This window comes from Mya arenaria, chromosome 8, assembly GCF_026914265.1.
Source record: "Mya arenaria isolate MELC-2E11 chromosome 8, ASM2691426v1".
Classification (NCBI taxonomy): Eukaryota; Metazoa; Mollusca; class Bivalvia; order Myida; family Myidae; genus Mya; species Mya arenaria.
Window position 1 is genome coordinate 65,964,212 of NC_069129.1, and position 70,429 is coordinate 66,034,640.

The following is a 70,429-nucleotide window of genomic DNA, read 5'->3' on the forward strand; positions in this document are numbered from 1 at the left end:
TTTCCATGTCTCTATCTCGCATAGCATGCCTACAATACGAGGTTATTCATATGAAGTATCACATAGGACAAGATCTCGTCTATAAGGTGACATAGGTTGCTATGGTCCCGTTTGTCGTTTTAAGGTTTCTGAACCATAACATGTAACGAATATGTGTCAAATAGACATTGGGAGCCTTTTCCATGTCCCCATCACACATAGCCTGCCTAAAATCCTGTTATATCACCTAAGACTAGGTTTCGGCTAAAAGATGACATAGGTCGCTTTGGTCCCGTTTCTCGTTTGTTTTAAGTTTTCTGCACCATAATATGTAATGAATATAGGTCAAAAGCCATTGGGAGCATTTTCCTAGTCCCCAACTTGCATAGCATGCCTAATATCCTAGGTTATTCATATGCACTATGTCCTAGGACTAGGTCTCGACTACATTATGGCATAGGTCGATATGGTACCCTTGATCGTTTTAATTTTTCCGCGCCATTACCAGTTAATGACTATGCCGCAAATAGGAATATGGAGCCTTTTCCATGTCCCTATCACGCATAGTCTGCCTAAAATCATAGGTTACTCATATGTTCTATCACCTACGACTAGGTCTCGTCTATAAGGTGAAATAGGTCGATATGGTCCCGTTTCTCGTTTTAAGGTTTCTGCATCATAGCATATAATGAATATGAGTCAAATAGACATTGGGAGCCTTTTCCGCGTCACCATACCACATAGCCTGCCTAAAATCCTAGGTTATTCATATCTAAGATTAGGTTTCTGCTAAACAATGACATAGGTCGCTTTGGTCCCGTTTCTTGTTTTAAGTTTTCTGCATCATAACATGTAATGAATATGAAGCAAATGAGCATTGGGACCCTTTTTCCATATCCCCATCTCGCATAGCCTGCCTAAAATCCTAGGTAATTTAAATGTATTATCACCTAGGACTAGGTCTAAGATACACGCTGACATAGGTCGGTATGGTCTCCTTGTCTGTTTCAAGGTTTCTGCACCATAACCTTTAATGAGTATGAGGTAAAATAGGCATTGTGAGCCTTTTTCATGTCCCAATCTCGCATAGCCTGCCTAAAATCCTGTGTAAATCATATGTACTAACATATAGGATTAGGTCTAAGCAACGAGCTGACATCAGTCGCTGTGGTCCCCTGGCTCGTTTTAAGGTTTCAGCATCATAACCTGAATATGAGGTAAAAATCGGCATTGGGAGACTTTTCCATGTCTCTATCTCGCACAATCTGCCTAAAATCCTAGGTAATTCATAAATACTATCACCTAGGACTAGGTCTAAGATACAAGCTGACATAGGTCGCTATGGTCCCCTTGCTCGTTTTAAAGTTTCTGCACCATAACATGTAATGAATATTAGACAAATTGAAAATGGGAGCCTTTTCCATGTCCCTATCTTGCATAGCCTGCCTAAAATCCTAGGTAATTAATATATACTATCACCTAGGACTAGGACTACGCAACGAACTGTCATAGGGCGCTATTGTCCACTTGATCGTTTTAAGGTTTTTTCACCATAACATTTAATAAATATGAGGCAAATAGGCATAAGGGGACATTTTCCATGTCCCTATATCGCATAGCCTGCTTTAAATTATAGGTAATTCATATGTACTATCACCTAGGATTAGGTCTAATCAACAAGCTGACAAAGGTCGCTTTGGTCCCCTAGCTCGTTTTGAGGTTTTTGCACAATAACATTTAATGAATTTGGCATTGAGAGCATTGACCATGTCCCTATCACGCATAGCCTGCCGAAAATCTTACGTTATTCATATGTACTATCATCTAGGACTCGGTCTCTGCTACATGGTGACATAGGTCGCTATTGTCCCCTTGCTTGTTTTAAGGTTTCTGCACCAAAACATGTATAGAATATGAATCAAATATACATTGGGAGCCTTTTCCACGTTCCTATCTCGCATAGCATACCTAAAATCCTAGGTTATTCATATGTACTATTACCTAGGACTAGGTCTTGGCTACATGATGACAAAGCGCGATATGATCCCCATGCTCTTTTAAGGTTTCCGCACCATAACATGCAATGAATATGAGACAAAAAGGCATTGGGAGCATTTTCCATGTCCCTATCTCGCATAGTCTGCCTAAAATCTTAAATATTCATATGTACTATCACCTAGGACGAGGTTTAAGATACACGCTGACATAGGTCGGTATGGTCTCCTTACTCGTTTGAAGGTTTTTGCACCATAACATTTAATGAATATGAGGTAAAAATAGGCATCGTGAGCCTTTATCATGTCCTTATCTCGCACACCCTGCCTAAAATCCTAGGTAGTTTATATGTACTTTCACCTAGGATAAGGTTTATACACGCTGATATAGGTCGCTGTGGTCCCCTTGCTGGTTTTAAGGTTTCTGCACCATAACATGTAATGAATATGAGGCAAATAGGGATTGGGACCCTTTTCTGCCTAAAATCTTAAATATTCATATGTACTATCACCTAGGACTAGGTTTAAGATACACGCTGACATAGGTCGGTATGGTCTCCTTGCTCGTTTGAAGGTTTTTGCACCATAACATTTAATGAATATGAGGTAAAAATAGGCATCGTGAGCCTTTATCATGTCCTTATCTCGCACACCCTGCCTAAATTCCTAGGTAGTTCATATGTACTTTCACCTAGGATAAGGTCTATACACGCTGATATAGGTCGCTGTGGTCCCCTTGCTGGTTTTAAGGTTTCCGCACCATAACATGTAATGAATATGAGGCAAATAGGGATTGGGATCCTTTTCTGCCTAAAATCTTAAATATTCATAATTATGTACTATCACCTAGGACGAGGTTTAAGATACACGCTGACATAGGTCGGTATGGTCTCCTTGCTCGTTTGAAGGTTTTTGCACCATAACATTTAATGAATATGAGGTAAAAATAGGCATCGTGAGCCTTTATCATGTCCTTATCTCGCACACCCTGCCTAAAATCCTAGGTAGTTCATATGTACTTTCACCTAGGATAAGGTCTATACACGCTGATATAGGTCGCTGTGGTCCCCTTGCTGGTTTTAAGGTTTCTGCACCATAACATGTAATGAATATGAGGCAAATAGGGATTGGGACCCTTTTCCTTGTCCCTTTCTCGTATTGCCTGCCTTAAATCCTAGGTAATTCATATGTACTATCACCTAGGACTAGGTCTCGGCTACACGCTGACATAGTTCGCTATGGCCCCCTTGCTTGTTTTAAGGTTAATGCATCATAACATGTAATAATATGAGGCAAATAGGGATTTGGAGCCTTTTCCATGTCCCTATCTCGCATAGCCTGCCTAAAATCCTGGTAATACATATATACTATCACATAGGACTAGGTTTAATCCACGAGCTGACATAGGTTGCTATTGTCCCTTTGCACGTTTTAAGGTTTCTGCACCGTAACATTTAATAAATATGAGTTAAAAATAGGCATTTGGGGCCTTTCCCATATCACTTTCTCGCACAATCTGCCTTAAATCCTAGGTAATTCATATGTACTATCACCTAGGACTAGGTTTAAGCAACGACCTGCCATAGATCGCTATGGTCCCTTTGCTCGTTTTAAGGTTTTTGCACCATACCATGTAATGAATATGAGGGAAATAGGCATTGGGAGCCTTTTCCATGTCCCTATCACCCATAGTCTACCTAAAATCCTAGGTAATTAATATGTACTATCACCTAGGTCTTTGTCTAAGCTACACGCCGACATAGGGCGGTATGGTCCCCTTGCTCGTTTGAAGGTTTTTGCACAATAACATGTAATGAATATTAGGACAATGGACGTTGAGAGCATTATCCATGTCCCTATCTCGCATAGACTGCCTAAAATCTAGATAATTCATATGTACTATCATCTAGTACTAGGTCTGTCCTACATGGTGACATAGGTCGCTTTGGTCACCTTGCTCGTTATAAGGTTTCCGCACCAAAACATGTATATAATATGAATCAAACATGCATTGGGAGCCTTTTCCATGTCCCTATCTCGCTTAGCATGCCTAAAATCCTAGGTTATTCATATGTACTATTACCTAGGACTAGGTCTCGGTTGCATGATGACAAAGGTCGATATGGTCCCGATGCTCGTTTTAAGGTTTCCGCACCATAACATGTAATGAATATTAGACAATTATACATTGGGAGCCTTTTCCATGTCCCTATCTCGCGCAGCCTGCCAAAAATCTTAGGTTATACATATGTACTATCACCTAGGACTAGGTCTGAGAAACAAGCTGACATAGGTCGGTATGGTCTCCTTGCTCGTTTAAAGGTTTCTGCACCGTAACATTTAGTGAATATGAGGTAAAAATAGGCACCGCGAGCCTTTTCCATGTCCATATCTCGCATAGCCTGCCTTAAATCCTAGGTGATTCATATGTACTATCACATAGGACTAGGTCTAAGCTACATCTTGACATAGGTCACTTTGGTCCCCTTAATTGTTTTAAGGTTTTTGCACAATAACATGTAATAAATGTGAGGCAAATTGGCATTGGGAGCCGTTTCCATGTCCCTATATCGCATAGCCTGCCTAAAATCCTAGGTAATTCATATGTACTATCATCTAGGACTAGGTTTAAACCACGAGCTGACATAGGTCGCTATTGTCCCTTTGCACGTTTTAAGGTTTCTGCACCGTAACATTTAATAAATATGAGTTAAAAATAGGCATTTGGGGCCTTTTCCATATCACTTTCTCGCACAATCTGCCTTAAATCCTAGGTAATTCATATGTACTATCACCTAGGACTAGGTTTAAGCAACGACCTGCCAAAGATCGCTATGGTCCCTTTGCTCGTTTTAAGGTTTTTGCACCATAACATGTAATGAATATGAGGGAAATAGGCATTGTGAGCCTTTTCCATGTCCCTATCACCCATAGTCTACCTAAAATCCTAGGTAATTAATATGTACTATCACCTAGGTCTTTGTCTAAGCTACACGCCGACATAGGGCGGTATGGTCCCCTTGCTCGTTTGAAGGTTTTTGCACAATAACATGTAATGAATATTAGGACAATGGACGTTGAGAGCATTATCCATGTCCCTATCTCGCATAGACTGCCTAAAATCTAGATAATTCATATGTACTATCATCTAGTACTAGGTCTGTCCTACATGGTGACATAGGTCGCTTTGGTCACCTTGCTCGTTATAAGGTTTCCGCACCAAAACATGTATATAATATGAATCAAACATGCATTGGGAGCCTTTTCCATGTCCCTATCTCGCATAGCATGCCTAAAATCCTAGGTTATTCATATGCACTATTACCTAGGACTAGGTCTCGGCTGCATGATGACAAAGGTCGATATGGTCCCGATGCTCGTTTTAAGGTTTCCGCACCATAACATGTAATGAATATTAGACAATTATACATTGGGAGCCTTTTCCATGTCCCTATCTCGCGTAGCCTGCCAAAAATCTTAGGTTATACATATGTACTATCACCTAGGACTAGGTCTGAGAAACAAGCTGACATAGGTCGGTATGGTCTCCTTGCTCGTTTAAAGGTTTCTGCACCGTAACATTTAGTGAATATGAGGTAAAAATAGGCACCGCGAGCCTTTTCCATGTCCATATCTCGCATAGCCTGCCTTAAATCCTGATTCATATGTACTATCACATAGGACTAGGTCTAAGCTACATCTTGACATAGGTCACTTTGGTCCCCTTAATTGTTTTAAGGTTTTTGCACAATAACATGTAATAAATGTGAGGCAAATTGGCATTGGCAGCATTTTTCATGTCCCTATATCGCATAGCCTGCCTAAAATCCTAGGTAATTCATATGTACTATCATCTAGGACTAGGTTCAAGCAACGAGCTGACATAGGTCGCTATGGTCCCCTTGTTTTTTATGGGTTCTACACCATAACATTTAATAAATATGAGGTAAAAATAGGCATTTGGAGCCTTTTCCATGTCACTTTCTCGTACAATCTGCCTAAAATCCTAGGTAATCCATATGTACTATCACCTAGGACTAGGTCTAAGCAACAAACTGTCATAGGTCTCTGTGGTCCCCTTGCTCGTTTTAAGTTTTCTTCACCATAACATGTAATGAAAATAAGGCAAATAGGCATAGGAGGCCATTTTTCATGTCCCTATCTCGCATAGACTGCCTAATATCCTAGGTAATTTGTATGTACTATGATCTAGGACTAGGTTCAAGCAACGAGCTGACATAGGTCGCTATGGTCCCCGTGCTCGTTTTAAGGTTTCTGCACAATAACATGTAATGAATATTAGGTAAAAATAGGCATTTTGAGTCTTTCCCATGTCCCTATCACGCACAATCTGCCTAAAATCCTAGATAATTCATATGTACTATCACCTAGGACTAGGTCTAAGCTACACGCTGACATAGATCGCTGTGGTCCCCTTGCTTGTTTAAGGTTTCTGCACCATAACATTTAATAAATAAGAGGTAAATATAGGCATTTGGAGTCTTTTCCATGTCTTTATCTCGCACAATCTGCCTAAAATCCTTGATAATTCATATGTACTATCACCTAGGACTAGGTCCAAGCAACGAACTTACATAGGTCGCTATGGTCCCCTTACTACTGTTAAGGTTTCTTCACCATAACATTTAATGAATATGAGGTAAAAATAGGTTTTGGTGTCTTTTCCATGTCTCTATCTCGCACAATCTGCGCTATGGTCCCTTGCTCGTTTTAAGGTTTCTGAACCATAACGTGTAATGAATATGAGGCAAATAGGAATGTGGACCCTTTTCCAAGTCCCTATCTCGTATAGCCTGCCTAAAATCCTAGGTTATTCATATGTACTATCACCTAGGACTAGGTCTAAGATACACGCTGACATAGGGCGCTATGGTCCCCTTGCTTGTTTAAAGGTTAATGCAACATAACATGTAATGCATATGAGACAAATAGGGATTGGGATCCTTTTCCATGTTCCTATATCGCATAGCATGCCCAAAATCCTAGGTAATTCATATGTACCATCACCTAGGGCTAGGTCTAAGCAACGAGTTGACATAGATCGCTATGGTCCCCTTAATTATTTGCGCCAGAACATGTAATAAATGTGAGGCAAATTGGCATTTGGAACATTTTTCATGGCCCTATCTCGCATAGCCTGCCTAATATACTAGGTAATTTGTATGTACTATGATCTAGGACTAGGTTCAAGCAACGAACTGACATAGGTCGCAATGGTCCCCGTGCTCGTTTTAAGGTTTCTGCACCATAACATTTAATGAATAAGAGGTAATTATAGGCAATCAGAGTCTTTTCCATGTCCCTATCTCGCACAATCTGCCTAAAATCCTAGGTAATTTATACATACTATCACCTAGGACTAGGTCTAAGCTACACGCTGACATAAACCGCTATGGTCCCCTTGCTTGTTTTAAGGTTTTTGAACTATAACATGTAATGAATATGAGGCAAATAGGTATAAGGGGCCTTTTTCATGTCCCTATATCGCATAGCCTGCCTAAAACCCTAGATAATTCATATGTACTATCACCTAGGACTAGGTCTAAGCAACGAGCTGACATAGGTCGCTTTGGTCCCCTTGCTTGTTTAAGGTTTTTGCAACATAACATGTAATGAATATGAGGTAAAAATAGGCATTTTGAGTCTTTCCCATGTCCCTATCACGCACAATCTGCCTAAAATCCTAGATAATTCATATGTACTATCACCTAGGACTAGGTCTAAGCTACACGCTGACATAGATCGCTGTGGTCCCCTTGCTTGTTTAAGGTTTCTGCACCATAACATTTAATAAATAAGAGGTAAATATAGGCATTTGTAGTCTTTTCCATGTCTTTATCTCGCACAATCTGCCTAAAATCCTTGATAATTCATATGTACTATCACCTAGGACTAGGTCCAAGCAACGAACTTACATAGGTCGCTATGGTCCCCTTACTACTGTTAAGGTTTCTTCACCATAACATTTAATGAATATGAGGTAAAAATAGGTTTTTGGTGTCTTTTCCATGTCTCTATCTCGCACAATCTGCGCTATGGTCCCTTGCTCGTTTTAAGGTTTCTGAACCATAACGTGTAATGAATATGAGGCAAATAGGAATGTGGACCCTTTTCCAAGTCCCTATCTCGTATAGCCTGCCTAAAATCCTAGGTTATTCATATGTACTATCACCTAGGACTAGGTCTAAGATACACGCTGACATAGGGCGCTATGGTCCCCTTGCTTGTTTAAAGGTTAATGCAACATAACATGTAATGCATATGAGACAAATAGGGATTGGGATCCTTTTCCATGTTCCTATATCGCATAGCATGCCCAAAATCCTAGGTAATTCATATGTACCATCACCTAGGGCTAGGTCTAAGCAACGAGTTGACATAGATCGCTATGGTCCCCTTAATTATTTGCGCCAGAACATGTAATAAATGTGAGGCAAATTGGCATTTGGAACATTTTTCATGGCCCTATCTCGCATAGCCTGCCTAATATACTAGGTAATTTGTATGTACTATGATCTAGGACTAGGTTCAAGCAACGAACTGACATAGGTCGCAATGGTCCCCGTGCTCGTTTTAAGGTTTCTGCACCATAACATTTAATGAATAAGAGGTAATTATAGGCATTCAGAGTCTTTTCCATGTCCCTATCTCGCACAATCTGCCTAAAATCCTAGGTAATTTATACATACTATCACCTAGGACTAGGTCTAAGCTACACGCTGACATAAACCGCTATGGTCCCCTTGCTCGTTTTAAGGTTTTTGAACCATAACATGTAATGAATATGAGGCAAATAGGTATAAGGGGCCTTTTTCATGTCCCTATATCGCATAGCCTGCCTAAAACCCTAGATAATTCATATGTACTATCACCTAGGACTAGGTCTAAGCAACGAGCTGACATAGGTCGCTTTGGTCCCCTTGCTTGTTTAAGGTTTTCGCAACATAACATGTAATGAATATGAGGTAAAAATAGGCATTTTGAGTCTTTCCCATGTCCCTATCACGCACAATCTGCCTAAAATCCTAGATAATTCATATGTACTATCACCTAGGACTAGGTCTAAGCTACACGCTGACATAGATCGCTGTGGTCCCCTTGCTCGTTTTAAGGATTCTGAACCATAACGTGTAATGAATATGAGTCAAATAGGCATGTGGAGCATTTTCCATGTCCCTATCTCGTATAGCCTGCCTAAAATCCTTGGTTATTCATATGTACTATCACCTTGGACTAGGTCTAAGCTACACACTGACATAGGGCGCTATGGTCCCCTTGCTCGTATAAAGGTTTTTGTACCATAAAATGTAATGCATATGAGGCAAATTGGCATTGAGGGCATTTTCAATGTCCCTATCTCGCATAGCCTGCCTAAAATCTTACGATATTCATGTATACTATTATCTAGGACTAGGTCTCTGCTACATTGTGACATAAGTCGCTTTGGTCTTCTTGCTCGTTTTAAGGTTACCGCACCAAAATATGAAAAGAATATGAATCAAATATGCATTGGGAGCCTTTTCCATGACACTATCTCGCATAGCATACCTAAAATCCTAGGTTATTCACATATACTATCATCTAGGACTAGGTCTCGGCTGCATGATGACAAAGGTCGATATGGTCACCATGCTCGTTTTAAGGTTTCCGCACCATAAAATGTAATGAATGTGAGACAAATAGGCATTGGGATCCTTTTTCATGTCCCTATCTCGTATAGCCTGCCTAAAATCGTAACTAATTCATATGTACTTTTACCTAGGACTAGGTCTAAGTCACACGCTGACATAGTTCGCTATGGTCCACATGCTCGTTTTAAGGTTAATGCACCATAACATGTAATAATATGAGGCAAATTGGCATTGGGAGCCTTTTCCATGTCCCTATCTCGCATAGCCTGCCTAAAATCTTACGTTATTCATGTATACTATTATCTAGGACTAGGTCTCTGCTACATTGTGACATAAGTCGCTTTGGTCTTCTTGCTCGTTTTAAGGTTACCGCACCAAAATATGAAAAGAATATGAATCAAATATGCATTGGGAGCCTTTTCCATGACACTATCTCGCATAGCATACCTAAAATCCTAGGTTATTCACATATACTATCATCTAGGACTAGGTCTCGGCTGCATGATGACAAAGGTCGATATGGTCCCCATGCTCGTTTTAAGGTTTCCGCACCATAAAATGTAATGAATGTGAGACAAATAGGCATTGGGATCCTTTTCCATATCCCTATCTCGTATAGCCTGCCTAAAATCGTAACTAATTCATATGTACTTTTACCTAGGACTAGGTCTAAGCCACACGCTGACATAGTTCGCTATGGTCCACATGCTCGTGAGGCAAATTGGCATTGGGAGCCTTTTCCATGTCCCTATATCGCATAGCCTGTCTAAAATCCTAGGTAATTCATATGTACTATCACCTAGGATTAGGTCTAAGCTACACGCTTACATAGGTTGCTATGGTCCCCTTGCTCGTTTTAAGGTTTCTGTACCATAACATTTATTGAATATGAGGTAAAAACAGGCATTTGGAGCCTTTTCCATGTCCCTTTCTCGCAAAGCCTTTCTTAATTCCTAGGTAATTCATATATTCTATCACCTAGGATTAGGTCTATGCTACACGCTAGCATAGGTCGCTGCTCGTTTTAAGGTTTCTGCACCATAACATGTAATGAATATGAGACAAATGGGGATTGGGAGCCATTTCCATGTTCCTATCTCGTATAGCCTGCCTATAATCCTAGGTAATTCATATGTACTATCACCTAGGACTAGATCTAAGTCACACACTGACATAGTTCGCTATGGTCCCGTTGCTCGTTTTAAGGTTAATGCACCATAAATTGTAATAAGAAGAGGCAAATAGGCATTGGGAGCCTTTTCCATGTCCCTTTATTGCATAGCCTGCCTAAAATCCTAGGTAATTCATATGTACTATCACCTAGGACTAGGTCTAAGCAACGAGCTGACATAGTTCGCTATGGTCCCCTTCCTCTTAATTATTTAATGGTTTCTGCAACATACCATGTAATAACATTTAATGAATATGAGGTAAAAATAGGCATTTGGAGCCTTTTCCATGTCACTTTCTGTCACAATCTGCCTAAAATCCTAAATAATTCATATGTACTATCACCTGGGAATAGATCTAAGCAACGAACTGGCATATGTCGGTTTGGTCCCCTTGCTCGTTTTAAGGTTTTTGCACAATAACATGCAATGAATATGAGGAAAATAGGCATTGGGAGCCTTTTCCATGCCCCTATCACTCATAGCCTACCTAAAATTCTAGGTAATTCTTATGTTCTATCACCTAGGATTAGGTCTAAGCTACACGCTAACATAGGTCGCTGTGGTCCCCTTGCTCGTTTTAAGGTTTCTGCACCAAAACATGTAATGAATATGAGGCAAAAAGGGATTGGGAGCCGTTTCCATGTCCCTATCTCGTATAGCCTGCCTAAAATCCTAGGTAATTCATATGAACTATCACCAAGGACTAGGTCTAAGCCACACGCTGACATAGTTCGCTATTGTCCCCTTGCTCGTTTTAAGGTTAATGCACCATAACATGTAATAATAAGAGGCAAATAGGTATTGGGAGCCTTTTCCATGTCCCTAAATCGCATAGCCTGCCTAAAACCCTAGGTAATTCATATGTACTATCACCTAGGACTTGGTCTAAGCAACGAGCTGACAAAGGTCGCTATGGTGACGTATGGTCCCCTTAATTATTTTAAGGTTTCTGCACCATACCATGTAAAAAATGTGAGGCAAATTGGCATTGGGAGCATTTTTTATGTCCCTATCTCACATAGCCTGCCTAAAATCCTAAGTAATTCATATGTACTATCATCTAGGACTAGGTTCAAGCAACGAGCTGACAGGTCGCTATGGTCCCCTTGCTCGTTCTTAGGTTTCTGCACCATAACATTTAATGAATATGAGGTAAAAATAGGCATTTGAAGCCTTTTCCATGTCACTTCCTGTCACAATCTGCCTAAAATCCTAGGTAATTCATATGTTTTATCACCTAGGAATAGGTCTAAGCAACGAACTGACATAGGTCGCTATGGTCCCCTTGCTCGATTTAAGGTTTCTTCACCATAACATGTAATGAAAATGAGGCAAATAGGCATAAGGGGCCTTTCCCATGTCCCTATATTGCATAGCCTGCCTAAAATCCTAGATAATTCATATGTACTATCACCTAGAAAAAGATCTAAGCAACGAGCTGACATAGGTCGCTTTGGTCCCCTTGCTCGTTTCAAGGTGTTTGCATAATAACATGTAATGAATATGAGGGAAATAGCCATTGGGAGACTTTTCCATGCCCCTATCACTCATAGCCTACCTAAAATCCTAGGTAATTCATATGTACTATCACCTAGGACTAGGTCTAAGATTCACACTGATATAGTGCGCTATGGTCCCCTTGCTTTGTTTGAAGGTTTTTGCACCATAACATGTAATGGATATGAGGAAAATATACATTGGGAGCCTTTTCTAAGTCCCTATCTCGCATAGCCTGCATAAAATCCTAGGTTAGTCATATGTACTTTCACCTAGGACTAGGTCTCTGCTACATGGTGACATAGGTCGCTTTGGTCCCGTTTCTCGTTTTATGGTTTTTGCACCATAACATGTCATTTATAAGAGGCAAATAGGCATTGGGAGCCTTTTCCATGTACGTATCTCGCATAGCCTGCTTAAAATCCTAGGTTATTCATATGTACTATCAACTAGGACTAGGTCTCGGCTACATGGTGACATATGTCGATATGGTCCCCTTGCTTGTTTTAAAGTGTCCGTGCCATAACCAGTTAATGAATATGCGGCAAATAGACATTGGGGGTCTATTGTATGTTCCTCTACCGCAAAGCCTGTCTAAAATCCTAGGTTATTCACAAAAACAATTACCTAGGCCTAGTCCTCGGCTACACGATGACATAGGTCGTTATGGTCTCCATGCTCATTTTGAGGTTTCCGCACCATAGTTATACCATTTTATGCGATAAATAGTCATTTGGAACCTATGTCATCTCCTTATTCCGCCTATTCAGCCTGAAATCCTAGGAAATTAACATGTTCTATCACCCATGGCCATGTTTTGGCTACACGGTGACATTGATCGCTATGATCCCATCGCTGATTTTAAGGTTTCCCCTGTATATGAGTTACTGACTATGTGGTTAATTGAGTAACACAAAAAATAACACGTATACTTTACTTTTAATTATAAACCAACGTTTCGGCGTGTTTTTTTACTGACTATGTGGCAAATAGCCATTATGTGCCTATATTCAAATACGGCATTGCCGGCCTAAAATCCTAGGTTATTCACATGCAACTTTTACCTATGGTTAGGGCTTGGCCCACAGTGTTATAGGTGCATTATCCAGGAATAAGAGACTCTTAATATTACTAGTATACTGATCTGACAATATATGGAGATACGGTGCTAGCACCGCATCACCGCGGTGATATGGTGATACGGTGCTACGGTGCTAACTTCACGCACATCAAATATCAACACTTGATGAAGGGTTCCGGCTGTCAGTTTCTTAGTTTAACACTCCTAACAATTTGCAACACTTTACTTCGTAATAAAAGAGTGCATTTTACAAACCATGAGCGAGTCCCTTTATTCACTGCTGCGAAATAACTTGAGAAAATAACTTGTTTCAATTCCAGACTTTTAGGCGCGCTAGCTGACCTTTCTTTAAAAACGATAACACGAAAGGGTGCAGAACGTAAGTTTAAACGGTTGTATTTACATTTTCTGAGTCCTTCGGGAATCATTGAAACGGTGGTTATGACGCTGTATCCCACTATTGTGTACACTTCTAAAACAGCACAATACTCATTCATGTATTTAGCGCCAAGAGAAATATTTCCGACATTCGTAACAAAGCAAAACATAACAGACATGAAATCTGCCAACAGTATTATGTTTTTGTCTTTTGTATTTAAAATAATTCGGAAAAGGTTGCTTGAAACTTTGAAGTTCAATGGATATATCATTATAAACATTCTGTAACGTTAATTATGATATATTTATTGAACTTCAATCTAATTGCCAAGTTACATTTATTGAAAATATAAACTCACGTTTTTTATGTCATGGTAATTATTCAGGAAGTTTAACCGCCAACAAACGTATGTTAGAAGGTTCAGTGTTTTCATTTTCTAGAAAGTTCAGCTGTCAACAACGGCATGTTGCTATAAGTTCAGCCGTCAACAACGGCATGTTGCTATAAGTTCAGCCATCAACAACGGCATGTTGCTATGAGTTTAACTGTCAACAACGGCATGTTGCTATGAGTTCAACTGTCAACAACGGCATGTTGCTATAAGTTCAGCCGTCAACAACGGCATGTTTCTATGAGTTCAGCCGTCAACAACGGCATGTTGCTATGAGTTCAACTGTCAACAACGGCATGTTGCTATGAGTTCAGCCGTCAACAACGGCATGTTGCTATAAGTTCAGCCATCAACAACGGCATGTTGCTATAAGTTCAACCGTCAACAACGGCATGTTGCTATAAGTTCAGCCGTCAACAACGGCATGTTGCTATAAGTTCAGCCGTCAACAACGGCATGTTGCTATAAGTTCAACCGTCAACAACGGCATGTTGCTATAATTTCAACCGTCAACAACGGCATGTTTCTATGAGTTCAGCCGTCAACAACGGCATGTTGCTATAAGTTCAGCCGTCAACAACGGCATGTTGCTATAAGTTCAGCCGTCAACAACGGCATGTTGCTATAAGTTCAGCCGTCAACAACGGCATGTTGCTATAATTTCAACCGTCAACAACGGCATGTTGCTATAAGTTCAGCCGTCAACAACGGCATGTTGCTATAAGTTCAGCCACCAGAAGACGTGTTGTCATATACAACTACTAGTACTAATGTACTAGAGTGTTCATCCGTAAACAGACGCGTGGTTATCTCTTCTAGGAATAACTCCTTAAACATATGACAGTACAGATCATAAAAACACAAGCACCTTTCATCACCGAGCCTATATTTTGGTTTAAGGACACATTTGTCCGAAACATTGGGATGTTTAAGTTATTTGTGCACAAAACCCTATTTGGGACGCGATATCCATGGTAGTGTAGTTTAACGATGTTAATGTGTCTTACTGACGCGTTTAAGTATCACAGCATCGTATCGTTAATACATGGCAACACCTGAAATTGACAGGGTGCTTTGGTTTTGAGGCACAATTTAGTGTGAACAAGATTAAGGGTTTCAAGCTACCGCCATCAAAACTCCCTTTGCATGTTTTATCATCTTATCATTGCGTAACTACAAAGCTTAACATTTTGTTTATTCGGCCTTAAATTTTACCACATGCATAACCATATAACATGTACAACACAATGTCGTACATAGAAAACTTAAATATAATTATTTTACAACGATTGTGAAACAAGTTATTACAACATTATATTAATCTCTCTCGTTGGCCCGATTTTACGCGAGAGTGTGGTCTTACAGAGAAAACTCATAGTCAACAGAGATTAACAAAGAAAGTATTTAACTTCGTTTGTATATATATATTATATGAATTAACGGATTTATATCTTATTACCTTATTAGGTATTTGATCGTTAAAGAAAGGCATGGTTTATATATTTACTAACAATTTGTATAGTTTATCATGATATAAGTGTTATAAATAAACTTTTGTTTCGTTGGCCAATGGCAAAGATAATATGTAAGGTATTTCTTTCTTAAATTATGAAATATGGGACAAACCAGGAGGAAGTGATATTCGTTCTCAACGATATTCATGTTTAAAGTTATCTTATTGGCGATTGGTTAATATTTTGTGCCTGGTAGTAATAGAGTAAAAAAAATAATTCTATTTTGAGGCAAATATACGAAAAACTATAAAACAACAGTAACCGCAATTACATAATGGGGGCCTCTTTTTAAGCTTCATCGGCCAATTTGCATTTAGCGACAGCTAATGGATTAATTTGCCATACCAGAGGCGTTTTGAAAAGATATACTATTTCAGTTCACAATGGTATGTCACACCACAGTCTCTGGCAGCGCCTCTGTCCACGCGGTATTGACGGATAATGTCTTAAATGTGATAAAGTTATTTTATGAAGCCTTTTACATGCTCTTAGTCCGTATTGCCTTTCTGCCAACTGATAGCTTAAAACAAAATGCAAAATAATGACTCCCAAGTTCCTAATAAAACATGATTAACAACGCTGGCGGAAACAAGGGGAGGGGTCACACATGGCGAGCGCCAAGATTAGTTTCTATGTTCATATCATTATGGTAGAAAACAATGCATTCATTTCACCAGAATGCACGATTAGGTTCTTAAAGTTTCCTAAATCATATACACGTAAAGATCCAGTTTTATTTCAATTCCGGCAGATGTACGCTCCCTCTCACGTCAAACCCTGGAGCCGCCCCTGGTGTCAGAGTACCCTTTGATCTAAAAGACCATAGACTCAATGTTGTATTTCAATACTGAAGAACCAAGGTTTGTTTCATTTATTTATCAAATATTTTAACTGAAAATAAGAGGAAATGCGCTTTTTTGGATCGTAACACTTTCATGAATAAAATGAAATCCGTATTTTCATCGCAATATTCATTTCGATTCAGTTAACCTATGCATGAGTATACATAGGGCCCTACCATAACTCACCATAACTGTACGAGTATTAAGGGCCGTGTGCATATTTCACTTATGTACGAGTATTTAGGGTCGTGTGCATAATTCATCTATGTACGAGTATTTAGAGCCGTGTGCATAATTTACCTATGTACGAATATTTAGAGCAGTGTGCAGAATTCACCTATACTGTATACGAGTATTTAGTACCATGTGCATAATTCACCTATATACGAGTATTTAGGGCCGTGTGCATATTTCACTTATGTACGAGTATTTAGGGTCGTGTGCTTAATTCACCTATATACGAGTATTAAGGACCGTGTGCATAATTCACCTATTTACGAGTATTTAGGACCGTGTGCATAATTCACCGTTTGTACGAGTATTTAGGGTCGTGTGCATAATTCACCTATATACGAGTATTTAGGACCGTGTGCATAATTCACCTATGTACAAGTATTGGGTCGTATGCATAATTCACCTATATGTGAGGATTTAGGACCGTGTGCATAATTCACATATTTACGAGTATTTGGGGTCGTGTGCATAATTTACATGTGTACGAGCATTTAGGGCCGTGTATTTATTTTACCTATGTACGAGTATTAAGGCCGTGTGAATATGTTACCTATGTACCAGTATTTAGGGCCGGGTGAATATTTCACCTATGCACTAGGATTTAGGGTCGTGTGAATATTTCACCTATTTACGAGTATTTAGGGCCGTTTGAATATTTCACCTATGTACGAGTATTTAGGGCCATGTGAATATGTTACCTATGTACGAGTAATTGGGGCCGTGTCAATATGTCACCTATGTACGGGTGTATAGAGCCGTGTCAATATGTCACCTATGTACGGGTGTATCTAGGGCCGTGTGAAAATGTTACCTTTGTACGAGTGTATATGGCCAACTGAATATTTCGCCCATCTATGTGTATTTAGGGTCGTGTGCATATTTCACCTATGTACGAGTATTTAGAGTCGTGTGCTTACTTCAACTATGTTCGAGTGTATTGTGTTCGATCGTTTACTTCCATAGTCCCTGAAGTTTTATTCGAATGTTGTTCGACAAACAAGGGTGGCTCAAACAATATAGAAAAACAAGGAAGAATTTACATTTTAAGCGGTTTCATCTATTTTCCATCACTTTTGTTTTATTAGAACCTATCACATATCTTCCCGTGAGGATAGCGCTTCACATTGATGACACTTATGCTAAATTACCTTCCCCATTTGTGTGCAAGTGTCTGACGTTGTGGTAAGATGATTTCATATTTCACTTTCAGTTATGGTTGTCTTCATTAACATGTAACTAATAACGTGGAAGTTGAGTCGTTTCAAGGTGGGGTTCTATTTGATGCTCATGTCCAGCAATTAAGGATTTGTTTGTGATGTAAACGACTAAGTTACAAAATTCACAAGTATTCGTTATCGTTCATATTTTTGATTTATTGAATGCATCACAAGCGACCGTAGCAAGCAACGTGATAAATTTCGTAAACTTCAAAATATGATCAGAACATGAACAAATTTACTGCTTGATCTTTTTTGTCACGGTACATGATGGAGTTTGATCATGTAAACCGCATACAGGAAAAATATCTGACTTATTTTCTCCATTTCTTCAAGCCATCTGTGATTTTTATGAGGAATGATTTTCAATTTTCAAACGCAATTTCAGCGATTTCATTGGCAAACTAATACTTAATAGTGTATTGGTGTTCGCACATATTGTGGGCCAATGACAAAGTTATGTACTATGCAAACATACCTAGATAATTCTAATTATTTAAATTACAACAAACGGTTGATTTTAAAACGAAAGTATTACAAACGTTTATGTTTGGGTGCTTTTCCATTTTTGTACAAACATTGATGTGTGAGCGATCAATTTTATTTGCTTTTATAACATATTCACAAAGTCGCGCCGATTTACCATTGCCCGACACTCATCTAATGAAAATAACGCTTGGGTGGTTTAACCTGCGAGCCTAAAAAACACGTGACTACTCAAGGGCGGAGCTAGTGGGTCAACTTAACGCGAACACCACATAAGTTGGAGTTAAGTTTGGCGATTTACAGAAAATGGTGCAAGCTTTTTCGGCCCGCGGCCATGCTGCATTCACTCCCTTTCCTGTAGATCGCCAAAAATGAACTCTAACATATAAAAAGTGGTGTCTGTGCCAGAAGGGTTGCCAAACAGTGTATAAATCAGGTACCCGCTGAACAGTGTTGTGGCGTATGGATAATGCATGATGGTGCCATATAAATTGTGTGTCATTTGGAAAAAAATCATTAGAAGAACAAATTTGAAGTATATCAAACGTATAACAAAGAAGCTTTTTTGGCATTGAAATACTGCAAAATACGTCACTTCGCACCAGATTTCAGTTGAAATAAAGATCAAGATTACCAAACTAAAATGTATTTTATTTTATATATTAGTTACCACTAGTTCTTTTTCACATGATGCAATAAACAGATTGAATCACCAGAGATGGGTCTCTAAGAGGATCAAGAGAATTGGGATCACGAGACACGAAACATGGGATCACGAGACACGAGATCACGAGACTATGGATTACGAGAAATGTGGTCACGAGACATGTGGTCACGAGACATGGGATCACGAGACGTGGGATCACAAGACATGGGACCTAGAGACACGAGATCACGAGACTATGGATCACGAGACATTGGATCAAGAGACATGGGACATGGAATCACGAAAGATGGGACATGGAATCACGAGACATGGAATCACTAGACTAGGGATCACGAGACATGGGATCACCAGTCATGAGATCACGAGACTAGGGATCACAAGACACGAGACATGGGACCACGAGACATGAGATCTCGAGGCTAGGGATCACGAGACATGAGACACGGAATCACGAGACATAAACTCATGAGACTAGGGATCACCAGACACGAGACTTGGGATCAAGAGACATGGGATCACGAGACAGGGAACCCGAGACATGAGACATCGGGTCACGAGATATGGGATCACGGGAAATGGAATCACGAGACACGAGACATGGAATCACGAGACATGGAATCACGTGACATTGAATCACGGGACACGAGGCATGTAACCACGAGACATGGGATCATGAGACATTGAATGACGAGAAATGGGATAAAGAAACATGGGATCACGAGACATGAGATCACAAGACATGGGATCACGAGACATGGGGTCACGAGACACGAGACATGGAATCCCGAGACAAGGGTCATGAGACATGAAATATGGGATCACGAGGCACGAGATCATGAGACTATGGATTACGAGATACGGGAGCACGAGACATGGAATCACGAGACATGGGATCACGAGACATGGGATCACGAGACATAAAATCACGAGACATAGGATCACGAGATATTGGATTACGAGACATTGGATCGCGAGACTTGGAATCATGAGATACGGGATCACGAGACATGAAATCACGAGACACGAGACATGGGATCGTGAGACATAAAATTACGAGACATGGGATCACGAGACATGGGATAACGAGATATTGGATTACGAGACATTGTATCAAGAGACATGGGATCACGAGACAGGGGATCACAAGATATTGGATCACGAGACATGGGATAACGAGACATGGGGTCACGAGGCTTGAGTTCACGACAGGATCACGAGACATGTTATCATGAGATACTGGATCACGAGACACGAGACATGGGATCACGAGACATGGGATGACGAAACACGAGTCATTGGATCATGAGACATAAAATCACGAGACATGGGATCACGAGACATGGGATCACCAGACATGGGATCACGAGACATGGGATCACGAGACATAGATCACGAGACATGAGATCACGATACATGTAATCACGAGACATGGGATCACGAGACACAAGACATGGGATCACGAAACAGGGGATTACGAGACATTAAACGTGAACATGATAACCGATGGCATGGTGAAAATACAGGCTCAATTATTATTTGTACACTGGATGCCTTACTTTCGCTAGGTGCCATATGGTATTATGTAATGTGCTTTAAAGAAAGGAGGGCGTTTGGTTTTATTATTGTGGTTACGACTTTTCAATAGAGTACGTACGTGGAAAATCATTTATGAATAAATGTTTGCTCCAGCCCAAATCACGTTCAACGTAAATATTTACAACATTCTGTTTCAATGGCTCCGTGCACGACAGTCGTAACTTCTGCTGTTGATATATGGAGGTCCACCTGTCTTACACCGATCTATCGATGTGGTTTATTTATTATGATATGTTTTGAAATCTTCATAACAAATAAAAATATGATTAATTACTTTTCGCATATCCAATTTGCATTTTTAAGATGTAACTTATGTCAAATGACGGGACGTACATTTGTAGAACAAGTGTTGACTGTAATAAAATGTTCTAACAAGTTTTATTTGGCTTTTCAATAATGAAAGTAAATATGTGATATTACACTCAGCCTTGTATTTGAATCTTTCCAAATAAGATCATCATTTTTTGGTAAAATAACATTATAATAATGTACATTCACAAATGCCATATTTGAGTTCATTAATAACATTGTTCATAAAGATAGAATGGAGTAGCCCATGGCGTGATATGCTTCGAATTCCATTGATACTTTCAAGTAAATATTAATACGATTCGTAAGCACACTGTTCCCACAATGTGTCGTAAATATCTTAAACTTTTAAACGTTTGGATCCTTGTTAAACAAGTTCTTGACATCATGACACAGTGCTTACTGACCCCTGTGCATGATCAAATAGGGACTCTCCCTTTGTATTTTTTATTTACACGTTTTTACTTTTTATAATATATGTGTGTATAATATAATCAATTAATCTTGCAATTAATTTGCTATTAAAACATGGAAAATGCAAAGACTCCTAAGATGCATCGGACGCATTATTCATATATCTATAGCTGTTGAATCAGCTTTTAAAGTGCAAAATACGACTTATCCATTTATATTATCTTTAATACAATTTATCTGTTCACAGCAGTATCGGGTTACCAAAATTAAAAATAAAATGTAATGGTTTATAGCTTATAGTGTTTATATTTAGCATGTGAAAGTCACATGATTAGAACAGATATTTATACCGACGCTATTTTTAAATTTACTGGGATTTACTTGGAAGACAGACTCAGTAAATTTCGAATTGGGAAAATACGCTAAAAGTGCGAAGCGCTCGAGCGTTCTTAACGCACGTACGTAACTTGATTGGGTGAAAGATTTTGAAATATACGGCGGAAAAATACGTTATTAGTCATACACTTGGTGTCTACCACAATTACTGAACAAAACTTTAGAAAACTCTCAGCCTCTTGTCCAACTAGGAGATGGTTGACCAATTCGGTCAAGCCACATGTAGTTCGCTAACCGACGAGTTTTCACGGGCAGGATAGATCCGGTTGTCACAAAGGAGTTCTGTAGGTTCCATACGTTCACGTTCACCCTGAGTGAAGTTGTAATCTGAAAATGCAAATAGTGATCTTATTGTTTCTGTAGCATCCCGTACTGTCCTTGACACTAATGACTTTGTCTGTCACGAAATGGGGCTGTGTGTAGTGAATAACGCATCTTTGTTCGTAGTTAGGGGACTATACATTAATTGCTAGATTTTCATCCCCGCTCGCCCCCTTTTTTCTGGTCGCCCCCTTTATTTTATCAACTCAAATAAAAATGTAGAACCAGGGTCTATATTTGCGTATCGGTCTGGTACTGTCCGAGAAAGGCGTTTAACGAAATGTAAATAAGAAGAATATACGATCGTGTTCGTGGTTTGTCTAGAAACACATGAATGTGGTATTGTATATAAGAGCGTGAACACATTTCCAACGGTGAAATAGTCGTCTAAGAACAATAAAATGTCAGCCCAGCATCATTAAAAAAGGTATGAAAATTAAGCAATTAGTTAACATTTCCCTTACGGTCTCCGAGAAGGTTGGTATTTCATTGTATTTATATCCTGGTTCATATCTGTACTAACGCCAAACTGTACATTGACCAATCCCGGTTAGGTGTGGTTGTAATTAGTACTAAAATAGCGATAACGTGGTAATTAATAAGAAACTTGTAGAAACAAAATACAAACAAGTCTAGGTTTTATAACTATTAGACGTCCACTGTATTCCACCGTTTGAACAATCCAGTTTTTGATTAAAATTTGATTGTTCCGACAAGAATATTTCTGATAGCATTTATTGCACTAAAGTTAGGTGATTTGCAAATTGCCAATGGTTGTGTTTTTTTCTTCAGTTTATCCGTTATGAGTGAGTTATATGTTTACGGAGTGTTGCTTAGTAGTTACTTCATTGTATAAATGTTATGATAATATATTCATGAATAATATAAATGTTTCACAACAAAACTGTATTTTTATGCGTAATTAAATATGTTTTGTTCATTTATGAAATCAGTATTGATGTCTCCTTGACTACACTGTCGCTAAATCAGACCAGATTTGTACTGTTTGAAGGTAAAGGATGCACAATACTTCTGACGCCTGGAAGCCCAATATTAGTTTGATATCATATGAATATATAGACGACGATTCAGTAAATAATTAGTATACACTAATTAGGTGGCCACTTAATACAGGTTTGACTGTACTGATCAAAATATAGCAAACACGGTCATTTCGCTTCCGATTTCAGCTAAAATTATCAACTTAATGGTGTCAAAGAGACACGGATTATCAGATGTAAAACTAGTCAGTTAAGTAGAGATTATTTGAGAAACTTAAACAAGTCAAAGTCAAGTCATGTCAACCAACGTCTCCTCCGCAGAACAGCTCTACTCAATAATGGCTTATAGTTAAATCGTCTTAAACTAGATATTTCATCGAAATATATATCTAATTATAAAGACGTGTTACCTTTGTGAACCCCATAAAATTCTGAATTACTTATTTGCCTTAATTTAGCCATGCGTCCAAAAGATTAACAAGAGATGCTTGTCAACATTACACCCCCCACCCCTCTGTCCCTGTGAGCGTCATGTTGTCAGGATTATGTGAATGACATATGCATGGACCGAAAGGACAGCTGATTTGTCATTGACATTGGATGCCTTTGAAGCAGTTTTAAGATTATGACCATTCAAAGTGTGAGTAAAGTGGGTACAGTTTTTAATCATGTTCAGATGATGACTGATATTTGCAAATAAAGATGTATCCTCTAAGCAGCAGGGAATAAGTTAATATGACGAATTTTTTATGATGAATATTAGTTATGACAATGACCTTTGACTCTATGACCTCAAAATCCATATCAACTGGTCACCCAAAACCTAAATGTCAAGTTTGAGGGCCATGGGTGCAGGCATTGACAAGTTATCACACATACAAACTGTTTTGCGTTCAAGGTCTCTGTGGCCTTGACCTTTGACCCAATGACCATTAAAATCAATAAGGGCCATCATGAGGTCAGCCCCAACTCCCAAGGAAAGTTTGGGGGCCATGGGTGCAGGCATTGTCGAGTTATCTGACTCGAACAACATGTTCGCATTCAAGGTCACAGTGACCTTGACCTTTGACCCGATGACTCCTAAAATCAATAGGGTCATCTACTGGTCAGGCCCAGCCTCCATGTCAAGTCGATGATCAAAGGTCCAGGCATTGTTGAGATATCACTGATAGAAGCTTTGTTAACTTTCCGGGTTTTAGGTCACTGTGGCCTTGACCTATGACCCGATGACAACCAAAACCAATAGGGGTCATCTACTGGTCAGGCCCAACCTACCTTCATGTCAAGTTTGATGACAATAGATTCAGGAATTGTCAAGTTTGCCCTCAGTGTCACTGTGACCTTGATCTTTGACCCGATGACCCCTAAAATCAATAGGTGTCATCTGCTGGTCAGGCCCAGTCTCCAAGTTAAGTTTGAAGGCCATGGGTGCAGGCATTGTCGAATTGTCACTCGGACAACCTTTTATCATTCAAGGTCACTGTGACCTTGACCGTTGGCCCGATGACCCCCAAATCAATAGGGATCATCTACTGGTCAGGCTCCACCTCCAAGTCAAGTTTGAGGGCCATGCGTGCAGGAATTGTCGAGTTATCATTCGGACAACCGTATATAATTCAAGGTCACTATGACCTTGATCTTAGGTCCGATGACCCTTATTATCAATAGGGAACATCTACTGGTCAGGCCAAACCTTCATGTTAAGTTTGATGGCCATACATCCAGGAACTGTTGAGTTATCACTCGGACAAGCTTTTGTCTACACCGACCGACCGACCATATACCCCTCTTCTTCCCGGGGGTGGGGGGGGGGGGGGCTTAATAATTGCTGACTTAGCCTATGTCTACGCTACTATTGCACTGAGAGGAGTAATCGATAGAGATCGCCGTTAGCTTGATAAGCTCCAAAGTTAACAATGACAAAAAATACAACCTGCCGTCATTTATTTGACATATTAAAGAAAGTAATACCCTTTCAAATAATAGTTAAAGTATATGGGTTGTCACCAGGCATTATGAAATAACATTACGACCAATGGCATGATCAAACAAAAACCTTGTATGTACATCAGATACCTTAGTATGCTTTTATTCTTATAGTAGCAATAAAACGACTTGTTGTTTTCCATGAATAATAATTGCTGAAATTTTGTTTTTTATCGAAAGATTTATGATGATATACCGAGAATTGTCGGCATGGTACATTTATGACCTTTTATCGCGGGCGATCAATCGTCTGACGTTAGCGTAAAAGTACTAGCGTTAAACAACTGTGACGTCACCGTGTTAAATTAAGGTACAACATGGTAATAGCTTCGGGACATGAAGATGAATTAGCATTTCACCACATTAGAGGTCAAATTCATAATAATATATCTACATTGTCTTTTTTGCTTTTTTATGTGCAAACAGCTGAGCTCTATAATATTCATGACAACTTTATATTTCTTGATGCTTATTCGTGGATTTATTTCTTTGAAAAAAGATAAAAATAAATAAATACTACTTTTACTACTGCTACTGCTACTGTTTCTGCTACTGCTACTATTGATGATGATAATATAATAATAATAATAATAATAATAATAATAATAATAATAATAATAATAATAATAATAATAATAATAATAATAATAATTAATTATAATAATAATAATAATAATAAATTTGGCGGAGAAGCATGCATGAAAACAAGAGAATACATTCATCATGGCAGTCTCATTGGTAATGTTATAATCTTGTTTTGTAATTATTTATAAAATACATGTATACTCTTTGTGTTCAAAATAAGTACTTGGCCTAAAGTCAATCGTTCTAGTTATGAATATTTGTTTTCAATTAGTAATGTTAGTTTTATTTAGAAGTATTGAGTAACTTAACCTTTTGACTTGCTTCTACTGGCGCCGATGGCGAATTCAAACCGTAATTATAAGCAATACATGATTAAAATGGAATCTTCAATATCACATTATATAGAAAAAGAAATTGCTTAAGTTGATACATATTACAGATTCGATGTTTCGTTCCCATCGACCTAAGTATAAGTGATCAGGCTCTTGCCTCGGGCAATGGGATCGTCTAACAGATTTATATGTAATCAGTTAGAAGAGCTCTGACAATTAAAAATCGATTAAGCAGACTGAAACCACCAAATATCCATCTACGGACGAAAACAATCGCCGAATGTCATAAATTGGTCTTATTAAAGCTGCACTCTCACAGATTGAAAGTTTTGACAACTTTTTAATTTATTGTCTTTGAACGAGCCATTTTTTGGCGAAAATCCATGGAAACCAGTTATATAAGACTGTTGACAAAAAAAGATATCGCAGATTTTAATATTAAATTCCAAAACTGATGTTTCGTGCATTTTTCTTAAACCGTTAGTAACATTAGCCATAAAACATTAATTTTCGAACCGAAATATCAAAATCTGCGATCTGATCTTTTGTCAGCAATCTTATATCATTGGTTTGCAGATATTTACGCAAAATTTGCTTTTGCCAAGAAAAAAAGAAAAAAAAGTTGTGAACATGGCAAATCTGTGAAAGTGCAGCCTTAAGTGAGCTATTGAGAAACTCGCGCATGCGAACTGGCTAGTGTAGAGGCATTCGATAGGCATTGAACACTTAATACTAGTAAGCATTTGTTTTTAATCTTCTAAACGATTCGCCGACGCCGGGCTGTGCCAAGCCTGTCGATTTAATCGTTTGAAAGTCCAAAAATAAACACTATTAATTGCGGCCAGAAGCATCTTTTTTCCTAATTTAATAGAAAAATCTAATAAAGAATGACCCGATCTGCCCTCCAACCAATAAATCTGTTATTGTAATGAAAAATGTCGTAATTAAATAAAATAAACTGTCGGACCTATTTTAAAATAATTAGTAGACACTGAAAAAAAACTCTTATCATATTTATAAGAACGAATGTCTATAAAAAGAAAGTTTATTTATAAATCCTATTGCTATAGTATTTAAAACGCAGCATGACAGAGGAGGTTAAATAGGTCGTGTCAGGTTCACAAAACTATTAACAGGATTTCTTCGCTTGTACCTTGCGTGTTGGAAGGTTTTATTAATTATTGAAACAAATAAGCGAAGACGCGCACTGTTTTATTGCTTGAATATCATTAATTAACAAAATTGTTTTACCTACCATATTTGCCCCGGGGGGAATGTGACATGCTAATGATTCAGTTATAACGAAACGGTTTTACGTCTTGTTGAGGTTTTAGTTGACACGAATACTCATAGCAAAGATGGTCGACCGATTGAGAGTGGTAGTGTTTGTTTCGATTGTGTGGATTAATATCGGTGTAATCTCGGGACAATCTGTGGAGCAAACAACACCCCGCGGTGAACTGAGTCTTGATGTAACACAGGACGGGAGTGTAAAAACAAACAGTGTCGAAAGCGTTACACTTTTGAAAGAAAACACAACATTTGATAGACTTGAGGATGACAACGCTGAAACAGTGACTCGCGGCGATAGACAAAATTCTGTGACGTCACGTGTTGTGAATAAAGCCGACCTGGTTTTCGACACAACGAAGGAAAATGTGACAATCCGTATACCGGAAGCTTGGCACGGGCTGTGTACGGTGCGCACGGACCAGTACGTGCAGTCTGAGTTCACACCTCGGACGCCTCTGACCACGCTCATCTGTGATGTCAAACATGTGTTCTCTGGAGTCTGGCGGATGACGGACCTGCGTGAATTACTTTTGGGGTACAACCAATCTGGAATAGCATTCGGGCTGGAGATTCAGTGTGACCCCTATAGTAAAATATCACTCTCCTGGCCTGTTAAAATCCCGAATCTGTATAAACTGGTGGTCAGAGGATGTGTGATTTATGATTATCTAGCTGAGCATAGCAATAGGTTCGTAGAAATCACACCAGATGCTTTACGGCACATTGACATGTCAAATAACATTGTAGCCATATCTGTTAACAACTTCATCAACATGACAAAGAATATTCGCTTTATTTCAAAGAAGTTCGACTGTGTCCATGAAAATACCATTGAATTTTTGCGGAACCGAAATACCTCGTATACCTTCCTTGAGGACAACCGCATCGTCATACAAAAGATAAGCGAGCTTGGTGAGCAGTTTATCCAGGACGTCCAGCGCGTGGCCCATGTGTGTGACTACCGCCACCTAATGGAACTTGATGAGGGCGTGAGTGACAGCCGATCCATCTACCACATGAAGCTGGCCACCGAAAAGTCCGTCTACTTCGAGCTGCGCACTTACAACCTCTCCCACAATTACCTTAAGGTGCTCCAAGATCCACAGCTTCAGTGGTCCTCCAACTTCCCCAAACTGGAACTCTTTGACCTCTCACATAACAACATATCAAGGCTGTACCGGTTTGAGATACCGCTACACCAGGACATGAGTAGAATCACCACCATCAACCTCCAGTACAACAATATCACGACCTTAACCGTCAGTGACCTTGAAAGATTCAAAGAAATGCCAATGATGTTTATTGACATAAGGAATAACCCCATAGACTGTAATTGTTCCGAGTTTCTGAAGGAAATACTAACTTACATCAAGGATGGGAACCATAAGAGGATATCAAATATCACTGACTATACATACATAGGTCAGTTGAAGTGCGCCAGTCCCCCGAATCTGAAGGGCCGGACATTAGCGTCCCTGTCCGGAGAAGCCGTATGTGAACCCAATGTTGAGTACTTTCTGGTGCCTCTGATCGTCCTTAGCGTTGTCGTTATAGTTGTTGTTGTGACGTTGGTCGTAGCGTTACGTTACAGACAGGAAATAACGGTTATTCTGTTCACTCGCTTTAATATCATTATACCATGTCAATCCAGGGAATCGTTTGACTCCAGTAAGAAATATGACGCGTTTGTGAGTTACAGCAGTAACGAGGAAGAAGAGGTGGAGAAACTGTTTGATGAGATGGAGAAGCCCTCGGATGATAGCCACGGTATTGCGTTTAAGTTTTGTCTGCACCATCGAGATTTTGTACCCGGGAGAACGATATTTGAGAACGTCAGTAAAAGTGTTGAATCTAGCAGGCACACGATAATACTTCTGTCAAAGCATTTCTTGAAAAGCCAGTTTTGCCTGTACGAGTTCCAGGAAGCGTTCAGACAGAGTATTATGGAACAGAAGCGACACCTGGTTATAGTGATGATGGAAGACCTACCCGAGGACAGCCTACCACGTGACCTGAAACGATGCATTAAGACATTTACCTACATCCGGCGGGACGACTACCTGTTCAAACAGAGGTTGGTGTACGCGTTAGCGGTCAAACACAAGGCCAAAGTTGTGATCGATCAAAGTAAAAGTAAGACTCTAAATAAGACCTATACAAACAAGGCATTTGATTCCAATGCATCTCGTTCAGATACGCAAATAAAAACGGATAGCTCAATAGACATTTTACAAGATATTTCAAATTTCCGTCCACTTACAAGAGTAACAAGTGACACAAATAAGGCAAGCGACAATCTACAAAATGAGCTTAACAAATCCGACACCGCTAACAACAACGATAATGAAAACGCCATGGTTACCGTTGTCAAGCGCAACAGTCATAACCTGGACATCAACATAGAGGAGACTCAACTAGAAGGCTGCCACAGTCCCATCGAGCGGAAGATTAGCAACCTGGACTTTGACAGGTGCGTGTCCTCCGACACCGGATACGGAAGTGACCGGGGTTCATACTGCGAAAAACTATCACCGGAAGTAATCACGGAAGGGGCATCGTTTCCACAGAAACAGCCGTGACGTGACCTTTTAATGCATTAGGGCGATTTTACTGGTAATAAAACTAGTTTTGGTTTTACATACGGGTTTCACGAATTGTGTATTTGTCGTATCAGTTTCAAATAAAATGAAAATAATTTTATCGTTTTTTTACGGAAACCAATTCTTGTTTTTGAAACTATCGAAAGCCCCTCCGGAGACAGTTTCGTCGGTTTTAAAACATCCTTAAACTAGTTCACTTTGAAAACAACAGCATGGCGGACAGTGATCAAACATGTGCGTGAAACATCATTCAGTTCAAACAGGAAAACGACCATTTGCGGTATCATTGTTTTGAAGAAATTCAAAAATAAGGGCTACAAGCAGATTCAACCATGTTCTTGAAAATGTACACAAAACCATTCGCTTGTTACTTCAAGAAAAAACTTTCGAACCACCGAAACCCTTGAAACTAAAACAAGTTCGGTATCAACACCCTTAGTTTAGTAACTAATCTACAGCGAGTAAGCAACAGCGAAAATGTATAGTGTAATCGTTCAACCTCGTCTTCAGATCTCGATTTCTATTGTAACATGGTAATCAAACTTCTATATTCAAGTGCTCAATGTTTGTTATAAATGCAGTAATTAAATACATAATAATTATATTCAATTTATTTCGCTGGTCAGTATTGTACATTGGAATGTCGTAAAAAATTGCTTATTATGTTATTTGTTGTAATTGTTATTGTTGTATATAGCATGTATTATTGTTTCAACGTATACATTCTCTCTTCTATATCGATGTATAAAATTTTGAAATAAACAAACAAGGAGGGCATTTCTATCTTTGTAGTGCTATGAATAAAAACACAAAGACTCAATAACGATGCCAGTATAGTCCAAAATTGACAATTCAAGGGCCACAACTCTGTTTTAACCATAGATATGTGCAGGGTTATTGCTCGTGAATGAGATGTCCTAAAAATAAAGGGAGATTATTATTGTTGATGACCATAGTAGTCTTAAACGCTACCCAGATAAGATAACTGACGAAATTAAATATGCCAAAATCCGTAAAATCAAGAACCACAACTCTGGAGTGATTAAACTGATGTGACCGGTAATCGATCTTAAATTCTTCATTCCATTACAATAAAAGTGAGACAAAAAAGAAAGATTAAACTCAAAAGCTCTGGTTTATCAGACACCAGGTCTATCACAAAAAAACGTCCAGTCCAATAATTTTACCACATAAAAGCATAGAATGATTCAAAATAATGTATGAATGGTATTTAATGATGGAAGGCGTTGATAAAAACTTGTTGTTATTTTTTGAAAGAACCTTATAAGCAAAACGAATACCTGAATAATTGCTGAAAAAAGCAATGAGGTGTACTCAATTATGCTTTTTGCTGATGTGTATAAAAAATAGTTTACTTCGGAATCGTGACCAACGTTGTAGTCAACACATTCTTTGAGGTGGTGTGTTTTTACAAAGAGTAAAAACATATTTTTTTTATACGATTTTTAATTGAGAATTGTCTGAAGTATTTTTGTTGAATTGGGACCCGATTTTACAAAAAAAAATTGATTCCTGGTCATAATATTTAAGCTTTTGCCATTTCGGGGGAACCAAAGTTGATGTGTACGCCCGGACGTACTGGAGTATGTCTACGTACCTCCCTGACAGATACAACGCTTAGTACAATATTCTTAGTTATTTGAACAAAACTCAATGACTATAGAGTTTCTGAAAACTTTCTTTATCAATTCGTTTGCACGTTATCTAACTTCAAACTTGTTGAAAAATATGTTCACGTATGTTGATATCAAGCTCGATATGTTCATAGACTACGCTTGGCTCAATCTCATTAAAATCATATCCCAATACTCGCTTTATAACGTACACAGCGTACTGAAATGAAACGTACGTCACGACATTCACGAAGATGGAGTGCGACTTACGTTGATGACGCATTTCTACGCAACGGTTCCTCTCCACTGCAGAACAGAGCGTATTGTTTTTGACAGCGACATCTGTACTGCCGTTCACTAGTGTTGATTAATATTTTGAATTTATTATTGTGATACAAATCTACAAAGACTACATGTTTCTAATAGTTCAAAATGTTTAGTCTTCTTTTTGATGTGTCAATTCTTTTACGCTTTATCTTGGCAAAGAAAGGTGCGTTAAGTAAGCCGGATAGTCTGACAGTCGGACAGCCGGAAAAGTATTCCAGCCGTAGCATATATCACCGGCTGGGTGATTTTGCTGGTCGTTAGAATATTTTTTTCTCGTATATCGAATTTAACTGGTGCAGGTTATCATTAGGTTGAAGGCGGCAGAGAAGCACCTAGTCTCAGCACAAATACCCCCCCCCTCTCCCCCCTCAAGGAAAACTCGTTTTAAGCACCCGTAAAGTTGGTCCTTAAACGTTACCCACCACGACTTCCGGTTGGTCTTGTAATCACTAGAGGGAAGTTGGCGAAGTACCATCTAAAGGATCTGTAAGCGGCCACACGCATCTACATATAGGGCACCCTTCTCAGAACACGCGTAAACAACACTCACAAAGTTGGCCCCATCCATCCACCAAACCCAATTAATAGATGGTTCTAGTCCTCTTTAGAGTGAAGCCGGGGGACTTCCATAAAGATGATGTGGTAGGGGACACGCCCATCATATTTCATTAGCCTGCGCTGTGTTTGGAACATACTGATATGAAAATAACAAACTTTCAGCACCTTCCTATCTGAAGCGAGATGCATTTTGCGTCTTGTAACAACCAAATGTGACGTCACAAACCACGTGGTATGTCCACACTGAATTTGATATGGCCTTAAGCGGCTGTGCGCATCATCACATAATCAGTTACAGAAAGGAAGCCATTTCTGCTCACTTTTAAATGACTTTAAAGGCCTAGTTTAGGACTTCCATAAGTCCCCCCCCCCCCCCAAAAAAAAAAATGTGTACAGTACACTACCCCTGTGTATTGATCTTAATCTACTTGCCTTGATCCCTCTGATTTGAGTATCCTGCTGTGCAGTTAAGGAGGTTTTACTATAAAAATGATCCCTAAATGGCCCTGAGCCAATGAACGAATACACAGGAAATTGGCCCCTACTGTGACACCACTGCAATTAGCAGGAGATGCACAGCAGGTGATTATCATGCCAAACATTCGCAGTGGCGGCTTTGTGGCGGATCCGTGGTCTTGAGGTAACACACTTGACTATCAATCCAGGGGTCGCAGGTTCGATCCCCCGTCGCATCACTAAAAAAAAACTAATCTTCTTCCGGGAGGGACGTTAAATGGGGGTCCCGTGTGACAGTGCTATACACTGGTGCACGTTAAAGAACCAGGGTAGCTCTAACCAGGGTTACATTCTGTCTGTGCACATTGCTCCAAAAACCTAAAATGACTAACAATCTTAACGGAGCACTCGCCGAATGGGCAAGGCCCGAGTGCGAGTATAAATAAGCTTACACACCCACCCGCCAAACATTCCTTAAACTAGGCCTTTAAGGTTCGACATCAACAAGGGTATTAAAAGGACAGAACACAAGTTTATATCCACACATATATACACCAATGAAGTAGACTATCATAGTCCATGATCATTTATATTATTTAACATTTGCTTGACGGTTTATATTAACAATAACAAAAATAGCAGCAAGTTAATGAAAAGAATTATTACGTACAAATCCGTTTACAACTATTTAACGGCTGTTACTACAACATATAATAAGCATGTATCATGTAAAGAAATGAAATCCTTTCTCTGAGCAAATGCTTTAAACACGAAAATAGGACGATTCTTTAACAAACCAGTTTTATCTTTATTTAGCAATTCTATGGTTTTAAACATATTTGGATTAGTATGATAACATCTTGGAATATTTATTACTAATATTTTTATACAGACTGCATTCAATCAAGAAATGAAATTCGTCTTTTAAGACATAACAATGTGGGCAAAGTCTTTGTTCCAAAATTGTATTATTCCACCTACCAGCTTCTATATTTAACCGATGAGACGATAATCTTATCTTGCTTAAAGCAATTCTGAGTTGCTGTACATTAACACACTTAAGATAGATTTTTAATTCAAAATTAGAAATGTTTCTATAAAATAAGGCTCTTGAAGAGTCTGGCAATCTGCTGTTCAAATTTTGAACAAAAACGTATCGTATTCTTTGCTTCAACAATGACACAAAACGCGAAATATCACCAACTTCTTCTGTAAGCCATGCGTAATGAAACTCAATATTACTCAATATTGTTTAACATGTACTGCCTAATTTTTTATTTGTGCATTTTACAACATCATTTATCATTAAATTACAGATAGTTCTTACATATTTCTGGGCAAACTTAAAACTTAAAGCCAGTATTTAATTATATGTATAGTGTATTGCGACAGAAGATCTAATCTGCTCGTCTCTGCATATACAAAGTCGTTTTGTCTTGTTGTTTAACCGGAAGTACATATTTTATGAATTTGGTTTGTATGCTTTCAAATGGCAATCGTTTGGAAAATCCCCAAACTTCTGAACCATAAAATAGGATAGGTCTAATAAGTTCCCATTTATGTTCAGGCGTTATGTTAGTAAATTTGTTCAAATATTTTCTTAATTTAAAAATTGCTTTATGTGCTTGGCTAGATAACGTTTGGTAGCATGTATAAGTGACCCCAATGAGTTAAAGACTATACCTAATTATGTAAATTTCTGTACAGCCTCTAATGGTGATCCCTGGTAGAAAAACTGAAGATTTAATTGTAATCTACCTCTTATCGAAAAACCAGTATCTTTGTTTTGGTTTTATTAACCTAGAGTTTCCATTTGTTACAATATTCCTCCAATATAACTAATGTTCGCTTGCAAATCAGCTTCTGAGTTAGCAAAATATACAATATCGTCTACATATAAGAGTAGAAAGAACTTTAACAATCCTGTGTCGACCCTTTGGCCCCTTTGAGATGTGATACTTCCTCTAGATTGTTAATATTCAATGCAAATAATAACGGCGATAGACAACTAGCTCATTTTGGTGTTATACTCTTGAATACACATGCTTATACATATATTTTCTGACTGAAAAGAGATTGCCTAAGTCTTATTATTAGTCCTAATATGTGTAGTTTATACCACATATTGTCTCGTACTATAAGAGCACCGCTATTGGTATAGAATGGGCCTTCTACTACAACGCTCAATAACTGGTCACTTAATAAAGTAATCCGTACGGGTATCAGACAATTGCCGGTTTCAGAATTCTTACCAATTGCAATCGCGTCGTATTTATAAGGGCGAATATATCAGTAATAATCAATTGGAAGGGAGCCACGCGCTCTAAATAGATAACACACTAGTTGATTACACAATTGTCACAATTTCACGACGTATTGACGAAGTCGTACCAGATTTTTTACCCATTTTTTCACTTTTTTGTTTTAGTTTTCAAAATAATTGGGTGGTGGATCCAATTTATTAAAAAAAAACGCCTAAATTAGGTTCTGCACACTTTCGTATAATGTTCGTTTCGTTCATCAGAATGAAGGTGGGAAGAAATATTAAGGTTCATTTTTACTTAAAAGGCCAAAACCTCTGAGGTTTTGATACAACATACGACATTGGATATTCAAAAATGAATGTCGTGCTAGCGCGACATTGGAGATTCAAAAATGAATGTCGTGCTAGCGCGACATTGGAGATTCAAAAATGAATGTCATGCAAGCGCGACATTAGACATTGGACATTCAAAAATGAAAGTCGTGCTGGCATGACTTTGGACATCCAAAATTATGTGTTGACCTTTTATTTCCCTCGTACATTAATGGTATGCGTGGTTCGGCGCACATCACAGAAACATACCTCACAAAATATTATCATAAATATAGCAATTTTTCTACTAGTGTATTAAATCTTCAATTATATCAATATGATATCATCTAAATGTTAAATTATTATATTACGTCCTTTTATTTCTATTACAGATGTTAAAACAAGTATGACATAACTAACAAGGTGAACACACACACAATTATATAAATGTATATATATTTAGAAACAAAGGAAGTGAACAAATAAAGAAAATATAACAGTATGTTTTTGTTGAAAGTCTTTTCCTTTTTACTGTTTTAAACGTATATGGTCTAGATAAACATTTTTACAACTGACCAATTACTTAGTCCTGATTTTTCATAAATATTCCAAGCAAGTTTTAAACTACTCTATAACCCAATAAAGGACGGTCTCATTTTTCTCCTTTTACAAAGATATATTTTTTTTAAATAAGTATATTCTATTCAATTGAATTTTTACAAGTTGTTCCCAACAAAAAAATGGGAAAGATTCATATAGGGCAGGTACAAATTATTTAACACAGTTCATTAAGGTTTGAACAATCTCACAATTCCAGAATATATGAATCAAGGTTTCCTTTTCAGACAAGCAGAATGTACATAGTCTATCATTAACAATATTTATTTTAAACAAAAGTGAGTTTGTAGCTAAAATCCATGTACGTGAAGTTAGCGGCCTAGCGGCGTGAAGTTAGCGGCCTAGCGGCGTGAAGTTAGCGGCCTAAGGCTAATATATTGTCTTATTTTAAAGCATGGATACATACCTTTTCTTCTTAAACAATGATATATTAAATGTTTTTATGCACAAAATATCAATTTGGAGCGATTTTCAATATTTTTTTCAAAAATGTCGATCTACATTTATCTATTTTAAAACTTGCAAACATGCTCTTCCTTCTTTTCCAATAACTGATTCATATCTTCGCCTTTTCAAGTTTGCTTGTAAAATATAATACTATCATTTTCATCGACATCAAAAATCAAACCTAATAATTCAAACTGTGTAGCTCCCCAGATTAATTTATATTTTGTTTCAATTGACCTTGTGCTATATTTTAGGGAACCAATCCTTATTAAATTTGTCTTATCAAAGTTAATTTTCAAGCCAGAAAGAAACTTTATGTAATAAATTTCAGGTAGCATTCAATGATAAATCTGATCATCATGTAACAGAGATATATCATCTGCAAATTGAGATATTTTGTATTCAACACCGTCCACTGAAATGCCCTTGATAGATTTACATTTTTTTTATTGATAAAATTTCAGCACACAAAATAAAAATATAAGGGCTTATCGGGTCTCCTTGTCTACACCCTCTTCAAATTTTAAGGAAATTTGAAAGAAAACCATTAATTTGAACAGCAGTTTCAGTACCATTCAGAAACAAAGAAATCCATCGTTTAAACATTGGTCTAAAATTAAAAAAAGAAAAAGTTTTTTTTAATAAAATAAATGACAAAGTATCAAACGTTTTCACAAAGTCTATTATTATTAACAAACCAGGTATTTAATTAACCTCAGTGAATTTCATCAAACCATATATTAACCTAGTATTTTCACCAATATGGCTTCCTTTTATAAAACCATTATAAAACCAGTTTAGTCTTCAATATGTTTGCAATGGAACCATTTGCAATTTTATAAACCGTTTTGAGCGAGGTAATAGGTCTTACGTTTTGTTTATTATCTTTTGGTATACCTGTAATGCTACCTTGTTTTTTTTTCAGGGTTGGTCACAATACATACTTTCTCACTGAAGTGAACGAGCAGAGACAATTATTCTACTGATGACTTTCTGTGTGCAAAAACGTACCTACTTGATTTACAAAGCAATACTATATATATGAATAGCAAACTCCACATAAATTCTACGGCCATATGTTTTGTGTTCCTCAATAAATCAGATTACCGGCGTATTTCAAATATTAACTTAATTTGCGACTCGAACGTTGATGCTTGTGAAAAACACATCAGGGTTAACTAATCTGTATGAATTAAACAGTTTTAAGTGCGTACAGATAAAAAACAACAACAACATATTTTTTTGCTCTCATCCCTCGATATGGACAACATCGAACACTTTCCCTCGAGCTCGCGTATAGGTAAATGGCCGTAATCATTATCACAGTCTCGTTATTCTAAATACATCGTTACTATCCTCAGTCCATTTAAAAGCTATCCCCTGTGCAGTTATTTATTTGCTTCATCTATCCCAAGTACATCGCCAGGGCATCAAAAGGTATGCATATCTCAGTAACAACAAAACATATCGTATTGATATCTTACACATTACTAGATAATGTAATTACAATGAAATCTCTCGATTCAGTTTTTATTCTGATTTTCAATTTGTTGATTTACGTTTGAAATCGTACCACATAAATGAACATTTGTGAGCGATCATGCAACTTTCGGCGAGAATTGGGCTATTATACAAAAGAGGAGACACATTTCCATCATAGTCGTATATTGCACAGTGTCAAGTAATTCAAAACTCTTCGATTTTGATAAATATATCACCATAAAATACAAAAAAATGATAGAAAACTTTCTATGTGTCAAAATCACGAAATTGGACATTGGACATTAAAAAATGAAAGTCGTGCTAGCATGACTTTGGACATTGGACATTCAAAAATGAAAGTCGTGCTGGCACGACATTGGACATTCAAAAATGAAAGTCGTGCTGGCACGACATTGGACATTCAAAAATAAAAGGCGTGCTGGCACGACATTGGACATTCAAAAATCGTGCTGGCACGACATCGGACATTGGACAACCCAAACCCTTCCCACATTTACATCATATAAATTTGGTTCATAAGTTGCGCCCCTCTCTCCTTAAACCAACTCATAGAAAGTCCTGGATCCGCACCTGATATCTGTAATAATGTGGGCAGAAGGGATTTCACGATACGTCTTGAGTTTGATCTTAATTGCAGTGTAGTGAAATTTTTGTTATGAATCTTGTTCAATACAGCTGATTCAAATATGAATAATTTTCGAGGCCATTTCTTCGGAATGAACAGTACGTGTGCCAGTTTTGTGGGTCCATTAAATGCGCTATCCATCGTTTCGTTTCCTTAATAACGGTTTGAAATCATCCGATGGACACCCATTCATTCTCTGAGGTTTACTAAGATCTGTTCACAAAATGGCCGATTCCTTTTTATTATCAGGTTTTAGATTGGTCACCAAAAGTATGCATACTGTATATTCAAAAAATATTTTTTCTGTGTTGTATGTCTTAGATGTCTTAGCTGAGTGTTCTGTATACCGATTAATGAGCAGAAACGCCCAGTGATATACTTGGCTGAAACCTTGGAAAATGGAATTGACACATCGTAGAGTAGAAGATAAAGGGAGGCAACACTTCATAAAACAGTTTCTAAGCAGTTCTTTGTTATGCTTTGTTGTTTCATTTGCTTTCATTCGGTCATTAACAATGAAACTTGGACTTCAAAGATTAAACCTGCGTGTAAAAACAAATACAGTAGTATCATTGTTTAAGAACCATTCCACGGATTGTGTCAAACTTCTACAAAAGAATAATACTTGGAGGGAATTGTGCAAACTATCATATTCAACACCTCCAATGCCGGTGTCCTAAGAGTTGGCGGCGTCCGTCCGTCAGGTACACCGGTGTCGTCTTGGTCTGAGCGTCAGCAGTTGCTTGATATCCACGGAATTGGCCGCTGACGTTTTCATGTGGCCGATTCGTGGCATTCTTGGAAGCCTCGTTTGCAGTTATATTGTCGTCACTGATGAAGCCGACTCCTGACTGTTTGTAGCCTGTGTTGTGTCGTCAGTTGACCGCTTTGTCATATTGCCTCATTGGGGTGTGGATTCAGCAGTGCGCTTCAGTAGCATCCCCCCCATAAGTTCGTATTGCCTTTATGCATAAAAAAGAAGTGCGTTCTTTGAATCGCATTTCATCTTTTACACCAGTCGCAAATATGTTCATACAGACGCATTTGTCAACGGCAGTAAATTCACCCTAAAGGGCAAGTTTGCCCCATGCCTGGTGGAGGTCTAGTGTGTGTGTGTGTGTGTGGGGGGGATAAACATTGCTATTGTGAATGTTCCATGTCATATAAAAGATAACAACCTTTTTATCTCGGATATTTCAGTACAGGAAAGGTTTAATGGTACATGTTGTACATACAACAACAATATAGGAAAACAATCATTTAAAAATAAACACACTTTTTCTTTTATTTTTTTTGTCGAGACTCCGCAGCAAACTGTAATAGCTTCTAAACAATACTGACATGTTATATATATCAGTATCATATAAATTTTACACGTTTGGCTGTGCTGTCTTTCTTCGAGGCGCGTGTAGTGCTATAGTCAATAGACGGCTACCTTCTTCTTCCAGCTTAAACTTTGAAGCTAGTAACTTTTAACATATAATTTATTATCATGTCATGTTTGCATAATTTCATCACAGTTAATTATGAACGTGTACATTTTTATAGCTTTTGACCGTCTTACACCAATTGTGAGCGGACACAGCCCGATATACAAACTTGTATTACTGTCCAGAAATTAATAAGACATGACATCATTTAGGGAACAATAGAACATGTTGTTATTATAGCATTTAATGTATTTTCTGCAAAAAACTATTGGCATTTGATCTTAAATATTCGTATTTCTCAACTGACATATAAAAACGTCCACTATTTACATTACGGGCAAATGTTGGGCCTGCGTAGGCTTTAAACAAGCAGTACATGTGTTTGTTTTGGCTATGCACGGGGTTTATGGTTGCCAAATTGTGGTATATTTATATTTCGATTAGCTCTGCGTATGTTTTATGAGAGCTACACATGTGTTCGTTTGGCTCTATTTGGGCTTTGTGTTTATGGTTGTTCGGGATTATTACGCGATTTATAGTTATATGTCAATTTGAATATCACTATCAGAGAAAAAAATATCAATGAAAATAGCCATACTCGAACATAATATATTTCAATGATTGGGCAATGGATGGCGGCCATCTTTGACGCCATTTTGAATATTTTCCAGGTAGTCAAACTCTGTTTTGATAAACAACAGACGTTTACCTATAAAATGATATAGTTTAAAGCATCACATGGTTTTAAAACACGCAGATAGTTCGTATGACAAGCCCGCTTTCTATCCATCTTCTTCGTTTAAAGTTCGTTAATGTCAGTTTCATAGAATACAATTAGTTTAAGTTTTCATTCTATATGTATTTGAAATTGTTTTTGCTTTATTTGCGACCATTGTCAACCGTGTTTAAAAGCATGCCACCCGACAGCGTTATTGATATTTGTGCGCATCTTTCGCTATACCGCGGCGGTAAAAAATATTTTGCACGAAGATCGACGAACTATTTCACGGTGTTGATGCATAGCGGATTCTTTCCGTCCACATTTTTCATTTGCCGGTTCTATCCGGCACCGGTGCGGATTCTATCCGTTTTGTTTATATTTTACAATGGAAAGCCGAGCAATACATCGTTTAAATAAACAGCAAGTGATGTAAGTATGTGTGTGATTTGATTCCTAAAGAATAACTTCATTTAATATCGACTAAAAAAAACAAAGTCCCATATCTTTTTAATTATCTAAACGAATGAAAATAAAACAGCGATCATAATTCTGACAGCTACTACCATGCAAAAGCAACGATACAATGTATGTATTATCAGATATTACATCCTGATAAATACGTTAAACTGTCCAAAGAAGGTATCGAAGTAGGTATCATTTAATTTCCTGCTTTTGCATATAATATTTGGGATAAAAATTGGAAATGCAGTCCTCAATTATCGGTTTAGCGAAGCTCCGGATTCTATATATTATAAGCGTATGTAAAGAAATTTGGGCACCGGATATATTTTGTCACTTGCACCAGATTCTATCCAAGATTTGATATGCTATTTTTGTTTACTTGTTTCCAGTCGGAAAAGAAGATCTAATCTTTCTCTAAACAGAACGAAGAACATAAAAAAAAGAAAAATTCAATCAACAAATACAACCCCTTCAAGCACTTCTAATGACGCAAATCGCCTAGATGTTAGTTTACTGATTGCTGCCCCTAAAAAGGCTCCTCAAATCCCGATTAAGGACTCGGTTGTGTCTTTCATTAAACCTAGGTAGGTAAACATTTATGTTTTCAAACTATCAATATGTAAAAAAGTAGTACTTATCGCTAAAAAATATACAGTCGAACCCCCTTGGCTCGAACTCGCTTGGCTCGAACCTCTCGTTGATTTGAATTGAATGTTATGGACCGATTTTTAATACTGAAGGTAAGCATTCCCGCTTGGTTCGAATTTTCAGGGACTCGAGGTATTTTCGCCGGTATCTGGATGTTCGAGCCATCGGGGTTCGAATGTACTTTCTTTATACATTATTAAGAATAGTTTTAGAAATAACGATAATAAGTGTAAACACGCTGATACTCTCTCATTATTTTTACAGTAATCATTTGTTCGATAACCCACAACATTACGGCAAAAAACAGCATAAATCAAAACGCTCTGACGTGTCAAAACCTCATGAAGTGGCGAGAGTATGCTTGCCGGTGAGGTTTCACCATAAAAGCGACGAAACAAAGATCCTGGCAACAACAAGAGTGGGAATACCACTTGAAGTTGGTGAAAAAAGCAACACGTGCTAAAGCTAAAACGTATATTTTGTTTATAAAGTATTTCATTATTTTGTTATAACGGACAATGTTTTGAGAGAACGTTGATTTATATTATTGTTTTGAAGCTATGTCTTTGTGTGGAAAAAATCAACGCGTTTATCACAGACACCATCCAAAGTGAATTATATCATAAACTAATTCAATGTGATCATATTTAAAGTTAAGGTTTGAAAATCTACCTTTACCTATACCTTTTTTATTTCAAAGGCTTGTTTTTAATGTACGTAAAGTTAGCGGCCTAGCGGCCTAGCGGCGTGAAGTTAGCGGCCTAGCGGCGCGAAGTTAGCGACCTAGCGGCCTAGCGGCGTGAAGTTAGCGGCCTCGCGGCCTAGCGGCTTAGCGGCCTAATATGGTATCTTATTTCAAAGTAGGAATATATGCTTTTTCTTCTAAACAATGATAAATTAAATGTTTTTGTGCACGAAATATCAATTTCAAGCGATTTTCAACATTTTTTTCAAGAAAGTTTATCAAACATTTTTCTATTTTATAGCATGCAAACATGCCTGCTCTGCTAACAAACTGATATATTTGCTGTTTATATGCACCAATCATCAGTCTGAAACGATTTTCAACATTTTGTCAAAGAAGTCGATCAAGCAATCTAGCGGCCTAGCGGCGTGAAGTTAGCGGCCTAGCGGCCTAGCGGCCTAATATGGTATCTTATTTCAAAGTAGGAATATATGCTTTTTCTTCTAAACAATGATAAATTAAATGTTTTTGTGCACGAAATATCAATTTCAAGCGATTTTCAACATTTTTTTCAAAAAGAGTTATCAAACATATTTCTATTTTATAGCATGCAAACATGCCTGCCCTGCTAACAAACTGATATATTTGCTGTTTATATGCACCAATTATCAGTCTGAAGCGATTTTCCACATTTTTTCAAAGAAGTCGATTAAGCGATCCAGCGGTCTAGCGGCCTAGCGACGTGGTTTATTCAATAATTGTTAAAAAAAATACTTCATTTCATTTCAGAAAACCTTTCAGTAACCCTTTCCTACCCATTCTGTAAATAGAACGACCCGCTTGTAACCGGAAGCATTTTTTCAAATGGCGTCACAATAACGCGGGAAAAGATCAACCACTTGAAATCACTTTGAACGTAAAATTCATACACTTATGGCAACAATTCAGTTAAATTTCAAAAAAGAATAACACTTTCTAAAATGTTAATTTATATTTCACGGGACCTGCTGACACAGATCAATATTTTTCATGTATATTATTATGCAATGAATTGCGATCCGAACATATCCGAAGATGTTACGTTCATCGATTGAGGGAATGACGTCACCATTACGTCATATGTACTTCCGTTGTGTGGAAAATTCTCAATAAAAAAAAAGTTGTTATGATTGATAGACATGTTTTCACATGCTCAATACACTGTAAATCAAAACTATCATTATTCCTGAAAGTTTTATACCTTAAGTATCTATTCTTGCTTGATTTATCATTTAGAGTACAGATTAAAGCATTAACCGCTGCCCTATAGTTGAAAGGTCATTTTGGAAGATCTGTCATGGCGGACGGTGCAATTTTTAGAGTTTGTTTTTCAAGTGGAGTGATTTTTCTTAGGAATAACTTGACCCCCCTTTTTATTGGCTTAAAAGGTAATTTAAAGCTTGTACTTTAAGAATATGTGTGGTTATCATAGCCTGCATTCGCTCGAAATGCCTTTAAATGTTGTCTAAAAATTATAATTGTACATTGAATTATATAGGGAATAACAATGGGGTGTGTAACCTAAACGCATTTGCCGAAAGGCATTTCATTTAAGGAATGGAAGTTGAGGTGTAAATATATTTAGATATACACTGGAAACGATGACGACGAGAAGTGTGTAAACGGTGGTAGTTGTTACAACGGCAAAATGGTTGTTAACAACGGTGGTTTAAGTGGTAACAACGGGGTACACTCAAAAGCCCCCCCTATCAAAAGCCCCCCGTTCAAAAGCCCCCCCTATCAAAAGCCCCCCGTTCAAAAGCCCCCCCTCAAAATGGGCAAGTGGTTCAAAAGCCCCCCCACTAAAAAAATAAATACATATATATATATTTTTATAACATTTTTTTTAAATATTATGATGAAATTTAATATAACCATTAATATATATATATGTTTTTTTCAATGGTCACTTTTTTTAGTTTACAAAACTGTTCAATACCGTTAATTAATGTATAACATGTACAGTACTTTTTTACTTTTAAATTTTCAAGCAATTTTCTTCGAAGCAATAAAAAATATATTTGTTTTATTGTCATTTTTTAGGCGATTGGTTTACTCAATTTGGCAATATTTTATCATTAATTACGATTGACATTTTAGCTAATAAATATTCATGAGGTATCAATTATTTCAATAATCAGTGATGAATGTGTTAACTATGATGCTCATTTTAATCTATGTTTACATTGTCCTAATATTTCACTGCAAAGAAACAGTTCATTTACAATTCAATAATTATAGCCCTTGAATGCATTATCGACATAACTCAATGTGAACTTCATACTCATCTTATTTTGTTGATGTTTGACAAATCTACATATCCTTATGTTAATCTTAGTCAGCTGGCTATTATCTGCAGATCTTTATTTTCCACCAGAATATATAGAATATATATAGGGAAAAACAGTATAGATACATAAAGGTACTTATAAATGTTAATAATCAAATTAAAGATATTTATTCATTTAATTGTCTTACACTGTTATCCTTTCAATTCCTTATCCTTGTATGAGTCCTTGTATGAGTCCTTGTCCGAGTTGAGTTGAGCCAGATCAAACACACCGTTCACTTGCTGATTACCAAGTCAATATGCTAATATTCTATCAATATGCTAATATTCTATCCAAATGAAACTCCAAGCTACTTGGTGTTTCGTCAGGAATAAGATTTCCAACAAAAAATTGACCCGAAAGCACTAAAGCACTAAAGTAGCCTAATTTATCGAATTAGTGCAGGAAATTAACGTAAAATAGGGTTAAAATGTCTGATCTGGATCTACTCAATAAAATATGACAACATTCTTCAATTGGTTTAAACTTATGGAACAAAATTATATTGAGGGGGGGCTTTTGAACGGGGGGGCTTTTGAACGGGGGGGCTTTTGAACGGGGGGGCTTTTGATAGGGGGGGCTTTTGAACGGGGGGCTTTTGAACGGGGGGGCTTTTGATAGACACTCGTAACAACATCGGCCTTGGGCCCGTTTCAAATAAAGGTTCTAGTCGTAATTTCAATATTCATAAATCTGTATAAACGTCATAAATGTTATTTTTATAACTTTGTGTTTATTTAGTTTATACTGATTTCTTTTGGCTCCATTGTTGCGATGGGTCTGTTTTTATTAACTTTGTCTTCATTTAATTTATACTAATTTCTTTAAGCTCGATTGTGACGAAAGCTTATAGCTTAAAGTATCACTCTCGAGTCTGTTCCTTGGTAAGAACCAGTATTTGCTGTCCATTTTGGGAGGCCAGGAGAAATAACCCCTGGTGATGATCGAACACAAAACCTCTTGGGTGAGGGGGGCGGGGGCACCTATACCACTAGACCACTCTCACCCTATCTGTGTTCGTTTCTGATACTGACTAAAGTTCACTTCACACAAAAGTGTACCAATACAAAGAAACTATGGAGTTAAACGATTTCATTACCACTAAAATGTTTAAGATCTTTCTTGAAACTGTCGCAGAGTCTTAAAAAACGACCGATAAAAACGTAATCAGCAACGATGGAAGAAAACGCAACGATGGTCGGAGTGTAATCATTAGCGGTGGGAGGCTAACAGCAGCATTTGAGGGTGTAACAGCGACACAATCGTCATAAAAAAATAAATTAGAATTCCAAATCAAAGTTTAGCAAACCGAACAAAAAAATACATAGCTTTAAAGTTCAACTTGTAATATTATAGGACTGTCGAGATGGTTAAAGAAATGAAAATCTAGAACTGAAAGATGTTTTCCTTTCTCAAACATATACTGGCTCATTTTGTTTGTTTTAGTACTTAGCACAGTAGTGTTACGATATTGTCAGAAAGTAAATATCATTTGTTACAAGTTTTGGTAACCAAATGGCAAAACAAATTATTATAATACTATTCGGGTTTCTTTTGTTATGTTTTGTATTTGAATTCATGCAACCATGGTTTATAGGTCCGTGATATTAGTGATTGATAGGCAAATTCAACACCCGTTTCATTATTTTCTTGTACTTTTTGAAATGAGAACCTTTTCACAACTTCCTCATTTGTTCATGCTACTGATGATTTTTAGTCAAAGGCGCTTTGCATTTAGTAAAAAAAGACATGGGATGTTTTGTCCATGAGAGTTTTTGTCCTATATCCTGACATCACATATACACATTATATTGGAAACCGACTAACTCACCCTTGTCGCCAACCCACACTTTTTACATACGTGTATTTCTACACTAAACCTAGTATATATTATTACGATTATAGTTGAACACCGTGAGAGGGAATATGTCCGTCTGTGTCAATCATGCTGAATATACAACGACACTGATGACAATAACAGCGAAATTGTACTAAAGTTTAGGGAATAAAACAAAACCGACGTTCTATTATATTTATCTTATTATTTGGGGGTGGGGGTCGGTGGGGTGGGATTATTACAACATGAAATTATTAGTTATATTTAATGTGAAAAGGATATTCCCAATTAGGATGTTTTGGATATTGTCATTTAAAACAAAATAATTTCATTTAGTGGTTTCTGGTTATAAACCAACGCTAGAAAGATGTAAAATATAAAACAGTTCTATATTTCAGACTTATACATATTCAATGTATACATTGTAAATATTCATGGACATAAAGTATGCACCTGATGACCCCTAGATGATTTGGTACCAATTAACTTATTATAAAGTGTCAGATGATAAGCCGAAGAACAAACATATTGTAAATATCTTGCCCCAGGCCCCGATGCATTCTAAGACAAACAATGTGCGAAATTGATCATTATCGCGTAATATGACGTAATCAGTTAGCAGACGACCAATCGCCGGATGCACTGGCTTCGGAAGACAGCGTGAAAGTCGTCTGCTTTAGCGTCTGTTTAAAGAAACCGAATAGCAGACGACACTTTTCCGGGTATTCCGCCCTCCACGTGCCAAGTGTCAAGTACATGTAAGCAATAAACGGGTTTTGACATATTGTCGAAGTAGAAAAATCGAGTCTGGGTGTTCAGATGTTAATTTCAAAGTTTCATTTAATATCGTTAGTATACTGACATTGTTTCGAACGAAAGGACGTGCAGCTAGCTGTTTAAAAATTGTGGACATTATAAATCAAGACCATTTTTGGTTGCCATGGATTTGGACAAGAGTGAGACTGCGGTAGCAGCGGATTCCACAGACGGGCTTATAACTAATAAGAGAAAAGGTATGTACAATAATAAGATACTTCATCCTAGTGAAACAACATTAAAGGTGAACGATCCGTTAACTTAAAAGAAAAAAGTGGCCCAGTGAATTTTACGAGTAGTTAAACATGTATGTTTTTATCAATTTAAAATTAAAATATTAAATTATTTAAACTTGAATTCCCTCTATGATACGATCTATTGCAAACACGTTTTGCACCTAACAGCCTTATTAAGGCTTTAGTTGACCATTTTTGTTTGTTTAGATACGGTCTTCTAATGAACCAGGTATTTTTTGAGCGTCCTCCGTTTCGGGAGGAATATTCCCTTAGTGTATTTTTGTAGATATGTGTTGCATAAACAATGGTAACAAGTACCATGGACTGCATATAAATAACGTTGGAAACAATTTTAGCACTGTTTTAGACACGAATCCCTCATATTTATTTTCAGGTCTAGTTTTTTTGTTCTGTCGTCATTCCGGATGAAAGAAGTTTATATATATTCACGGCGTGGTGTAACAAACAATTCCTAAGGCGATCATCACATAGCTCTGTCACGAAAATATATTTTATATTATATAAATAGATGGTAAAAAATTGTCTTGATATGTCATATGATTACCTTTTAAACAAAATCAAAGGACTGAAATGCCATATTTCAGTGTCCAAGCCATGTGGAAATAACCTTTGATACATCATTTACGAAAATATCTCCATATTCATTCATCCAAAGGGTCGGGATTCCGATGCAACAGCTCGAGTCAAGCGCGACATGGGGGACAAAAAGGTCCAGTTCATCCGTGAAGATACCATATGTGATTTAAAACTGTTTTTTCCCCAGAGTCGAAAGATTCCGATGCCGCGGCGTCAACCGAGCGGGAGACGTGGGACAACAAGGTCCAGTACATTCTCGCTGTGGTCGGCTTCGCCGTTGGGCTTGGTAATGTTTGGAGGTTCCCATACCTCGCACAGAAAAACGGCGGAGGTATGTCGGCAACTTACCGTTATTGATTTTTTTTTAAATAAATGACACTGATTATTGTATACTATTAACGATATACATTTATACGGACATATTTATCATGGACGAAGTCTTGCTTTATTATTTATATAAAATGTCCACTTATTAAAAACTTTAAATACATGGTGAAGCTTATTAAAAGCCAGATTTTGACGACAAAGCTTATTTAAAGCTTGATATAGATGGCAAAGCTTATTTGTGGCTTGATATAGATAGTGAAGCTTATTTATGGCTTGATATAGATGGCAAAGCTTATTTATGGCTTGATATAGATGGCAAAGCTTATTTATGGCTTGATATAGATGGTGAAGCTTATTTATGACTTGATATAGATGGCAAAGCTTATTTATGGCTTGATATAGATGGCAAAGCTTATTTATGGCTTGATATAGATGGCAAAGCTTATTTATGGCTTGATATAGATGGTGAAGCTTATTTATGGCTTGATATAGATGGCAAAGCTTATTTATGGCTTGATATAGATGGCAAAGCTTATTTATGGCTTGATATAGATGGTGAAGGTGGCAATAAAGCCTTGGTGATGATAATGATGATTTCATTTTATTTGTCCTTTCGCAATAAAACGATCATATTCAAAGAAGGGATTTATCATGGCCTAAGCATATTTATCCATAACAGACTTCATAAAGATAGCACGATTTTCACTCATAAAAATGATACCTGAACTTTTAAGGAACTACTTTATGTCTCAACGATTTTCGTTCATGTAGTGCTAAACCCCAATTCCAGGCGCGTTCCTGATCCCGTACACGCTTATGTTGGCGATCGAGGGTATCCCGATATTTTACCTGGAGCTTGCGGTCGGTCAGCGCCTCCGGAAGGGAGCCATCGGCGCCTGGAACGACATTTCACCTTACCTTGGCGGTATTGGTACGTGAATCGTCCATTATTGACTGGCATCAAAAAATATTATTTCAACATGCAAACAGGTTTTTAGTTTAAATATACTATTAAACGGCCTTTTATGAACCATATTAAGAATTATCCAAATATAAATTGCCATCTATGCCATTAAATAATGACTGCTATATGCATCCAATCAATCGTTCAAATTATATTGATCTATCGATCAATTACTATCACATCATGTCACGACGAAAGATAATCTTTTATCGAATGCTTTCATATTATTTGCAGGTATTGCCAGCGCCATCGTGTCTTTCTGGGTCGCCTTCTACTACAACACGATTATCGGCTGGTGCCTGTATTACCTGGTACAGAGCTTCCGGTCACCACTCCCCTGGGCCGCATGCCCCACCACGCAGACCGGAAATGTCACCGCACCCGTTATGGAGTGCGAGGTGAGAAACCTTTCGCCTTAATAAGATAAGTCAACAGTAGAAGTGTGAGGGCACATCCGGCATAACAAAATAATAATGTCCCAACCCCTCTGACTGCGAAAAATATGCTTTTAATTAGTACTAATACATTACAATCAGTAAACAGTTTTCATCTTTTGAATATTTAAAACAGCACGAGCATCACATTAACAAAGCAATAATCAGTAGTTGTTTCTGAATTGATTTCAGCAAAATAGGCCAAAAATTACTTTTAGAATTTAATATAAATGCCACGTTTTAAGAATTTATATTTGTCTTGCAGCTTAGTTCACCCACGACATATTTCTGGTACCGGGAGACGCTGAACATCTCGCCGGAAGTGGGGGTGGGCGGCCAGGTAAACTGGTGGATTGTGGTATCGGTTCTCGCGGCCTGGCTCGTTGTCTTCTTGTGCATCTTTAAGGGCATCACCACCAGCGGAAAGGTACCTGGCGTGTTATTCAGTCGTTTTGAGAAAGGGCCCAGGGCCATGAGAAAGATGAGGGAGGGTTGTCCATGTAAGGGCATCGGAATGGAGTAAAAGTTTGACTACAAATGTGTCAGAATAAATAAAACACAGATTGGCTATGCCCTGCTTTAACTTTTGAACAGGCTGTTATTGGAACACGACACGGCATAAGTAAAACGGGATTTGTGATCATCGCTTGAAAGATTTTAAGGAAAAAGAACAAAATTAAAATGCTATAACATTTAGCGAGAAATACAAGTTACAAGTTCTTATGATTGTATAAATGTTACACAAACTTTGCATGGACTGTTATTGATAAGTCCAGGAATTGATGTGTTTGATACGACTTGACAGGTCTCTCATGTCTTGAACTTGCTTTTTAAGGTGGTTTACATCACGGCGACGTTCCCTTACCTGGTGCTCGTGATTTTCTTCTTCCGGGGCGTCACGCTTGAAGGCTTCCATCATGGCGTCGCTCGCTTCTTTACACCGGACGTAAGTAGACGTTCATCTCCGCCCAGTTTAAGAGCTCCAAGGCCCGAGGACATAACTTTTCTCTAGCTTTCAAAGTTTGAATTGAACACATCAGTTATCGTTGTTGACATTTCATATGACTTGCTCCTATAGAAGTAGGAGAAGAGGTTGTTTAACTCATTACTGTATTAGGGTTTTAGCAAACAGTTTTTGTATAATCTTCAATTTTCAGAATTTTAAGTTTTAAGCAAAACAAAAAAGACCGTCGTTAACAATTCTATGTAGGGAGGACAGTGCCAATGCTGGTCTCCATGAGGGCAGGTGGGCGCTACCAAAATATGACATAGTGCAAACATAAGTATTACAGCAACACATGCTTCGCAAAAATACGATGAATATCCGAATGTGAATGAAAGCATCATTTTCCTCGGTACATAAATATACATTAACCCTATTGCAGTTCAGCCGCCTGGCGGACCCGCAGGTGTGGTTGGAGGCTGCTACCCAGATCTTCTTCTCCCTAGGCCTGGCGTTCGGAGGCCTGATCGCGTTCGCGAGCTACATGCCCGTCCGAAACAACTGCTACAAGGACGCCGTGCTCGTCTCCGTCATCAACTGCGGCACCTCCGTCTTTGCCGGCGTTGTCGTCTTCTCCATTCTCGGTGAGCTGATCTGATGCCATTTGATTAAATTAATTAGTAATTGAAGCCATTTTGTGGTTAACTTGACAGATGTTTTTTTTATAAGCTAACATGAACGTTTAGAAATAAATTATAAATGCTAGTACAAGATATCTTCAAATTCAATGATATCCGTTTTTTGAAAGCTGTGAAAATGATATCAAGTCTTACACAAACCATGTTGAAAATGAAATTTTCCATTCTAGGTTTCAAGGCAACCCAAAGTTTTAAGGCTTGCGAGGCCGGGCGAGCGGCCGAGCTGGTGCGGCTGTTCAACACGACTGAAGCGCTGGTTCCGGCGGCCGGGTCGCTCGCCAATTTTACGGTTTGGGACAACGACACTTCCGGTTGGTACACGGTCATTGGCGAGATGCCTGCACTTCCAGTCTGCAGCCTTGAACAGGAACTAGAAAAGGTATGTGGCCAAAACTTCCGTCTTAATGATTGTCACCACTCTGTGATTGAAGAGAACACATTTTTAAAGAAAACATCCATGCATTTATCTTTTTATGTCTATTATTAATAAATTGCTCAATGACATCGAACGACGGCATTGTCATTAAATTAAACAACAGTGTTCATTGATTCATCTAGTATTGGACAGATCACTTGGTCAAATTGGTCGAATAAACCATGTGTTGTATGTGTTGACGAAATGAATGACGTGTCACCCATATTTCTCCCCTTGCAGTCTGCGTCGGGTACAGGTCTGGTGTTTATCGCGTTCACAGAGGCCATCAATCAGTTCCCGGTCCCGCAGCTGTGGGCGGTGCTGTTCTTCCTCATGCTGCTCACCCTGGGGCTCGACTCCATGTTCGGAATGGTGGAGAGTGTGGTCACCTCCCTTATGGACCTCAACCTACCCGCCCGCATCCCCGGCCTCACCAAGACACATTTGTTCAGTATGTTCACATTATGTGTACTCTAAATTTAAGTAATACTCGTATTTTATATTAATACATACAACTTTGAGTGATAAACCTTTAACAACTTACAAAATAATTAGTTTATTTCACCGATTACTGATAACAAGATTTTAACTGTGTATTTAATAACTGAAACAGCACTAATATTAAATGACTGGTGAGTCCTAAAAGAGTTACAGTGATCAACTATCGTCTCATAACGTCTATTAGGTCGAATTAGCGTGTTTTCTGCACATTTTTCCTTCATAGGAAACATTGTTTCCGAGATACATTCATCATTTTCGGTAAATTAAAAAACTAGAGGTGTGGGGCCTTAGGGTACACACACTGTTGTCCGTTTGGGGGTGGGGGGGGGTGCTATTAAATGCTACTCCCACGTGCTCGTACCCTGTGTTTTTCTTCTATCCATAATTCAAGGAAGCGTTTTGCCATTATGCCAGTGTCCAGTACTAACTTAGTGTTTTTCTTCTCTTCACCAGTCGTGGTGTGCGGGTTCTCGGCGGTGCTATCGCTGGCGTTCTGCCATCAGGCGGGACCCTATGTCTTCATCCTGTTTGACGAGTACAGCGGAAACCTGCCCCTCCTTATTGTCGCCCTCGCCCAGGTCATCGCCATCTCATATGTATACGGCCTTAAGAGGTGAGTGCTCGAGCAATGCTATTCTTACAGGTTACAATTATGATTATCATGTATATCATGTCGTTTTCGTACACTACATAATGCAGTTATGCGACAGACAATTGTAACCACTGCCCCACAGGTCCGGGGGTATACAGGGGATAGCCGGGGAAATGGGCCGTGTTTTAACCTTTCAGTTGGCCCCGCAGTGCCGGGTGATTGCGGTGGTTTTATCTTCGCTTTAAGTATAGCGGGGAATGGGCCTTACCTAGGGCCCCTGGGGTGCGAGGGGCACTTGGCGGGGATTTTACCACCTGTTCTTCTCCGCAGGGCGGGGATTTTAGCCGGGGTTGGCTAGACTGAAAGTCAAAGTCCCCGCTATTCCCCGGACCGGGGGTGGGGCGTGGTTACAATTGACTGGTGCATAAAATACCACTGAAACTGTCTGTATGCAGTTGTTCGTCAACCATTGGCAGGAAGCGATCGCTACTTGTCATTTCTACTGATTAATCGAGACGAGTCTCTTCTTTAAAGCGATCTTGTTATGTTGTGGAAACTTATGCTTTAATCCCGGATGTTGTAGGTTCGGTGACGACATCGAGCTGATGACCGGATCGAGGCCCAACTGGTACTGGCTGGCGTGCTGGAAGTATGTGTCCCCACTCGCCATGTCGCTCATCTTGCTCGCATCCCTGGCCAAGATTGCCGCTTCCGGTGCCCCCTACCAAGCATGGCACGCTGACATCGTGAGTACATGATATGATATAATTATCATTTTCTAGAATTATGTACTTTACTGTACAGTTTACTTTTGTATCCGTTTAAAAAGACGAGGCGCCGCGATTAAAAAAAAGTAGTCGATTTGTTAAATAGAGAACTTGTGCAAAAAATAGAACATTAATAAAAAGATCGACTGAGTGGAAAATAACGCGTTATGTTAACCGACAATAGATTAGACAAAAAAGAAACGAAATTCAAACACAAAAAAGCTTCGATTTTGCTGCTTTCTCAAAAAGTATATAGTTATTCAAAGCCTTGTTTATATATTTTCTTCAACCAATTTCAGGGTGAAAACATAAGTTTGGAGTGGCCCGGCTGGTGCAAGTTCTTCGCCGCCTTCCTCATTCTCACCCCCACAATCTGGGTGCCAGGGGTCGCTGTCGTGAAGTACTTCCGGTAAGCATGCGTATAGTTGATAATTTTTCATTGCCTAAACTCTCGTTAAAAATATTCTAGTGATATATAAATCAAGTAGGTATCTGTAAGCGCAATCAGTATTTTTCAATAAAATAGCTTCAGCAATACCAGTGCAAAAAAGTAATGGAACTATGTATCCTTTAATTTTAATGGTAGTAAATAGTATTTTGATAATTTTCAGTCTGTATAACTGGACACAAGCTGAACCCGCATTTTTCCCGCGGGAGGATCTGCTGATGGAACTTACCGGAAACCAGGTTGGCACGAACATTTCCGAGTGGGAGAGAAAGCTGTTCTATTGGATGCCTCGCTGTGGGCTGGCCAATGAAATGGACGAAGAGGACGGGACTTCCACGGTGACGTCAGACAGTGCGAGCGGCAGTGCAGACGACAATGATGCGGACGTCGTTGAAAAAGTCAACTTGGAAACAGAAGACACCCGCTGCTAGACCTTGATGTGTGAGGACCTTGATGTGTGTGAGGACCTTGATGTGTGTGAGGACCTTGATGTGTGAGGACCTTGATTTATGAGACCCTTGATGTGTGAGGACCTTGATTTATGAGGACCTTGATGTGTGAGGTCCTTGGTTTATGAGACCCTTGATGTGTGAGGACCTTGATTTATGAGGACCTTGATTTATGAGGACATAGTTGTGTGTCGTTTGTACCAAAGAACTGAGACTATGGACTAAATGGGTATTTTAAAGTGAGTGAGTTTTATTTAAATATTTTAATAAGCTAACGTTCATTGTCAGTACATTTGATAGAATGTATGTAATCATTTACTGTACATGTATATACAACACTCATATTAATACTACGCATAATGATTTTCAAAGACTCAATAGTTGACATTATTTATGAATTATGGTAATTGTATTCCGAATATTTTAGATACAATTTATTGTCTCAGGAATGTTGTCTCAAATGTTTTAATGCTGCCTTTTTATAATGTTTTATATTTTGTATTTTTACTTGCTTAATAAAGATTTTTACAATAAGATGAAGTTTGTTTCTATCATAATAAATTAATAAGCATGTAGTTGTGCATAGTGCATCTATACTTGCTTTGTTTGCCTTGATTTCGGTCTATTTCTGTGCAACATATTGACATATTTACCAGGAGATATACACGCCAGTTTGCATAATAAATCGGACAATTTGAGAATTCTGTTCGTGTTGACAGTCCAACATTAACCGTGTTTTTAACCTAAACATATATCATCATATCCTTAACAACCTTTCACACCGTTAATGGTGAAACTCCTTACAGAAATTGCTTAAACTTATGTATGAGTAAAATATCTGTCGTTTGCTGTCAGTTTCTTCGCGTAATTGATCCCATGCATCGATCGTATTATGTTCCGTCTCGTGGGCGCTCGTATATATCAGTAATAGTTACATGGCAGAAGTAAAAATTAGTATGGGCGGAGTGAACGTAGCGAACGAGCCCATCTTATTCATTATGAAATAACCTCAGGTCATCTAACTGACTTAGGGCGTTTTTGTTGATACCAAACCAGTTTCAGTTTTGGTGTCAATGGTTTCAGCAGTTTCGAACTCGGTTTTGATAGTTTGGCTTGAAGTAACGTGGTTGATCACTTTCCGCCATGTTGGTTTCAAAGTAAACTAGTTTTCGGATGGAACGAACCAATGAAACCGCCTCCGGTAGGGGTCTCAATAGTTTCGAAAACCGGTTTCGGTTTTTGTTAAAAAAGCGATAAAACTGGTTTTGGTTTTATTTGAAACTGTAACAACAAATGCACAGTTCGTGAAACGGAAATAAAACCGAAACCCGTTTATAGCCAACAAAAACGCCCTTAGATTATAGTTGATACATTGGCAACGCAAAATCTGACGCAGGGAATGTGTATCGGATGAGTGGCAGTAGTCGGACCTTTAAACACCCGCGAAATGTGAAATTCTTAACGAGTCTAGTTCTTAATAATTGCCTATCTGCAATTTCATTGGATTAAAATGTACGTTGTATTACAAGCATATATTTGTAAGAGTTAAATAATAAATACACCTGACACCAATATTTTTTATTTCTATAACTTATAAGTTGGTAAAATGTATAAAGACGATAATTCTTATATGAGAAACATCTACTGGTTGACGGTACATTTCCGAACAGGACACAGCACTACTAAATACTAAATTTAGTTTTATTTGTTTATGTTAGTACGTCTGATTATTTGGTAATGTAGACACGACGTATGTTTGACGCATTGCTGTCATCGGCGGCACCGGCGTTAATGTCATCGTCGTCGTGATGATATTCTGGCTAGAATAAGGAAACCTTGAAACAATGTTAAGTGAAACTGGATACATACGAATGTTAGCGCCACCCATCGCCTAAGCTAAATCGCTTGTTGAGCTATTAACCTTGGTCGACATTGAGAGGAAATACAGGCGAGCATTGTCACCCATTACAGAGCTTATTTTCAAAATGAGAAGTGATAAAATATAATCTAGTTTTAAATTAAAACAGAAGGGAAACGCAACTGTCTCGCCGAAAATAAAGAGTGTTAACATTACATCGATGGAATTAATGGCAAAAACGGAATGCAAGCAGAATATATGTATTTTTTCTTATACTTTGATTACAATTCACCGACACATTGTATTTAAATAACTTGTTCAAACCATATCTTGTTTCATGGGAATTGACTCGAGTCATGTATTACATTGATTACCGTCCATGTGATTTTTCTTCTGTGACGATCAACCATTGTCTTAAGTTGTGAAAGTTTCAAAAGACCTACAAGCATATTAAAATATTGAATACTTCAATAGTGAGTTCTTAACTGAGCATTGTGGTTGGCGTTATGTAGAAATGTATTTCCACAGTAACAGCGCTCATGGACGACGGAAAAATGGACGTTTCCCGCACGGAAACGGAGTCGGAAATCGGAGAAACGTTTAAACTTACGGAACCTCGCTTAAGCCGCCGGCGATCATCTATTAACGCGTTTTCAGATGAACTTTTAAATTGCCAGTTGTGCCATAGTCGTTTTAAAAATCCTAAAAGCTTAACTTGCCTGCATTCATTCTGTGAAACCTGCTTGGACGTATTCATAGCGAAACTACCGGGAGCCAAGAACCGCTTCTTCCCTTGTCCGGTTTGTCGAGAATTAAATCCCGTGCGGAAAAGGTCCGACGAAGACGAGATGTCATTCAAGGCGCCGATATCCACCCGGTCCTCGTTCGCGTCTCTTCCCTCCCCGACAGAGAGAACAGAGCGCACAATGGCGCTCACCCTTCGGAACGACCGCCGCTGTGATCCGTGCACGGAGAACGGAGAGACCATTCAGGCGCTGTATTGGTGCCCCACCTGCCGCGAGGCGCTCTGTGACATGTGTACGAAGAGCCACCGTGGTATGCGGATCACCAAAACGCATGCCCTGATGGACATAGACGACGCACGTGAACGTCCTACTCGCATGATCCAGTCGCACGAGATCTGCCCTGACCACCGCGGGAAGCTGCTCGATATGTACTGCCAGAACCATCAGTATCCGGTCTGTGCTACATGTGTTGCAGTCGGCCATCGTCACTGCGACACTATACTCGCCACAGCGCGCAACAACCGGAAAGCGCGCTCCAAGAAGACCAACCAGACTCTGCAGCAGCGCCTCCGGCACGCCATACACATTGTGGAGAGCGTCATGTCCACCAAGGAGAACTCCCACAGCCGCCTCATTTCCCGTAAGGAGTCCATCCTGGACGAGGTCTCCAAGCTGAAGATGTCCGTCATTCAACTGCTCGACGAACTGGAAGAGAAAATGAAGGTAACATAAATCCTATTATCACTGTAATGTTCTAGGAGAATAGGGGTATGCTCCTTAGTTGGTAAACAACCCCTTAGTTGGTAAACAACTAAAAGTATAATTTACACTATATGTGAACTAGAAATTTATTCTACGTGGCACACAGTTCGTTTTTTTTTTTATCAAAGAATACATAAAATAGGTACCATATTTTGTAACAATTTGTAAAGGAAGTGCTTAAGCAGGAGGAAAATAGTTGTTTTTGGTTCTGTCAAGTTATATTAATATAGAAACTGTACTTGCAAACATATACCAGGTCTGAAATAACCCCAGAAATAGCATTTTTAAAGACTATCTGATTCTGAAAATTGTCACTACCTTTAAGGTAAAGACAATTCCTATATCACAGTTAAAGCTATGTCCCAAATATTTGAGCTAAATATTATGTGATCATTGAAAGACTTGACGTTTTTTAAGACATAGTACTTAATAAGGCACAGTTTCACTCGTATTTATTTCGTAATATTTTAAAAACGTTAACACCCACTACTCCCGTCCCCAGGATGAGATAGACACGGTAGCCCGGGACTACGAGGACATCCTGCAGTCCAAGGTTGACCGGAGCCGTGGACTACGCGACTCCATACAGAGCTCCCTCACCATCATGACCAACAACCTAGACAACGGCAGTGACTACCAACAGGTATGCTGAAACTTGCGATGAATCCCATGGCGCTGTGCGTAACCTTTAAACAGAGTTCTATCCATATTTTGAATGTTTAGTGATATACATCATCACGCATGTGTCATGAAACGTCTGTTTTGGCCAGTTTCTACCGACGTCTAGTTTCTCATTTCCCAGATGTTGCAAGATTCATTCCACTTCATTTCACAAACGATGTATAGAAAAAATAAGTAGATGTTCTTTTTGTAGCATTTCTAAATCATTTTCAACACTCGTACAGTAGCATGTTTTAAATCATTAACAGTTCTTCAGTGTTACGTCTGTGCTATCTCCCCTGCAGGTGGTGGCGACCCAGACTATGAGGGACGAGGTTGAGAAGTTCGAGTTGATGGCGGACGAGGAACGCATCGACTACAAAGATGTTGACCTCATCTTTACCCCCGACGAGAACCTTGTCCGGCTGGCCAAACTCGTCGATCGGATGGGGTATGTCGAGATCTCGGAGAAGCGCGAGATTACCAAGCCCTTCCGCAACTGCTCCGCGCAGAAGAATGGGATTTTAAATGGGAAGATTAAAGGCGACCGGAACGGTTGTATCTTCAATTCCGTGGACATCGGTGAGACTGGAGACATAATTCTGTCCGACTTCAACAACTGCAGCGTCAAGTTGTTTGACCAGTTTGGTATGTTTCGGTCCTCCACGAAGCTAAACTCGCCTCCTAGAGGTGTCTGCCTATTCCCTGACAAGATGGCCGCCATCGCTCTTCCGGAAGAAGGCCTTATTAAGTTAATGTCAACTGAGGGGAAATTCCTGTCGCACATCCGCGAATTAGCCACGTCCTTCAAGGCGTACCGGATATGTAACTTTCGGAACAAGTTAATGGGGATCCTTTACTCTAAGGCTTGCAGAAGCTTGTCAATCGTCGAGCGGAATGGCCGGATCGAAAAGACGATTACCCGGAAACGCGACTACAAAGGCCTTGGAGGTGTCGCCTACGATCCCGTCAAGAACTACATGTACATGTCAGATCGCGACGCAATCACTTGCTTTAATGGCGCAGGGAAGCAGATCTTCCGGAACACGTACAGACGGACGGACCTGCGCGGCATGGCCCTGGACTGCCAAGGAAACCTGTACGTATGTTCCCACGACTCCGGACAGGTGCTGCAGATCGGACCGGACGGTGCCCTCGTCAAGTCCATCCTGGTCCCGGTCTCCCCTCAGGACGTCGCAATAGAACCCATGGGCAACAAGATGGTCGTTGTCGGGCTCGGGGAGATCGTGCACGTCTATAACCTTATATGAGCATCTGTAACGCAGACTGCATAACAAGCATAACCGTCATCAAGTGTTTGATATATTTTTCCAACGTTTTGTACCAGTGTTTTGAAATGTGTGATTTTATATTCAGTTCGATTGTCATCCATTTTCATATATGATCCAATTAGTTATTACACTTTTATGTTAAGCTGAACATAACTCTCCAAAAATGTGCCTTAAGTTTTTATATCGTAAATATATGTTTTAAGTGAACATCTGCTTTCCAGTGCCATCTTATCAAGTGTTTGTATCTGATTTTTTTGGGTAAAAACTCACGCTGTTTATTTGAAATGAATATATTTTCAGTTTTAATAAAAGCATTGTCGACTTCGTTCTTCTCAAAACGATAACTGAGTCCTCCTGTAAATATGGTTGATTATTGAGTTGCTTCTCTTAGATTAACGAGCGTTACTTGTTATATTTATCAGACGCCATTTATATAAACAACTACAAGTTGATCGAGATATTTGTTTCAGAATGAAGACATGACCAGCAACAATAACCTTAATGCAATTACATTTGTCGGAAAATATCGTTCAGCTTTCAAACATTGTGTTTTGTTTTCATGGGCCAACCAAATTTATTCTTCGACTGCTTAAGATGCACTCTTACTCCCAAATAAGATTTTCCACAATTAAATATAAAATATAAAATTTAAATTTAAAATTTAAATATTCCAAAAGGGATGAATAAATGTCGAAAATAATGGTTCTTATGAAGAATACCGAGTATCATTAGAAATAAATAAACATAAACACTGTCCTTCTGTCTTATGGGGCTATAGAAGATCACAGTTCATCTTTTAGCATTCACCAATCATTTAATATTTTTGCGCTTTCTGCTACGGTTACAATCTTGTTATCAGTAATTAATATGTTCCATAAATGCATAATTTAGTGAGTATTTAAAGACGTATCAGTCAAAATTGATATTTGTTACGCATGAGTATGTATTGATTTTGAATTAGAGTGTCACTTGACAATCTTATGGACGAACCTTTAACATAGCTTTAATTGACAATATAAACAACCGCCCCAATCTGAGAGATGGTAACAATCATAACAATATACTGCAGAACTCCACGAGTTTTATTGTAATACCTCTTTTACCAATCAGACTAGTTGTCTGTAGTGATGTGTTTCAACAAGTCAAACGAATTTAATCCATTGTTCCACCACGAAATTACTTCCGAGCTCTTCAGGGACACTGGTCAGTTTCATCCAAATTACAACATTATCAAAACTCGATGTTTGAAATTCATATGGTAATTTTGCAAATGAATAATCGTCTTGGAAAATCTAATAAATACTAAATTAAGGCGAGGGAATTGACTTGTATATTCGACAATTGATAGCCAGCCCTGCTTGGCCGGTATTAATTTGTCTCTGTATAATGTTTCTTCCTAATTTAATTGGCGTATAGATCACTCCTATATGACAGGGACGGATTAAGAAGGAACGTATTTCTCGTTTCCTCGGAAACACGCCATATATGTACATTTGTTATGATAAAACACGAAACCTATTGGAGAAGACAGACATCACTATATATAACAGACATCACTAACAGACATCACTAACAGACATCACTAACAGACATCACTAACAACCCCTGTATTGAATGTGCTTTTGACCGACATTAATTAACAAAAATGTATTTCTTTTTTTACCTTCTTGATAGGGGAACATTCACTAACCAACACTATATTAGAAGTCCCACCACACACCGTTCTGAGGCTAACTCTGAACAATGAACTACAAGCGCGCAATTACACACAAGATTGTGGGAATGCCAGACTGATCACCGAACCGAGAAGTGTACTGGGCGGCAGCGCCTAACAAGTCACCGAAATGTCAGAGTACCATTGTATGCACCGAACCAAGAAGTCTACTGGGCGGCAGCGCCTAAAAAGTCACCGAACTGTCAGAGTGCCATTGTATGCACCGAACCACGAAGTGTACTGGGCGGCAGCGCCTAACAAGTCACCGAACTGTCTGAGTGCCATTGTATGCACCGAACCAAGAAATCTACTGGGCACTAGCGCCTAACAAGTCACCGAACTGTCAGAGTGCCATTGTATGCACCGAACCACGAAGTGTACTGGGCGGCAGCGCCTAACAAGTCACCGAATTGTCAGAGTGCCATTGTATGCACCGAACCAAGAAATCTTCTGGGCGCTAGCGCCTAACAAGTCACCGAACTGTCAGAGTGCCATTGTATGCACCGAACCAAGAAGTGTACTGGGCGGCAGCGCCTAACAAGTCACCGAACTCTCAGAGTACCATTGTATGCACCGAACCAAGAAATCTACTGGGCGGCAGCGCCTAACAAGTCACCGAACTGTCAGAGTACCATTGTATGCACCGAACCAAGAAGTCTACTGGGCGGCAGCGCCTAACAAGTCACCGAACTGTCAGAGTGCCATTGTATGCACCGAATCAAGAAATCTACTGTGCGGCAGCGCCTAACAAGTCACCGAACTGTCTGAGTGCCATTGTATGCACCGAACCAAGAAATCTACTGGGCGCTAGCGCCTAACAAGTCACCGAACTGTCTGAGTGCCATTGTATGCACCGAACCAAGAAATCTACTGGGCGCTAGCGCCTAACAAGTCACCGAACTGTCAGAGTGCCATTGTATGCACCGAACCAAGAAATCTACTGGGCGGCAGCGCCTAACAAGTCACCGAACTGTCAGAGTACCATTGTATGCACCGAACCAAGAAGTCTACTGGGCGGCAGCGCCTAACAAGTCACCGAACTGTCAGAGTGCCATTGTATGCACCGAACCAAGAAATCTACTGTGCGGCAGCGCCTAACAAGTCACCGAACTGTCTGAGTGCCATTGTATGCACCGAACTAAGAAATCTACTGGGCGCTAGCGCCTAACAAGTCACCGAACTGTCTGAGTGCCATTGTATGCACCGAACCAAGAAATCTACTGGGCGGCAGCGCCTAACAAGTCACCGAACTGTCAGAGTGCCATTGCATGCACCGAACCAAGAAGTCTTCTGGGCGCTAGCGCCTAACAAGTCACCGAACTGTCAGAGTGCCATTGTATGCACCGAACCAAGAAGTCTACTGGGCGGCAGCGCCTAACAAGTCACCGAACTTTCAGAGTACCATTGTATGCACCGAACCAAGAAATCTACTGGGCGGCATCGCCTAACAAGTCACCGAACTGTCAGAGTACCATTGTATGCACCGAACCAAGAAGTCTACTGGGCGGCAGCGCCTAACAAGTCACCGAACTGTCAGAGTGCCATTGTATGCACCGAGCCAAGAAATATAGTGAGCGGCAGCGCCTAACAAGTCACCGAACTGTCAGAGTGTCATTGTATGCACCGAACCAAGAAGTGTACTGGGCGGCAGCGCCTAACAAGTCACCGAACTGTCAGAGTGCCATTGTATGCACCGAACCAAGAAGTCTACTGGGCGGCAGCGCCTAACAAGTCACCGAACTTTCAGAGTACCATTGTATGCACCGAACCAAGAAATCTACTGGGCGGCATCGCCTAACAAGTCACCGAACTGTCAGAGTACCATTGTATGCACCGAACCAAGAAGTCTACTGGGCGGCAGCGCCTAACAAGTCACCGAACTGTCAGAGTGCCATTGTATGCACCGAGCCAAGAAATATAGTGAGCGGCAGCGCCTAACAAGTCACCGAACTGTCAGAGTGTCATTGTATGCACCGAACCAAGAAGTGTACTGGGCGGCAGCGCCTAACAAGTCACCGAACTGTCAGAGTGCCATTGTATGCACCGAACCAAGAAATCTATTGGGCGGCAGCGCCTAACAAGTCACCGAACTGTCAGAGTACCATTGTATGCACCGAACCAAGAAGTCTACTGGGCGCTAAAGCCTAACAAGTCACCGAACTGTCTGAGAGCCATTGTATGCACCGAACCTGGAAATCTACTGGGCGCTAGCGCCTAACAAGTCACCGAACTGTCTGAGTGCCATTGTATGCACCGAACCACGAAGTGTACTGGGCGGCAGCGCCTAACAAGTCACCGAACTGTCAGAGTACCATTGTATGCACCGAACCAAGAAATATACTGGGCGACAGCGCCTAACAACGCACCGAACTGTCAGTACCATTGTATGCACCGAACCAAGAAATCTACTGTGCGGCAGCGCCTACCAAGTCACCGAACTGTCAGAGTACCATTGTATGCACCGAACCAAGAAATATACTGGGCGCTAGCGCCTAACAAGTCACCGAACTGTCAGAGTACCATTGTATGCACCGAACCAAGAAATATACTGGGCGCTAGCGCCTAACAAGTCACCGAACTGTCGAGAGTGCCATTGTATGCACCGAACCACAAAGTCTTCTGGGTGGCAGCGCCTAACAAGTCACCGAACTGTCAGAGTGCCATTGTATGCACCGAACCAAGAAGTGTACTGGGCGGCAGCGCCTTACAAGTCACCGAACTGTCAGAGTGCCATTGTCTGCACCGAACCAAGAAGTCTACTGGGCGGCAGCGCCTAACAGGTCACCGAACTGTCAGAGTACCATTGTATGCACCGAACCAAGAAGTCTACTGGGCGGCAGCGCCTTACAAGTCACCGAACTGTCAGAGTGCCATTGTCTGCACCGAACCAAGAAGTCTACTGGGCGGCAGCGCCTAACAGGTCACCGAACTGTCAGAGTACCATTATATGCACCGAACCCACAAGTCTAATGGGCGCTAGCGCCTAACAAGTCACCGAATTTTCTGAGTGCCATTGTATGCACCGAACCAAGAAATCTACTGGGCGCTAGCGCCTAACAAGTCACCGAACTGTCTGAGTGCCATTGTATGCACCGAACCACGAAGTGTACTGGGCGGCAGCGCCTAACAAGTCACCGAACTGTCAGAGTGCCATTGTATGCACCGAACCAAGAAGTCTACTGGGCGGCAGCGCCTAACAAGTCACCGAACTGTCAGAGTACCATTGTATGCACCGAACCAAGAAATCTACTGGGCGGCAGCGCCTAACAAGTCACCGAACTGTCAGAGTACCATTGTATGCACCGAACCAAGAAGTCTACTGGGCGGCAGCGCCTAACAAGTCACCGAACTGTCAGAGTACCATTGTATGCACCGAACCAAGAAATCTACTGGGCGGCAGCGCCTAACAAGTCACCGAACTGTCAGAGTACCATTGTATGCACCGCACCAAGAAATATACTGGGCGGCAGCGCCTAACAAGTCACCGAACTGTCAGAGTACCATTGTATGCACCGAACCAAGAAATCTACTGGGCGGCAGCGCCTAACAAGTCACCGAACTGTCAGAGTGCCATTGTATGCACCGAACCAAGAAATATACTGGGCGCTAGCGCCTAACAAGTCACCGAACTGTCAGAGTGCCATTGTATGCACCGAACCAAGAAGTCTACTGGGCGGCAGCGCCTAAAAAGTCACCGAACTGTCAGAGTGCCATTGTATGCACCGAGCCACGAAGTGTACTGGGCGGCAGCGCCTAACAAGTCACCGAACTGTCTGAGTGCCATTGTATGCACCGAACCAAGAAATCTACTGGGCACTAGCGCCTAACAAGTCACCGAACTGTCAGAGTGCCATTGTATGCACCGAACCACGAAGTGTACTGGGCGGCAGCGCCTAACAAGTCACCGAATTGTCAGAGTGCCATTGTATGCACCGAACCAAGAAATCTTCTGGGCGCTAGCGCCTAACAAGTCACCGAACTGTCAGAGTGCCATTGTATGCACCGAACCAAGAAGTGTACTGGGCGGCAGCGCCTAACAAGTCACCGAACTCTCAGAGTACCATTGTATGCACCGAACCAAGAAATCTACTGGGCGGCAGCGCCTAACAAGTCACCGAACTGTCAGAGTACCATTGTATGCACCGAACCAAGAAGTCTACTGGGCGGCAGCGCCTAACAAGTCACCGAACTGTCAGAGTGCCATTGTATGCACCGAATCAAGAAGTGTACTGGGCGGCAGCGCCTAACAAGTCACCGAACTGTCAGAGTGCCATTGCATGCACCGAACCAAGAAGTCTTCTGGGCGCTAGCGCCTAACAAGTCACCGAACTGTCAGAGTGCCATTGTATGCACCGAACCAAGAAGTCTACTGGGCGGCAGCGCCTAACAAGTCACCGAACTTTCAGAGTACCATTGTATGCACCGAACCAAGAAATCTACTGGGCGGCATCGCCTAACAAGTCACCGAACTGTCAGAGTACCATTGTATGCACCGAACCAAGAAGTCTACTGGGCGGCAGCGCCTAACAAGTCACCGAACTGTCAGAGTGCCATTGTATGCACCGAGCCAAGAAATATAGTGAGCGGCAGCGCCTAACAAGTCACCGAACTGTCAGAGTGTCATTGTATGCACCGAACCAAGAAGTGTACTGGGCGGCAGCGCCTAACAAGTCACCGAACTGTCAGAGTGCCATTGTATGCACCGAACCAAGAAGTCTACTGGCGGCAGCGCCTAACAAGTCACCGAACTTTCAGAGTACCATTGTATGCACCGAACCAAGAAATCTACTGGGCGGCATCGCCTAACAAGTCACCGAACTGTCAGAGTACCATTGTATGCACCGAACCAAGAAGTCTACTGGGCGGCAGAGCCTAACAAGTCACCGAACTGTCAGAGTGCCATTGTATGCACCGAGCCAAGAAATATAGTGAGCGGCAGCGCCTAACAAGTCACCGAACTGTCAGAGTGTCATTGTATGCACCGAACCAAGAAGTGTACTGGGCGGCAGCGCCTAACAAGTCACCGAACTGTCAGAGTGCCATTGTATGCACCGAACCAAGAAATCTATTGGGCGGCAGCGCCTAACAAGTCACCGAACTGTCAGAGTACCATTGTATGCACCGAACCAAGAAGTCTACTGGGCGCTAAAGCCTAACAAGTCACCGAACTGTCTGAGAGCCATTGTATGCACCGAACCTGGAAATCTACTGGGCGCTAGCGCCTAACAAGTCACCGAACTGTCTGAGTGCCATTGTATGCACCGAACCACGAAGTGTACTGGGCGGCAGCGCCTAACAAGTCACCGAACTGTCAGAGTACCATTGTATGCACCGAACCAAGAAATCTACTGGGCGACAGCGCCTAACAACGCACCGAACTGTCAGAGTACCATTGTATGCACCGAAACAAGAATTCTACTGGGCGGCAGCGCCTACCAAGTCACCGAACTGTCAGAGTACCATTGTATGCACCGAACCAAGAAATATACTGGGCGCTAGCGCCTAACAAGTCACCGAACTGTCAGAGTACCATTGTATGCACCGAACCAAGAAATATACTGGGCGCTAGCGCCTAACAAGTCACCGAACTGTCGAGAGTGCCATTGTATGCACCGAACCACAAAGTCTTCTGGGTGGCAGCGCCTAACAAGTCACCGAACTGTCAGAGTGCCATTGTATGCACCGAACCAAGAAGTGTACTGGGCGGCAGCGCCTTACAAGTCACCGAACTGTCAGAGTGCCATTGTCTGCACCGAACCAAGAAGTCTACTGGGCGGCAGCGCCTAACAGGTCACCGAACTGTCAGAGTACCATTGTATGCACCGAACCAAGAAGTCTACTGGGCGGCAGCGCCTTACAAGTCACCGAACTGTCAGAGTGCCATTGTCTGCACCGAACCAAGAAGTCTACTGGGCGGCAGCGCCTAACAGGTCACCGAACTGTCAGAGTACCATTGTATGCACCGAACCCACAAGTCTACTGGGCGCTAGCGCCTAACAAGTCACCGAATTTTCTGAGTGCCATTGTATGCACCGAACCAAGAAATCTACTGGGCGCTAGCGCCTAACAAGTCACCGAACTGTCTGAGTGCCATTGTATGCACCGAACCACGAAGTGTACTGGGCGGCAGCGCCTAACAAGTCACCGAACTGTCAGAGTGCCATTGTATGCACCGAACCAAGAAGTCTACTGGGCGGCAGCGCCTAACAAGTCACCGAACTGTCAGAGTACCATTGTATGCACCGAACCAAGAAATCTACTGGGCGGCAGCGCCTAACAAGTCACCGAACTGTCAGAGTACCATTGTATGCACCGAACAAAGAAATCTACTGGGCGGCAGCGCCTAACAAGTCACCGAACTGTCAGAGTACCATTGTATGCACCGAACCAAGAAATCTACTGGGCGGCAGCGCCTAACAAGTCACCGAACTGTCAGAGTACCATTGTATGCACCGCACCAAGAAATATACTGGGCGGCAGCGCCTAACAAGTCACCGAACTGTCAGAGTACCATTGTATGCACCGAACCAAGAAATCTACTGGGCGGCAGCGCCTAACAAGTCACCGAACTGTCAGAGTGCCATTGTATGCACCGAACCAAGAAATATACTGGGCGCTAGCGCCTAACAAGTCACCGAACTGTCAGAGTGCCATTGTATGCACCGAACCAAGAAATCTACTGGGCGGCAGCGCCTAACAAGTCACCGAACTGTCTGAGTACCATTGTATGCACCGAACCAAGAAATCTACTGGGCGGCAGCGCCTAACAAGTCACCGAACTGTCAGAGTACCATTGTATGCACCGAACCAAGAAATCTACTGGGCGCTAGCGCCTAACAAGTCACCGAACTGTCTGAGTGCCATTGTATGCACCGAACCAAGAAATCTACTGTGCGGCAGCGCCTAACAAGTCACCGAACTGTCTGAGTGCCATTGTATGCACCGAACCAAGAAATCTACTGGGCGCTAGCGCCTAACAAGTCACCGAACTGTCTGAGTGCCATTGTATGCACCGAACCAAGAAATCTACTGGGCGCTAGCGCCTAACAAGTCACCGAACTGTCAGAGTGCCATTGTATGCACCGAACCAAGAAATCTACTGGGCGGCAGCGCCTAACAAGTCACCGAACTGTCAGAGTACCATTGTATGCACCGAACCAAGAAGTCTACTGGGCGGCAGCGCCTAACAAGTCACCGAACTGTCAGAGTGCCATTGTATGCACCGAACCAAGAAATCTACTGTGCGGCAGCGCCTAACAAGTCACCGAACTGTCTGAGTGCCATTGTATGCACCGAACCAAGAAATCTACTGGGCGCTAGCGCCTAACAAGTCACCGAACTGTCTGAGTGCCATTGTATGCACCGAACCAAGAAATCTACTGGGCGCTAGCGCCTAACAAGTCACCGAACTGTCAGAGTGCCATTGTATGCACCGAACCAAGAAATCTACTGGGCGGCAGCGCCTAACAAGTCACCGAAATGTCAGAGTACCATTGTATTCACCGAACCAAGAAATCTACTGGGCGGCAGCGCCTAACAAGTCACCGAACTGTCAGAGTGCTATTGTATGCACCGAACCAAAAAATATACTGGGCGGCAGCGCCTAGCAAGTCACCGAACTGTCTGAGTGCCATTGTATGCACCGAACCAAGAAGTCTACTTGGCGGCAGCGCCTAACAAGTCACCGAACTGTCAGAGTACCATTGTATGCACTGAACCAAGAAGATTACTGGGCGGCAGCGCCTAACAAGTCACCGAACTGTCAGAGTGCCATTGTATGCACCGAACCAAGAAATCTACTGTGCGGCAGCGCCTAACAAGTCACCGAACTGTCTGAGTACCATTGTATGCACCGAACCAAGAAATCTACTGGGCGGCAGCGCCTAACAAGTCACCGAACTGTCAGAGTACCATTGTATGCACCGAACCAAGAAGTCTACTGGGCGGCAGCGCCTAACAAGTCAGCGAACTGTCAGAGTGCCATTGTATGCACCGAACCAAGAAATCTACTGGGCGGCAGCGCCTAACAAGTCACCGAACTGTCTGAGTACCATTGTATGCACCGAACCAAGAAATCTACTGGGCGGCAGCGCCTAACAAGTCACCGAACTGTCTGAGTACCATTGTATGCACCGAACCAAGAAGTCTACTTGGCGGCAGCGCCTAACAAGTCACCGAACTGTCAGAGTGCCATTGTATGCACCGAACCAAGAAGTGTACTGGGCGGCAGCGCCTAACAAGTCACCGAACTGTCAGAGTGCCATTGTATGCACCGAACCAAGAAATATACTGGGCGGCAGCGCCTAACAAGTCACCGAACTGTCAGAGTGCCATTGTATGCACCGCACCAAGAAGTCTACTGGGCGGCAGCGCCTAA

The 70,429-nt window shown here is 40.1% G+C and overlaps 3 protein-coding genes across 3 annotated transcripts; all 3 read left to right on the forward strand.

Annotated features, from left to right (window-relative positions):
• Window positions 1-27,345: 27,345 nt before the first annotated feature.
• Window positions 27,346-30,715, forward strand: LOC128242259 (toll-like receptor 4). The gene has a single exon (XM_052959350.1). It carries the CDS (start codon window positions 27,404-27,406, stop codon window positions 29,915-29,917), a length of 2,514 nt encoding a protein of 837 aa, XP_052815310.1. The 5' UTR covers window positions 27,346-27,403; the 3' UTR covers window positions 29,918-30,715.
• Window positions 30,716-47,773: 17,058 nt separating this feature from the next.
• LOC128244487 (sodium- and chloride-dependent transporter XTRP3-like) lies at window positions 47,774-55,002 on the forward strand. The gene is made up of 13 exons (XM_052962489.1): window positions 47,774-47,846; window positions 48,670-48,813; window positions 49,600-49,740; window positions 50,008-50,171; window positions 50,473-50,634; window positions 51,043-51,153; window positions 51,593-51,794; window positions 52,019-52,227; window positions 52,504-52,714; window positions 53,218-53,377; window positions 53,940-54,102; window positions 54,423-54,532; window positions 54,735-55,002. The coding sequence occupies exons 1-13, from the start codon at window positions 47,774-47,776 to the stop codon at window positions 55,000-55,002; spliced, it is 2,118 nt and encodes a 705-aa protein (XP_052818449.1).
• Window positions 55,003-57,302: 2,300 nt separating this feature from the next.
• On the forward strand, window positions 57,303-60,663 carry LOC128242678 (E3 ubiquitin/ISG15 ligase TRIM25-like). Its single transcript, XM_052959923.1, has 3 exons — window positions 57,303-58,347; window positions 58,889-59,029; window positions 59,352-60,663. The coding sequence occupies exons 1-3, from the start codon at window positions 57,418-57,420 to the stop codon at window positions 60,315-60,317; spliced, it is 2,037 nt and encodes a 678-aa protein (XP_052815883.1). The 5' UTR covers window positions 57,303-57,417; the 3' UTR covers window positions 60,318-60,663.
• The last annotated feature ends 9,766 nt before the right edge of the window (window positions 60,664-70,429 follow it).

Bases quoted from the DNA above. Each gene is read 5' to 3' on its own strand.
- LOC128244487 (XM_052962489.1), top strand. From the start codon at position 47,774: ATGGATTTGGACAAGAGTGAGACTGCGGTAGCAGCGGATTCCACAGAC. The intron at 50,172-50,472 runs GTGAGAAACCTT...TTTGTCTTGCAG, and splicing joins CACCCGTTATGGAGTGCGAG to CTTAGTTCACCCACGACATA. The intron at 53,378-53,939 runs GTGAGTGCTCGA...CGGATGTTGTAG, and splicing joins TATGTATACGGCCTTAAGAG to GTTCGGTGACGACATCGAGC.
- LOC128242678 (XM_052959923.1), top strand. From the start codon at position 57,418: ATGGACGACGGAAAAATGGACGTTTCCCGCACGGAAACGGAGTCGGAA. The intron at 58,348-58,888 runs GTAACATAAATC...TCCCGTCCCCAG, and splicing joins AACTGGAAGAGAAAATGAAG to GATGAGATAGACACGGTAGC. The intron at 59,030-59,351 runs GTATGCTGAAAC...TCTCCCCTGCAG, and splicing joins ACGGCAGTGACTACCAACAG to GTGGTGGCGACCCAGACTAT.
- LOC128242259 (XM_052959350.1), top strand. From the start codon at position 27,404: ATGGTCGACCGATTGAGAGTGGTAGTGTTTGTTTCGATTGTGTGGATT.